The sequence below is a fragment of the Rhipicephalus microplus genome, chromosome 3, assembly GCF_043290135.1.
Source record: "Rhipicephalus microplus isolate Deutch F79 chromosome 3, USDA_Rmic, whole genome shotgun sequence".
Classification (NCBI taxonomy): Eukaryota; Metazoa; Arthropoda; class Arachnida; order Ixodida; family Ixodidae; genus Rhipicephalus; species Rhipicephalus microplus.
In genome coordinates, this window is record NC_134702.1 from 208,470,346 (window position 1) to 208,542,434 (window position 72,089).

At 45.6% G+C, this 72,089-nt stretch overlaps 1 protein-coding gene across 1 annotated transcript; it reads right to left on the minus strand.

Annotated features, from left to right (window-relative positions):
• Window positions 1–1,310: 1,310 nt before the first annotated feature.
• Window positions 1,311–51,937, minus strand: LOC119167550 (glycosyltransferase 8 domain-containing protein 1). The gene is made up of 8 exons (XM_037419057.2): window positions 51,786–51,937; window positions 43,605–43,709; window positions 40,389–40,675; window positions 30,885–30,972; window positions 16,904–17,004; window positions 9,908–10,074; window positions 3,571–3,671; window positions 1,311–1,782 (listed from the first exon to the last, which is right to left on the minus strand). Exons 1-8 carry the CDS (start codon window positions 51,826–51,828, stop codon window positions 1,532–1,534), a joined length of 1,143 nt encoding a protein of 380 aa, XP_037274954.2. The 5' UTR covers window positions 51,829–51,937; the 3' UTR covers window positions 1,311–1,531.
• Window positions 51,938–72,089: the final 20,152 nt, after the last annotated feature.

Genomic DNA, 72,089 nt, shown 5'->3' on the forward strand with positions numbered 1-72,089 from the left:
AGAAAGAAAGGAAAGTCGTCCTTTCATTTTATTTTTTCCCTCCACACCGTCGCGGGTTTTTAGGAAAGCAAGGCGTCTGTTCGCTTTGTCGTCTGCTTGCGTACCGCTCCAGTGGTCGCAACGGATTTCGGAACATGAGTTCGTAGTACTGAGGCGTTGTTAATATAACTTGTAACTAAATTAGTTCTCGTTATTCTGAAAAGTTCAGTATTCAGAAGTATGCAGTAGTGAAATAATTTTACATTGAAACTATTAGAAGTCGGTGCAGGATTTATAAAAGTTCATTAATCTGAAAAGTTCGTTAATGTGGGGTTCCTTCTACCGAAATTTCACTGTATTCCTCTAACATTGACAACTTCGCAATACCACGAAGCGGTGTGTGTCGTGAAGCTAACTTGCAGACCGAAATTTGCGTATAACTTGCACCCACCCAGTTTATCTCTAACTAATCTGAATATTTTGTGCAGGTAATCAGTGATAAAATATGATACCTGCACTCAGAGTTCCTTTGAAACAAAAGCAGCATAAACTGGAGCGTAACCTGAATGAACATTCATACTTGAAGTCATATGCGACCTGTGACAATACACGCGCAATTAAACACACTTTCAGCTACAGTAAGGCTGCTATGTGGACACTGGCACTGAATAGCTGAAAGATGTTTAGGTAATGTGAATGCTGCAAAGGAGCTCCTTGAATTTTCTATCCCAGGCATGCAGTTAGCTATGTCGCACGATACATTTATGTGATGGGCAAAACACTAAAAAAACACCTTCGATTTCCTTTCCATAACTCCTCATTGTGACAGACATAACTTTTTCCAGATGTGAAAGCGGTGGCGAAAGTTCACTCTAGATAACATGCTGGAAATTCAAGATTCAAATTGACTATCGTGACCCCACAAAATAATGTCTTGGTGTGTTCATGCCTTCTAATGGCCATTCTCGTTGTGTGCAGGTTGGAGAATGTAAGCAATGCTCACTCGCTAGCTTTCAAATAATAAGTGGCTCATACCTCCTTCATACGTCACAAGATTAATAAACCAAGGTGTTCATACGCGTAGCCTCCAAAGTTTTCAAGAGGGGATAAGTTGAGATCCGTTCCCTAAAACTGGGGTTATAAATTAACGCTGGCATTCTGATGACTGCCACAACTAAAAGGCCAGACATGTAAGAGACCAGACATGTTGCCCAATAAATGTAGGGAAAGCGAAAGAGTGAAGAAAATAAAGGACACCTTGCGCTGCCTCATCAGAGAATCTGCAGCTGGCAATCAAAGAACTGGAAGACTTTGCTCCCATTTCATGAAACATTCAGCCTCATATGCAAGCAGGCATCGGCCCCGTTCGCTTCCACTTTCGATTCCTTCTCTGTGCCATATGCCATTTCTGCATCTAGGACCACCACTGAAAACTCAAGAGCTCCGAACCTTGGCAATCTTGTCTCAATCCTCTCATCTCTTTCGTCTAGCTTTGCCTCGTAGCCAACACAATGAGTGTTTATCCAACCGGCCTAAGGTTGTTGCCTCATTTTCAAACTATATTGAGTCGTCGATCTGGCTGTGCAGCTGCAGGCCTCTGGGATCGCTGACCGGACATGGGCGAGGCAGCCCCTCCTCCATGGGAGGCTGGCCGGAAGCGGCCCGTAGGATCTGGCACAAAGTACCTGTGCCAGATGTCCGAGTATGGAGAGCGGGCATTCCACGGCTTGAAGCGACCCGACCACTGCAACAGCTTGGCACTGGTCACGAATAGACGCGAGTACTGGCTCCCTGGTGTCACCCCTGCATTGCCAATACGGTAAAACCTTGTTATGTTAGCTCAGCTCTTACGCTTTTTAACGAAGTGAGATAATTTGTAGCTGCCATGTGATCCTGGAAAATGCTTGAATTGCTTGTCAGCGTGAGACTCTCACTGCTGCATACATATTTTACTGAAGATAATTTAATTTTTGTGGAGTGCTGTGAGTATGATGTGTACAGCTGCTTTGAAAAAAGATTAGCCCAAGTGAATCATTACGATCGAATGAAAATTTTGACCAGCAGTTGATATGCGAACTAAATGGTCAACTCTAGCTATTTTTGGAGGCCAATGGATCTCAACAAATTTTGCTGGGTACGCTCACTTGCATGTTTGCGCCATTCATGCTGAATTGCAGGCTTGAGAGTTTAGCACATTCATTTCAAATGAATTTTATTATTTCCCTCCAAACACTCTCCTCGTTAGCCAGAATTATAGGCAACCTTGTGTACGTGACAATGATTTTCGCAAAGTGGAAGTGAAGGAACTGATGCGCCACAGCAGCGTCTGCTTGTCTGCTATAGATTGTGTGGGGGTTGGCTGGCGCTTTCTTGGTTGAGCGCGTGATTTCCTTGTCGTTGTTGGTGGGACTGCCATGGGTGGCAAGTGGTGTTGCATTGGGGGCCACACATGGTTCACCCCATATTTATTATAACAGCATGAGAATTTTAGCTGATCGCCGCCGGCACAAGCTTGGATAGTCTAGACAAGTAGTGCCACCTGGCGGCATTATGCGCAACCATGCAGGTTCTGCCAAAGTACTACGTCATACGTAGAAGCACACTCGGTTGTGTTTCGGCTTTGGTATTGCAGTTTTCTGCGAATTAAAAATTAGTTTTGGCTTTGCTGAGCATTTAAGCTATCGGGCACGTGAGAAGAGTGTCTTAGGAACATAAAAGCGCCATTACCCTGACATGGTGAAAAATCACCGGAGTTGGCCTTTAAGGATGGGGACGCTTTCTGCTGAATATCTTCGATTTAATTCCTTAAGCGTTCATGACGACCTGAGTTCGTCATGTGCAGTTGTCACTTTTTGCTTGTGAGAACCTGCACTTGTGGTGGCTTCTTAGCATTGTTTCAAGAGACTTTTGACAAGCCCAACTCGGGCAGCATGGGTTTGGTGATTGGCACTTTTATGGCATGAGTCTGAACACTAAATGGTGAAATGAGCACCTTGCATTTCCTGTTTGTAATAAACAAGAATGGCATAGTGCAGTACTTTAAATGCTACCCCATACCTGGTAGACTCGTAGGGTTTGAATTGCACTATTCAGGAATAATGCATTTTGTGCACAAGAAGTAATACGCAACCCTCACTTTTTGAAGTTGCACAAAGTCTTTTCCAAATACACATCAAATGCCCTATATATGGGGATTAAGAGCCAGCAGCCTGAGTGAGAAAACCATGGCACAGTTTCATTCTGATCAGGTGACTTTTTTTTAAGAGAGAGCAAAGCAGCAAAATTTTACTGAGAGTCAACTGTAGATGACCCAAATTCAGGATGACATGAATATTTTGCGTGCTCTCTATCAATTTGTATCGATGTTTTACTGTATACTAGTATGTACTTGGTTCTTGAGGACATTCTCGTTCCAAGCATGTCCTAATTGTCTCACAAAGCAAAAACTAAGACCGGCAAGCATCCCAGTGTGAGTGATGCAGACGCAAAGCTTAGTTCTGAATTGGCTAGCAGTGTCACAGAATAACACTGTCGAACGAATTAGCATCATTCTCTGGCAGGTTTCCAAGAGAAGTATCGTGCACTCCGTACCTAGATTGCGAACGTGCCACTGGGGGTCCAGGAGGCTGGTTTTGTTGTGGAGTGCCAGCAGCAGGGGCCCCAGGGGTCCCTCCCGCTTGAAGATTTTCTCCCTGGATGAACGTCAAGAAAAAAGATCAAGAAGTGCTCCTAGATAAGTTGAAAAATTTAGACAGTGAGGAATGAAAATCGCTCCAGGTTAGAGAGAGGCACGACTGCCATAGGAACTTTACACCCTTACCCTTATGAACATTTATCAGCAGATACAGGATGATCTCCCTCCTCTCCTTTATCTGTGCCTTACAAATTAAATGTTTATTCAAACTTGTTGTTGGGCTAGTAGGTAACTTGTCAAATAATTGAGTGTAACTTAGGAATGCTTAGAAACACTCACACAATCATGCACGCTTTCACTAAAGAAATGCACAACACTTTTTGTAGCGTGAGTTTCTTGAGTGGAAACGAAAGTGAATGTGCGAGAGCTTTAGGGCACTGCTACGTTGCGCTAAACTACTTACAGCAATCGTTTAACGAACTTCTCCAGTATTCGGGCTTTGGTGAAACCTCATTGCAAGAGACACTCAGGAATTCGGGGGACACGCCTCTTGTAACAAAATGTTCCAAAACGCCGAAGCGTCTCAACTAAACCCCCTTATTATACGTCTGTATCAAAGTGTCTTAATTTTAAAACACACGCGCAGAGAATTGTTCAGGATGGCTTAGAAGTCGGTCACAGTGGTTGTTTTAGCAACTATGTGTTGCATTAGCATAATAACTTCTGTTCCATTCGAGCTATCCGCATAATTATTTTTTTTTGCCAGAAAGACAAATGCATGCAATATGCAATATGCCTAATTTTGAAGGCAAAATGCAGATAAAAACTTTTTAATTGGGTCACAGGTGTGACAAATGAAGGTGGCTTGTTTTTCTCTGAAGATTGATGGACTCTAACTCCTGTTGTAATCGGCCCAGCAAATTTACTTGTAGCATATTGCACTCTTAATTATCCTACATTGTTTCTACACTGTCGCCAATGTTTTGGTGCTTCCTGCTTAGATGCTAATTAGGCTGCAAACAATTAAAAGACCTAGGTTTTACATTGATTGTGGAGTATCTTAGAAACTACTTGACCAATCAAAAAAGTAATTACGTTCTTTAGAATCTGCCTATCTAAATACACAAACTGAAATTTTTGTTCGGATCTATACATAAATAAAAAAAGTTACCTATCAAGAGTAGCCTCTCCCCTTAAATGGGCTTAGCGATTGCAAGTGTCACTTCCGTTGTGTTAGCTGTCAATTTCAATCTTGAAAGCCATCATTCTTAATCAGGTACTTACACTGATGCACACATAATAGACAAGCTATTTTTACCACCTTGCGCTGCTCCGCACATAGGCGTAAACCAAGCATATAGCAGCAGCTTTAGGCCCATTGCGCAGTAAATAATGTTCTCACGCAAGTGAAGTGTTAGACAAACAGGAGCTTGTTGTACAGTCAAACACGGATACAGTTGAGCCAGCTTATAACGAACCTGAGCATGACACAGCATCCATTTGCTGTATCCCGAAGTTCATAGTAAATGAAACAACTTTTAAAAAGTTGCCATGAAGACACAAACTTTCTTTGCCCCAAAAAGTCCGTGATGCACGTGTTTTGAAGAGCAGAAGCCATAGGGGCGGTCTCGAGTTTATTCAAAACGGCAGGGTGCTCGTTCGTCAAGGCCCGTGGCATAAGCTGCGTGAGGCACTGGCTCCAAAGTTTCGACGTTCTCGCAATCCGATTCCTCCAAATCGCTCTCGCCACGTACTTCATTCACAATGCCCCAATCAGTTCATGGTTCCGCAGTGTCGGCACCATCATCGGCTGTAATTGAGCCATCGCAACAGATGTCCCACCTGCTCTCCCAGGTCGGAGTCGACAACGCGCTGCCACAAATCGCCGCCGCAGTTCGGCATCGGGCCCGACGTCGACGAAGTCGGCCTCGCGAAAACAGTTTGCCGTGCATGTAGCGGTCATCGCCGCCCACGAAATATTCACCATCTCCACAGCTGAATACCGAGACACCCGAAGCGGCAAGTTGGCTGCCAGGTGGACAATGGCGATGAGCAAGCGCTCCACAACGCGACACCTAACGAGCTGATTACGCTCAAGTCAAGCGGTCACACTTTCGACGTTTTGTTGAGCGGCAGGAAAAAGCGTGCTAGTCCTCCCGTCTGCCATCATGACAACACACGCACACCAAAAGCGAACAAGCAGCGCACACTCGACACACATGCCAGAACGCGTCCAACAGCTCTGGGTCCGTTTCCAGTCAGAAAACGAAACTAATTCGAGCCAGCGTGGCAGGCGACGCGGAGCGGTGGAGACGGGCGAAGGAGTTGTGATCAAGAGAGGAGAGCAGACTTGCGAGATAAGGGCAAGGAGTTGCGATAAAGAGAGGAGAGGATGCGGCGGGAAGGCGACCTTGAAAACCAAAGCATACGGGAAGGAGGCTGGTTGGGTAGCTTGCTTGAAAAGTCCGGGAAACTCGCACGTAAAAAAAAACTTGGAAAGAGTGTCTGCGCGCGCAGAAGTCAAAGCATGGCCGCCTGGATCGGTGCGTGCGGCGGTGTTCACAGAATAGGCGGCCGTGGTCAAAAATCGTTTTGTTGCACCGACGGGTTTGCGTGGCCTCGCGAACTTCGATATTTCGCAATTCGTTCCGCTCAAGTTAACAGCCGTTTTCGCGCTTCCGCACACGCGTGGAAGGTATGCTGAGCCGAGTGCAAAGTGAGCGAGAACAAGTCCTAAACACAAAACAAATCGCAAATTAGAATAGTCGGTGGGTAGCGTACGCGCATGCACTAGACACAGACTATCGGATACAGTCGGTGGCCAACGATGTTGGCAAATGGTCTGGTCACTCCAGGCCGGCGACGCCAATGACAGTACCAGCAATTAAAAACAGGTTAGATGGCCGACCGTTCTTTGAAAGATCGGTGGCAGTGTTAAAACACGGGCCTCGTCTGGCAATGCGGGGTGCTCAGAGTAGCGGGGGGACAAAGGACAGAGGTGTGCGTAACAAAAAGCGGTTGAACAAAAAAAGCGGTGAAAGGAAACAACTTTCCTTCCTCCATGGGTTAGGGAGAGCGGCAACTAGATGATCGTGGAGGCAGGGTCGGCGTTTAACAATAAGAATGTATGGGCACCTCGCCGAGGCCTGATCGGTGGTCAAAATTGGTTTCCCGGAAAGTTGGCAGACCGCTGACTCCGTTCGCTGTAACCGATCAGCGGCGCTTGGGGACGTTCGCTGTAAGTGCGATTTTGTGCCATGGAACCAATATATATTTTCACGGTCACGCTGATATTGTTTGTTTTAAGTGAAAGTTCGTTTTAAGTGAGGCCGTTATACGTGGGCTCGACTGTATATCGAACTGGAAGGGGATCCCGAATTAGTTCGATATATAAAAAATTATATATGAGGGTACAATAAGGGTACAATCAAAGTCCACGCAACTCCATGAAGTGCATGATGATGAGTGGGCGAAGCTGGGCCTAAAGCTGGGGCCTAAAGTCACCCACTAGTATAAAGGGCTTGTGCTTGTAGGTGTTTCATATTATCCCAGCACAATTAAGATTGATATTACACTCACACCTTGTTATAATGAAGTTGAAGGGGAGCCACAACTATTTCGTTATATCCATTATTTCGTTGTATTGATTATAACAGTTTGTGGCAATGTATGCTCAGATGGGCGCACACCTATAAGCATGCAAAGAAAGAAACTGCCTCGCGGGCCGATCTACCGTGACGCGACTACGCGTGCTACGGAAAATAAACTAGGTTGAATCGCATTAATTCGAACTTTCGGGTAATTCAAACTCACGCTGAAGTCCCGTCAAAGTTATGTGTATTCCAATGAGTGAAAACGCCCTGTAATTCGAATGCGCAAGCACTTGCGTCAGTTAATTCGAACATACCGTGCTCCGAAAATGCTCTCAGCACATTGCCCAATCCCGCGGCAGCACCTCTCAATGCTGCGCGCGAAGAAGGAAAAGAAGAAAAGAAGAGTTGGCGGACTCGCTCGCTGGATTCTGTGCCGACAGGTTGTGCCCTACGCTGTCTCCTGACGCCGACAAGAGCTCTCGGCGAGTGGTGCTTCGTCCTCGGACTGCGACTAGGTCCATCTTTCCTACTTCCTCTTTACTTCTGTCGCTCGCTGTCCCTGTGCCTCGCTCTCTCCTTCCTTTCTCTCTATCTCTTCACTTTTTAATCCTATCCCTTTAATCCCTCCTTACCCCCTTCTTTTTGAGCTACTGTTGATGTTTTGCACCTGATGCAGGCAGTTACGGGGCTCTTTTCTCTTCTTTTCCCATTAAAAATCACATAAGGAAACAAAAGACTGTGGCGGATTGTTTGCTCTTTCTCAAATGCCTATCTGCGAGGCGCCTATGCGACACCCCCAGGGGTGTCCGTGTGTGCCACCCTAAGTCCACGCTTCTCTCTTTTCAGTCTCTGCACTTATATAGAGACCCTTCTACTTTCAAAACCGCGGGCATAAAAGAGAGAAAAAAAAAGAGAGCTGTCGCAGAGAGTCCCCCTTTCTTGGTGCAGAGGGTAGCAGCCATGGCAGAGACGCAGTCGTTGCCGTCATGAGAAAAAAATCGCTTTGCACCGCAGCGCCGTTTCGCGGTCTTCTGACCCGCTGAGCGCTTCCTCAATCCTCTCCGCTGGCTGTGTGAGGAACACGGCTCTCTCTCGGCCGCGTGGGGCGTGGCTGTAAGGTCAGCGCGGGAGTTTTGAAAGAGCCGCGCCGAACGAGCGTCAAACTTCGCAGAAAACGATATACTTTACACACTACGATCAGTTTTTTATAGACTATTTGATAGACTAATTTAGTTCATTAGATCCGTGTACCAGTCAACTTTACTTCGTTACAACAAGGTTTGCAATGCACAGTTCTCAATAGAGCTCCCAAGGGGAATTTCATTTACTTTGTTATATCCATTATTTCGTTATATCCCATTACATTATAACAAGATTTGAGTGTAAAGCATTGTTAAACCTTTTTTGTGTGTGTGCCACATATGTTACCCTAGCGTTGCTCGAAATAATGTAAGTTGAGTGGCATTATGTGACTTAAAGAGTCAACAACAAAGCTGGATCCTGAGGTCCATAATGTCTACGCTGAGGTCACTAACTTGTATACAGTATATTTTTTTAAAACGAATCTGCTCACAAGAGACATTCGAATACTACATACTAATTGGCGGCAATTATGTCAACGTCCCTATTCGTTCCATTGATTGAGCTTCACTTACTACGGGTTCCAGTACAACATACATTCGAATATAATTGACTAGCATGTGAGGGTGGTCAGGACACACTTACGGCAGACTTTTTTACTACAGCCACCGCTCGTCATACTTTCGGAACGGGAAGAGTGCCGCGAATATCGACAAACTAATTTGTGAACGAAGGTCGCCGATCTCCACTCTGTAATTACTTATGCCAAGCTATGGCGACTAAATATCAGCGTGCTTGGTTTGGCTTGCTGCGGCGCTGACACACGAAATTGCAGGTCGCTCCCACCCGTCTTGTGTGTTCAGTGCGTGGCGAGCTTGACCGGGGTCCACTACTCATGCGCGAGATGCCTGTTTGTAGTTTTAAGGAGCCAGCAACCAATGTGATTCATAGCCATTGATAGTGTGAATAACGACCGTGGTTTTGTCCAAAGCCGTTGCAACAGCGACAACCACACGCATTGTAGAAGACAGTGCATGCGCTGGTTGCACACGTACTTCCGAAGCTTCGCGCATGCTGCTCTCTGCATTCGTTCCATGATTTTGGTACTAAAGTTCATACCACCCGCCAGGACTAGAAAACGTGTTTGGAGCATCCGAATTTTGGCCCCATGGACACAGTGGAATCTGGCTGGGAAATTTCAGGAATTCGTATCTGCTGTACTTTTGCATCTCTAGGATTTTAATGCACGCTTAGATGAACGCCTCCTAAATTCGTTTATAATAAGATGCGCTGGGTTCGCAAAAAGCATGGAGTGGATTGAACTGCATTTTCGTCAATGCGGCCAGATCACAGTCAGACATTTTGATTTCCAGGAGATTTTCACGATAACCATACAAATGGAAGAAGCAGCCGAAATCCGGAAGACTTGGTAGATATGAGTGTGTGGCCTACTTTCAGCGCAATCACAACAGCATGCCCGAGCACGTGGCGGCATCCCGCGACACGACACTCACAACTGTCCTGTGTGATTTTCCTTGCGGCTAGCTAACGAAGTGGTGAGTGCAATGGCCGAGCAAAGTACCAGCGGTATCCAGGTGTAGCATGCAGCCCCACCACTCACCTGAGATTCGCTCTGATCCAGTTCTCGGCCATCTCAGTGACGTTCTGTCGGACCCAGTCGGCTATGCGCACCACAAACACGCCCAAGTTGAGTGCGCACTCGTTGGACTCCAGGCCCAAGTCACGTAGTGATGGCCGACTCAGGTCCAGAAGCTGGTGGTAACGACTCTACCATAAGAAAACAAAAAAGAACTTGGATATCTGTAACAGCCTCAAACTTGTGAGCAAAACAACTGAAAACAGAGCAGTAACAACGTAATGACTGATATTAAAATGACACCATAGTGCCAAAAACTACAACTGTGCAAATATCAATATTTTGAGGATGAAGTGGATTCGAATATTGAAGCATGAGTGCAAATCGAATTGAATATTCTTTTAATATTTCAAAGCAAAACTGCAGGAAAAAAAAGTTTGCAAGGATTCCTAAGCATATTCTTATGAGATAGCAACATGAAAGTGTTTCTTTTGGCTAGCTTAATGAAGCGCTGGCAGGGCAGTGTTTCATAGTTGTCTTATCAATAATGAAGCGATGCAGACGCTGAATAGTATTTATGTTCCTGATTGGGTGTGACCAAATTGTTGCAGACACTTTACATGTGAAAGGTAAAGATGCTATTTCTCCGCCTCTCCTCCTCTTTCAACTTCAAGGTGTCTACCATTTTAATATTTCTAAATTCCCCGACTTTTTCAGGTTTTCCACGATGATTAAAAGCAAAGTCCATGACTGCCATGTCTGCTTGGAAAACTCTGGGCACTAAAAACAAACTTTCGAGTGGGAAAAAAAAAAATTATGGGCTCCACATAAAAGAGAAAAACATATTTACCCGACGCACTCTGAATGTTCCGTGTGTGTGTGGTAAATGTGAAAAAATATGTATATAAAATATGTATATGTGAAAAAAATATGTATCTGGCCAAAATAAAACCCCTGAACCAGTCAGTCAGCAAGCTAGCTGTTTGATGTTCGGAAGAACCACGAAGCAAACACACCAGTTAAAAGTAACCACAGATGAAAGTTTGAACAAGCCTGCAATAGCCCGACATTGCAGTCAAAGCCGCTAGGAAACGTGTCAGTGGTGCTATCCCACGACATCCACGCAAAATGAATACACGGGAGCCTGGCTGGTTTTGCCACTGTAGTATAATCTAGTTTACTATACTGGCTGTAGCCCATGCCATTTAGGATGTGGATTGAATTGAATAGGGATGGTCGATTAAAATCTTTAATCAATTATTCGTTAACTATTAATCGATTTAGCCTTTAATTGATTAATCACTTTTGATGGAGTAGCTTAATTGATTAATCGATTAATCAACATTTTTTGTGGGTGCTTTAAAACCCTTATCTCTTTGTTTGAGAGGAATCATTCGTGTTTTATATGGACCCAAATCTTTTTATCAGACACGCTGACGATCGAAAATTCCGACTTTCGAAAGTGTCGACAACGGGTCCCTTGTGTCCAGTGTGCGAAAATTCCCACTTTCGCACGTTGGACACAAGGAGCCCGTCCTCGTTGGTTGATGTCGCAGATTCCAGCACCTGTGGCCATCATCCTTGCACTATTCGGCAGCAGGCCGTATTTTCTCAAAGCCTACCTACTCGAGCTCATCGAAACCGGAGGCGCATTCGGGGACGACAATGGTTGGAAAGTCGCAGCTGAAACATGCAGTGTGGAGGAGGGTGAGAGAATCCCGAGAAAGGTAAAAGAAAGATGAGGAGAAAGGGGAATTAAAGAAGACGCTTGCTCTCGTAAGCACGGCATCTTTTTTTGGTTTGTCCGTTAGATAATGTGGAAGCCTTACATAATACTGTAATTGTGGTCCTTAAGGTCACCTATGCAGAGATTACACTGAAACATACTGGCCTCAAACCGACCATTGGTACAGGCAACTGGGGGAAATAGAGTTACACGAGTTTCTGTGTCCCGGCTAGCATAAACAGCAGCTGCGCCAGTATACTCCGCAGGTTTTGTCTGGTCGTTGCCTTAACACGGTGCCACTTGCACCTTTTCAATCATGCGTACAGCCTGAACTGTGAGTGCTATCTAGTGTATTTCTACCTCGATGGGGTGGAGCCGCCACCTGCCGGGGCTTGAAGCGTTGGGGAGTGCTCGGAGTTGGACGCCGTTCCAGGCATACGCGACGGAGATCAGGGCAAGTTGATATCTTTCTGTATGAGGTATGGCCGCCGCCAGCTCCGGGCTTGTTCTGCTAGCGCAGAAATATGCGTTGTAGTGAATGCAGTGAAAGAAAAGCGACGTGCATGGCATCTGTGTTTCAGGATAGTGCGCCTCGCAGTCATGCGCTGCGGCCAATGGCCGAGGTTGGGGGTGGGAGTGTGGGGTGCCGTAGTCGATTAATCGAATAGGTTTAATCAATTATTTCAATAATTGAAAGGCAAAAATGCATTACAATTATTTGATTAATTGCAAACCTTTATTTGATTAATCGTAATACATTTTACCATCCCTAGTAATGAATTGAGCCCCGTCGCTGTGGTCTAGAGGCTAAGGTACTCGGCTGCTGACCCGCAGGTTGCGGGATCGAATCCCGGCTGCGGCGGCTGCATTTCCGATGGAGGCGGAAATGTTGTAGGTCTGTGTGCTCAAATTTGGGTGCACGGTAAAGAATTCCAGGTGGTCTAAATTTCCGAAGCCCTCCACTACGGCGTCTCATAATCATATGGTGGTTTTGGGACGTTAAACTCCACATATCAATCAATTAGGATTGAATTGAATTTGATAGACCTGTACTGCTGTATTTACTGATTGCACTATTTAGAATGTGCATTGCATTAGATCTGATTCAACCTTGATTGCTGCATTTGCATCCCCACCTAATTTGCACACCTCTAAAATATAATTTTTTGCAAAAAAAAAAGGATAACTAATACTCCCGTACTCTGTGTGCGTTGCCTTGACAACGAGTAACGGCAATGTTGCAAGAATAGAGCCATACCGCAAAATTTTCTTTCTTTCTTTCTTTTTCCGATGAGCACATGCAGGTTTGTATTTTATGTCTCTGGACTCCAACACTTGAAGTGCAACGGAAGTGCTCGGACGGCTGCAATGAAAGCTGGGGACAGCGTTTAAAGTGCCAAAGTTTGAATATGTGATGGCAAGAAAGAATCTGTCAAGGTGCAACAGCTACCTTGATTCCACAAATGAGTCACGGATGTCGGCACATTACCTCGATTTACGCACTCTTCTGTGAACGTCATGCTAATAAATAATTGCAGATATATTTAAACAACCTCAGGAAACTTAAATTAGAAAATTTCCTGAGGTTACACAAGTGCTAACCTTGAAACACAAGCTACCAGCAATAAGTGTGTAGCTGAGTACGTTTGCTGTTGCATCACCAATAATAATAATAATAATACAGTGGAATCTCGATGATACGATCACGGCTAATACGAATTTCCGGATGATACGAATTTTTCTGTGGTCCCTGCCGAGCCCCATTACTTTGCAATGCGCTAGAGTATGTTTGTTACGAATCGATTTTCTGCCCCCGTCGTTTGATACGAATGAACGCCGCCCCACTGACGGCCGCGAAATGGAACAGCGCTCAGCCGTGCGCCGGAATGCGCGCTGCGCCGCCGGTTTGGCATTTTGCCAACGGTGCCAGCCAAGAGCGCGTGGCGCCTCCAACATCGGCGCGCAGCGTGCGCAATATCGGAGACCTCGGAGACTGCTTGCGCCCTTTGATTTCGGTTTAGGTTTAGAGATGGCGCTGGCCACGGTTTCCTTTCTTTCTCTGTTTTTGGGTGCGGCGGCGAGGACGCGACGACGCGGCGGACTGCGCGGGTCAAGTGGGGCGGTGACGCTTTTGTTGCTCTTGTGCTTTTCCTCTTTCTCTGCGTGGCGTTGGACGGAGTGGTTGCAGTGCTCTGCTTCGGACGCGTTCTTTGTGTTTGCGACATTTTGCCTAGTCGCAACGAGCTATGTCTCGCAAGCGAAAAACACTCTCCTTTAAGGAGAAATTAGACATCCTTCGAAAGGTTATGAGGATCCTAAGAGAAAGCGGACGGAGTTGGCTAAGGAGCTAGGCCTTGCAACGTCAACACTGAGCACAGTTGTTGGACAGCGAGAGACCATAATGAAAAACGTGCTTTCATTCAACGTTCAACGCAAAGCAAGCGAAGACCGCTCAGCACGTGAAACTTGAAGAGACTCTCCTGACTTGGTTTAAAGAGGTAACCGCAGCTGGCGTGAATATCGATGGCAAAGTTTTGCGGGAGCAAGCCGACGAGTTTGCACTTGCTCTGCATATCGACGGATTTCGGGCCTCAGGTGGGGTGGCTGCAGCGCTTTAAGACTAGGCACGCTCTCGTTTACAAAAGGGTCTGCGGCGAAGTGAAAAAAGCTGACGAGGCAGTTGTCAGCCACTGGTTAGAGAAGCTGCCGTCACTCATTGCAGAGTATGAGCCTCGTGATGTTTTTAATGCTGATGAGGCAGGTCTCTTTTTTAACCTGCAACCCGAAAAGAGCCTCTGTTTAAAAGGCGAAACATGCAGAGGAGGAAAAAAGCAAAGAGCGTATTACTGTGCTCTTGTGCTGTAAAGCCGACGGATCGGAAAAGCTTAAGCTGACCGTAGTAGGAAAGTTCCAAAAGCCTCGGTGCTTCAAGCGCGAGAGTCGTTTGCCGTGCGTCTATCGCGCAAACAAAAAGGCGTGGATGACAGCGTGTTGTTTGAAGAGTTTTTGTCACTCCTTGACAGGAGGATGGCTTGTAAGAATCGGAAGATTTTTCTTTTTCTTGACCAGTGCGCCGCCCACCCGAGGCAAGTGAATAAATGCTTTTCACGTACTTGTGCCTGGATGAGTTCACGTCTGACTCTTTGTTAATTTAGGTAGTTTTATTTGTTCCGATGATACGAATTTCGGCTAATACGAATATTTTTCGTGACCCCGTGAGATTCGTATCATCGAGATTCCACTGTAATAATAATAATAATAATAATAATAATAATAATAATAATAATAATAATAAAAGGGATGCGTAGCCTGGCAACCTTCTGCTGATGGTAGTTCTAGCCTAGACAAACCAGACGGCCTTCAAGCCGAGACAAAATCGTGGACTAGACAAACATGCATAAATGAGAAATGTTGTGGTTCGAAAGTGAGATTGGCCGTGTGATATGTAAAAGCAACACATATCAAATAGTGCATGTACCAACATGGAAGCTGGGGAATGCTTTAGTCAATGAGAAGGACAAGTTGCCGAGCAGGGATTTCCTTCGTCTTGTTTATGCCATAGGTTGCCGGAATGATGACAACTAGTGCACCAGTGAAACTGGTGATTTCAAAAGCTAAACAACACAAATATGACGCCACGAAACAACGCGTGGCCTCGACTGCCCTGTATGCAGAATCTACAGACCACCAAATAGACTGGTCAAACGAGTGTGTTCTGGACAAAGAAAAAACCCCCATCTTCCCACGGGGAAACTCGAGTAAATGCATCACACAGTGGTGGGGGTATTGCGTGAATGTTGCGTAACTGAGTACAGTTTGGAAAAGATTATTGTTATTTCGTGTTTATTTGAATTTATTGAATGAAGGGGAAGCATTGCCTTGAACGAGTGGTGGGACACCTATGTTGGGCTTTGCCCCAATGCTGATTGAAGGTACTGTTGCTTCCATCGCACCTTTAAGAAAAGCGTCAAGTCAAGCGAAAGCCAAGTAAAGATGCCCTTGACTGAATTACGAATGCCTGATCCAGTGTCTACATATACAGGGTGGCCAGTGAATGGTTGTGCAGCGCGAACAGCCGATTTTTTACAAACAGACACTGCCTGCGTCGACCTTGCGAGACGAGAGAGATGGGGGGGGGAGAGCGGCAGTTGGCACAAGGCGGAAGCACGCGGCATGAGACCCGACGCGCAAGCATGCGCAGTAAGGTGTAGACATCACTGCCAGCGCTGGATTTGCGAGTAGGTGTGACTATAAAATGCTTCGCACCTAAAAGAAGCATGTATCATGCCTGCACCTGGAATTCAGATCGAGGCTCATACCCTCAACAGGAGTGATGGGACACTTCTGACAATGTACTCTTGCTGCTTACGGGTGCCTTTCTTACGGCTTTTATTGTGAACAAGGCTCTCTCCAATATCAGGTGCCAAAACGTCTGTAAACTTTGTGTTCAATGGGTCAATGTATCCTTGCGCGTTTACACTAAGAAGCAGCAGTCATGCACTGTTCCTTTTTTTTTTTCGCACTTCTTCTAGCAGCTCACTGTAGTTGCAGTTAGAAGAGTGACTTGAGCTTTGATCAATGGTAATGCTTATTTTTGTGATGGCCGCACAGAACTGCAGTCAGTTTCCATGGTTTTTGAGAAATTCCCCGACTTTTTCAGGTTTTCTAGGTTGGTAGACACCCTGAACTTCTGTGGAAGCCCAACTCCTGTGGCGGACAAGGACGTCTTTCCTTCGAGTTTGGAATTCCAAGTCTCCCTTGCAGACGTCAATATATTAGAAATTCTGAAATTTTGGATGCTAAAAATCTTTGGCAGCCGACTTTTCAGACTTCCTGTCCAAATTCCAGGTCTAGAACAGCGTTACTTGAGTCTCAACCTTTGCCACATCTATCATATCCCTGTTAGAACCAGCGTTCTTTTGAGTCAATGCAATGATGACCATAGCAGAGCCTGAAAGGCTGCTTTGCCGCCTTACGAATGTGTGATAGGGTGAAGCATATTTAAAATTTGAAGAAGCCGCTGTTAATTGAACGTTGATTGTATGTGTTTAGAATGTTCGAATAGTTCAAATAGTAAAATAAAACAGTGCAAGTTGAATCGAATAGCAAACACTATTAAAAATATCCAAATTTCAAATACTTGTACAACTCTATCGATAACTGCTAAATCTTATTTCTGCATGCCTCTTAATGCTCCCATCAAAATAAATAAAAGTGTGTTGCAGCACAATTTTTCAATGCAGATGCAAATACAACAGGCTGGTTTCAGGCGAGATGAATGAGATAGCACTCACCCCCGCTGTGTTGTACCTTCTGGATACGCTATCACAGTCTTTTGAGAAGAGTCCTATGCCACCATCTGGAATGGGCAGGGAGGCCAGCTCCGATATGTCACCTGCAAGGGTACACAGCAGAAACACCGCTGACAATCAGGCAAGGTGATTGAAATCATACTGAAATCCATCAGGAGTTGAAAAACATCACAGATGTGCCATTAAAGAATATGCCAAGATAAGCTGCAAGTGAAACATACATGCTTCTTCTAGTCTTAAGAAATGTCTAAACAATTAAGGCTTACCAAACTTCGCATTTCAGAATTGCAAAGTTCTGCAAAGGAACACTGTAATACAGCAATACATGTCCACAGCTACCACACAGGGCTGAGGAGAACACATGTCTTGAACACCGCACCATTTCTATTTTGGCACAGGGAAGCCTAGATATATTGAATCTGAAGGGAATCACAAAAGAGTTCTATATTTAGGCACGGCCACTGGATAAAAACAAGGGGTGGCCTGTTGTGTTGCGTTGCCGTCAATGGGCAACCGCATCTGGGCAGAGTTGACAGTTTCGACTGCTTTTTTGGGGGAGAGCGCCGACACTCCACCCATCAAAGCGGATGGCACTTCGTGTTTCAATGTGGCTGCATGAAGACTTGTGCGTGTCCGCGTGCTTTTTCATGCAGTTCCTCGTGCTTTTTTTTCTGTATGCGATCCTGTGTGGGGGCAGTTTGCCTCATGTTTCTTGTGATCGAGTACAATTCCTTGATGCACGCGTGTGTGGCAGATAGTATTTTGGTGGTGTGATGCCGCGAAGCTGTTGTGTGCTGCTGAGCAGCTCAGACGTGAAAAAAAAGACGCTGCTTTGAAGTACACTCAAATTTCATTATAAGAAAGTTGCATCTTACACAAAAATAAGTTTGTTATATTCTAAAATTTGTTATAAAGGTTTATTCCTAACACTGTAGCTATTGCAAGACTACTCTTCATTTACTTTGTTATAACCAATATTTCATTATACTCAGGTTCGTTACAACCAGGTTTGAGGGTACAACGTGATCCCCTGCAATATGCAGTGCTGAGAAGTGTATCAGGACGCATATTATTTGTAACAGAGCAAATATTTTTGTGTCACAAACGAGAGCTGAATCTGACGCGCGCCGTTTCCTTCAGACGACAGCATCAAATAACTGTGCCAAGCATTCTCTTCCCAGGCGCGGCCAACGAAAGAAGAAAACAAGCATTAAAAGACGCCCAGGGCATGCCCTTACCTTCTACACACGCGACAGCTAACCAGCACAGATGACGAGAAATCAAACATTGAAGCAGGGCCTCTTTTGGGGGCGACCCTGTTCGCAGATGGACCGGCGAGACAAAACCCTTTCCCCTGGCTGCCGCCCTTGTACGTATGTGCTACGCGCAGTACAATTACTTGGAATGTTTGCAAAACCGGGAAGGATCCAAGCTAGAGGTGTCGGGGGGTAAGACAGATGGTGATCTCGGCTAACAAGAGTGACGTTTGAGCGGCGAGAGTGAATCGTGTAGTACAATAAGTTGATGTTGAAGAATCGAGTTATGACACCGCTAAAGTACTTTGTTGAGAGTGTCGCCGGGATGATGACCAGCGCTGGAGTTCGCTTCAGTGTTTCCACGAAGAGAAATTTTCTAGACACATTTGCAGAAATGTGGTGTACATGCGTGTGGCAAATATTTGCAGCCGCTAAGTTTTCTTGTACAGTTTATAACGCATGAGATTGCATTTGTAGCGCGGTAAGTTTGTTCCCTTTGTTTTAAATACCTTCTAAATAATTTTGTGAGTTGTAATTTGTAGCTGGCGAGTGTGGAAATTTGTGTAGTGCCTTTACTGAAAATATATATTTTGTTTGTGTCGTGGACTCCTGGTTTTTAATCCTGTCTTCACGCAACAACCGAAATTGTTGTACACTAAAAGAACCTGCATTTAAATCGTGCGTGCTTTGGGGGTGCGTTTCAATGGGCCGATACGTCAGCCCTTGGAATCTGCCTGATGATTGCCTCCCCAAAAACGGAATCGATGACCCTTTTCATTTCAGGTGAGTCAAACGGGCAGCATTCATGGAGAGTATTGAGGCGTATACTCCACGAATTATTGGCCCTCCTAGGGCAAACTTCACATATGTGGTGTAATAGGTGCTCCTAATAATGATTAAGAATTGAACCTGTGATGTTCAGCTATGAAACGCGTTCTTTACGCCTACTGTCCCGCGTAGAAATGCATGTGAAAGCATTTCTCCTGAAAGGACTGTTGATACCAGAGCGAGTGTGAGGTTAAAACGGCCCGTCCCTCTACTTCGGCGGCACGCAACAGGCCGCAACTTCTTTTTTATCCAGCGGCAACGATTTAGGTAATTGAATATACAAAATATGCAGTAAAACCTCGTTAATTCAAAGTTACTGCGGACGAGAGGAATCTTTGAACTAAGTAGATTTTCAAGTCCACAGAACCAGGGTTCATAGCCCCTGAGTGAAACAAATTCAAGGGTTTTCAAAGACTTTCAAGGACCTAACAAATACTTTTCAAGGACCTAAAATAACACTTGATGTAACAGAAAATGACAACACCACTTTTTACAGAATGAAAATTTGTTCTTTCATTTTATTTGCATGGTTGGCACCATCAACGCACTCAAGTAACCACGAACTGTAGTCGCTCAATGTGTTTCGTACTCGTCATGCAACAATGAAGGGCAGACTCCCCATTGGATAACATGTCGAAGCTCTTCCTACATGGGAAGACTTTGCCTGATGAGAGTTTGATGTACTCGGTGCAGTGCAGTCTCTTTAAGCAGCAATGCGTAACCAAGGTGGCTGGAGTTCACACTTGCCCGGCTTAGTTCTACCATAAGCGACGTGACTGCGAACATTCGCACACACTTGAACAGTCTCCACAAAAAAGCCAGGATTAGCTCCGTTGCTGCTGTAACCACGCAAGCGCTACCACAAGAGTACTCTTCACTGTACTACAATACTGCAACAAGGCTAAAGAAACGGATTGGCTTGAACGGTTTTTCTGGCTTGATAGCACATAGTTGCCAGGCACGTAAGAAAACCCACCAATTTATGGCTGAAGGAACTTTGATTGACAAAATTCAAGAGCTTTTAAGAACATCATACAAATTTAAAGGAGCACTGACATCAAATTTACTCATGCCAAGATTTTTGCGTCAGGGAGTAGTTATAGACCCCGTAACAGTGATTCGCGTCCTAAAACGCAACTAAGGGATGAATAACTATAACTTTTATTGATTTGTATCACTGGTATCCAGCACTATTCAAAACTGCCGGCAATCCTGCCATTTTTAGCGCTGGGAGCACCAGCAGTGACGCTACCTCGCCTCCAGATCACGCCACAGCTGACCACTTCTCCACAGATATGAGTGACGTCAGGCTCAGCTGCTGTGCAAACATTTCGTCTGCTTGGCAGACACATTCAGTCATGGCTTGTCACCTGCATTGTTGCCGTCGCCGTACAAAGTGTTGACTCGGGTTCAATACGATAGTCTGGAGCTTGGAATTCCTGCGATTCACGACGTCGTGAATTAGTTTTGCTTCGATCAACTTTTTGCAGAACAGCGATTTAGAAATGGACGCCATTTCAAGCAGCACTGCAGAGGTGTCCGAGAATGCACGCTTCAGCTATGTTCGCTCGTGTGTCTCAGTTAGCTATATTGGTGTGTTTTGGCGTGCAAAGCATTCAGGTATACGCAGAGGGGTCAATGCAATATAGCTATCACGAATGAGCATCAGTGGAGAAATAAAATAGGTTTCCTGCTTGCCACATTTTTTTTTAGCGCTTCCAGATGGCCCCGCTTATGCAGTCTCTTATGGTTAACATGGTATTGCCACTTTTATGAGGATGCAAAGTCTACAGATGAACTAAAATTCAACGATACCTGCGTGTTACTTGTTAGTGATAATATATGACTACACGCTGTTCCTTTTGGGACGTTAAACTCCACAAATCAATAAAATCAATACACGCTGTTCCACTTTTGATAGCTTGTAGTCGTGTTGATGTGTAACACATACGTGATGAAAAGACACCCTCAATGCACTTTTTTCGTGCTTCGAACTAAACGACTGCAACTAACCTGCAACTCATAATGATTCCCCGACATGCTGACCGACAAGCACCCATTTAATCATGCTGCTTTCTTCCGCCGTTCTTTTAAAGGTGATTTTTATTTTAGTAATTTCACGAGATCATTCAAACCGGTGCGACGAAGATCAGACGCGACAAGCGAGTGCGTTTCTGCGCTTCGGTGCCATGATAAGAACACTTGAATCGTACACGTCATCGCTACTAGGGCTTCGTCACTCAGGATGGTATTTGTGGAATGTATCACACCGAACACGTAGCACTAGTGTCGATGTCGCAGGGCAGTCTATCTTCCGTTTTTTCTCCTTAGCTTTTCTACGCTGTTTGACATTGAAATAAAATAACATCCACGCGATGGATGCCGTTCAAATTTGGCTAAGAAGACCTATGCATACCAAGCGATCGAATGATGGGCACATCTCGATTTTCAAATTTGATGTCAGTGCTCCTTTAAAGGTTTTCAAGGCCTTGAAAATGCTATATCGAAATTCAAAAGTTTTCAGGAGTTTCAAGGACTGCTACGAACCCTGAGAACATACAAAAAGAGAGAAGCAAGGAACTTAGAGCTATTCAAAGTAATCAGGGCTCGTTGTTTGCCGAGCTGGCTAGCTTGCGGCTCCAATGTTTTCCAACAAAAGCTGTATCTATTATCGCCGCAAACACGGGAAGCGGTGGGCCTCGCTGCTTCTACGGAAAAAAACAACAAAAAAAAACAAAACACAAAAAGCTATCGTGATCAATCAAAATGTGCGCCCGTAGAAACAAGACATCTTTACTGCAGCACAGAACTTCCTGTCTCCCCTTCGTGCATCCAGTCAGTTACCCTTAATGATCTGCGGTTATCCTGCCTACGTGCTACGTGCCCGGCCCATGTCCATTTCCTCTTCATTTCAACTATGATATCCTTAACCCTGATTTGTTCCCTGACCCACTCTGCTCTCTTCTTTTCTCTTAAACTTATCACTATCATTTTCCTTTCCATTGCTTGCTGCGTCATCCTCAATTTAAGCTGAATCCTCCTTGTAAGCCTCCAGGTTTCTGCTGTAGGGTTCATTGGATATGCCAATGAACCCTACAAAATAGACTTCAGTTATTCTGACTCAAATGAGCTTAACCTTATTGCCTGTTCAATTTTAAATGAATACCCTGGCCACGTCAATACATTTCAACAGGACCAAACTTTTTTGTCAACTGCTTCCTGATGTTGACCTTTGCAAGATAATGCAAACCAGACGGCTAAGCAGCATGTGTTACATACACACTCTATATGTTCTTTGTACAAATTGTCAGCCCATTAGCGCTTTATATAGCATCAGTGTCTGTCATAGTGCAGCTTGGGAAACTGTTAATAGATTGAACATCCTAGCAAAAATTGCAATTCGCAGCCTGCACTATAAATGACTACATTACCATAGTTACAAATATCTAAATGCTTGTAGACCTAATGAACACCAATTATATCACATATTTGCAACAAAAATGGACCTGCTGTTACCTGTCCCAAAAAATGTAATGAAATGCTGCTATGTTCAAGATCACAAGATAGAAACAAGCATAACACACTTTTATACACTGCTAACTTTATTCTCCTTGAAGTTCCTTTTCCTCAGTGATACAGTTTTTCTGGCTTTATGATCACTTATGGATGCACCTCTATTTTGTTTCACCACTGCGGTTCAGCACTACCAAAGCTTCGGGGTGTAACAATGCCACGGGCTTCTGCAGCCTAACGTAGTCCCACGTACAAGTGCCTACAGGGTTGCCTAGAATTGGCGTTTCTTTGGTGTGTTATGCTACATTGATACAAAATAAGTTTATTCGTATTCACGTTTATTTCATACGCATTTAGTTATTTGTGTCGGTTACCACTGATAAAAACATGGAAGCACTCATGCAGAAGTCACCACCCGTTTCGATCTAAATTTGCTCTTGCTACACGCCCACTGTGTTGACAGCAGTAAAGAAATGATGAAATCAGCCACCAGTTCGTTTTATTGCACTGTGAGACTGAAGCATGAGGTATGTTTGGTCGATATTAGCGAGATATGCTGCTTGCTTAACTGCACCTGTTAAGCCCAACACGTCGAGGCAGTGTTCGGACTGTGTCGTCAGAGCAAAAACGCTGCATCTCCAAATATCCAACGAGAAACTTCGCACAGCATTCCGTGCGCATCGGATCCTCCTTCGATGGAAACAAAAAAGAGAGAAAAAGAACATTGCAGCAGTAGACGCGAACGAATGCGGTGACGGAGAAACGGACATACCAGAGCCACGAACCAAGTCGGAGAGAAACAGCCACAAAGTGAATTCATCCACCTGCACGATATTTTACCGATCTTCAGCAGAGAAACAAATTCACCCTTTCTGCAAGTTCCCAGTTTAGTAGCTTGTTTAACCGTTTTACTGCCTTTTTAAGTTAATAAACTAGGCATAATGACCACAATTCATGGAGCAGACGCTGTGAATGCGGTGAGCAGATGACACAGTGTGAATGAATACATGCGTAGGGGCTAAGTGTCCTTCCTATTGGCTGAGGCACCTGTAGCCTCTACAGTGCTAAAGGGAACTTCTGAAACACGAGTATAAGTTGTGCTCCAAAAGCAGAGCTGTTAACCTGACGAGCTCTGTCTAAATGGCATTGCTCAAGAAGGTCTGCAAGATGGTGTTTAAGGTCAAGATGCTGTCCTATTTTTGACCTGTAGAAATTTTTCCTGGTCAACAAGCAGCTGAATACCATCTCACTTTGTATGTGCAACTCACACTAATGGGCCTTGCACACATAAAAAAAAAAGCGACGCATATGTTTTCGGCACCTAAAATAACTCTCCCCTGGTGTAAGCTTTTTTAATGAAAGTGGCATCGCACAGCAGCAGCAATAATAGACTTGGGTCGCAGTCATGCAAGAAATGAACCTACGTGAACTTGCCCTTCCAGTATGCTCCACCCGCAATTTTATGATGGTGATGCCACTGCATGTGAGCCCTCTAATAGGGGCGTTTGCCAATGCTGTGAGCCTGGTTTCGGTTTCTGTAACTTTTGTAGTATGCAGGCAAATTTTCAGATTCAGTTTATCATAAAAATGTGTGTTCTAAATTCAAGCAAGAGTTCCATTGAATCTTGCTAATAGGTGTCTTGTTTGTTTGTTATCTTTTAAATTTCACTTGAAAAACTGCTTGCTCTGGGATAGGAAAAAAAAAAACGAATCGAAAACTGCTTTGGATGCATTTAGAAAAGTCTACCATATATTCGCTTTCTACAAGGAATGTGCAAATATTCAAAATTTCGAATATTTTTTATGTCATTTTTTGCTTTGCACAGGAATTTTCTAATTCGAACTTCTCAAAGACAATACAGTGAGCGTCTCATTAACAGGAACCCCTTCAGATTTTCAGTATGCTTCAACTCATCAATCTCATATTGTGGCAAAGCTGCCTTTTCGGCTTTGCTATGGTAACAACTATGTTCACTTGAGAAAACGCTGGTTCAAACGGGGATGATAGATGTGGCCGAGGCGGGAGCTAAATTAATGCTGTTTTGAACCTCAAATTTGGGCAGAAGTTTGAGAAATCAGACGCCGACGATTTTTAGCACAAAATGTTCTCCTTAACTCAAAAATTCGTTTAACTCAGACACGTGGCGCAGTCCCAGCAAAACTGTGTATATTTCAATTATGTCAAATGCTCGTTCGCGGCGTCTCGTTCGTGGACGCCGCTGCCTATCGCAAGAACCAAGCCTTCGCCGCGGTCGCGGTATCATCTACGCAGCAGACTCTTAACTCAGCCCCAATCCTCACCCGAAACCCCGAAGTAGCGGAGCAAGTAGCTATAGCTATAGCTATGCTCAACAGCAAACGGGAATTCATCTACAGCGACTCCAGGCCGGCCATCAAAGCCTTCCAACGCGGAGTCATCTCCGACCAGGCGTTACGTATACTGCGCAATGCGGACCCGAGTGCCCTGAAGCACCACACTGTCATCTGGTTCCCCGCCCTTCTCGGCCAGGTGCCGGGTGCCCTATCCAACCTCAACGAGATCGCCCATGATGCAGCGCGCGCACTTACCGACCGCACTTCCACAGGGCAACCTCATCTTGCTGGGTTAGATACCAATCGGGATGCACCAATTACGTACAATGAAATTACAAAGCACTTTTATTGGAACGCCGCATTTTTCCACCCCCAAATCCGAAACTTAACCGACCGCAGGCATTAACTCTACGCCTATTACAGACACACACGTACCCAAACCTTGCCACGCTTCACGTTTATTATCCCAGCGACACATGCCCATCATGTGGACACACAGCGAAACTCGCACACATGCTCTGGGAGTGTAGAACAACTCCTCCCGACTCTACCTCAAGCAAGTGGGAGAGATCCCTCAGGAGCTCACTTCTAGCCGACCAGCAATGGGCCGTCCAGCAGGCCCACGAAGCGGCCGCCAGGTACTCCCTGTCGGTCTCTACGTGGGAGACGCCCGCTACGCGCTAAGCGCGTCCTGCAGGACTGAAATAAAGTTTTTTCATTCCATTCCAAATGCTCGTTAAATCGGAGGGATTTAGACGCGCGCCAGTTAACTCGGACGATTCTAGAGAGGGCTATCAGGAATTTATGCTTTCAGTAGCAGACTACGGTTACTGAAAGCATGGAGTCCTGGCTCCGCCGCCGTTACCAACTGTGAAACCGAAGTTTTGAAGAAACCGAGACCAAACGTACAGCAGCAGAATATGATCATGATGATAGTGAATGAGGGCGGAAGTGGCCAGGTGATGCGAGTCACCACCCGGCGGAAGCGCTTGGGCCGCAGATGCATCCAGTGTCTGTGAAATGTGCCGCACATGGCACAGCTCGTGCGGACGACGGAACAGTTTGCGCAGCCGCTGCTACCCCAGCTGCCCGCGACAACTATGCTGCCGATTTCTTTGCATGGCGACTCCGCGCATAGCATGTGCGGCGCGGGTACATCAAAAAAGTTGACTGTTGGGCGAGTTGGCGCTTTGACATAGAAACCGTCGTTACGTTCACGGGCTGTATTTGTGCGCATTGATGATGCTTTGGCCATTGCTGGTTTGCTGACTGATGACATACACTCAAACCTCGTTATATTGTAATGGGATATAACGAAATACAGTCGAATCTCGATAATTCAATCTCGAAGGTGCTCGAAAATTTGTTCGAATTAAAAAAGTTCGAATTATTGAAAGCTAAGTAAACGAAGGGCTCCCCATGCAGTGGCGCATGTGCATTGAGCTAACACACGAGGGGGAAGTTTCAGAAGACTTACCGTATTTACTCGATTCTACCGCGCCCTCGATTGTAACGCGCACCGGGTTTCCACGACGAAAAAAAAAAAAAGGAAGACATCGATTGCAATGCGCACCAATTTTTCTCGTTGGCCCACACGGTCACACCACTCAGAAAAAAGACTCCTTTCGGGATCGTCTTCCGTTCAAATATGAGGTACGGGGGAAGCTTTTGCCTATCTGACGTGCCACGGAGCATTGCCGTCACTCTAGTTATACTGTGGCCCGATATCACGCGAACTTGCTTCGCCCCCTTTTTCTCGATGGTTGTGGTGCCAGGCATGTCGAAGTAAAGAGGCGTCTGATCGGCATTCCCGATTTGCCCAAGCAGGGAGCCGTTGTTGTGCCGCAAGTTTAGGACGAACCTCTGAAAACTGAAGCTTTTCTTCATACTCCTCCGGCAACTTTTGGCGTATGCCCGTTCGTTTTCAGAGGGAAAAGCCTTTCCTCTTCATAAAGTTAGTTAGCCAGCACCTGCTCACTTTAAACTGGCTCCGCATTAGCCCTTTTTCTAAGGCTAACTGCATAGCCCTCACTTGGAGCAGTTCTGTCGTCACGGGCTGCTGTGCCGCTCACTGCTCAATCACATACTCGCCGAGTAGCTTTTCAATGTGCGCAAACCGACCCTGCTGTGGTCTGCTGAAGCCTTTGCGTGAATCTTCGCTGTCGACAATATTCTGCTTTTGTTTCCGCCAGTCCCGCACGCACGTTTCGGGAACTCCGAACGACCGCGATGCAGCCCGATTTACGTCCGTTTCGGCACACGCGATGACTTTTCTTTTAAAAGCGGCATCGTGGTGCACTCGTGGAGTTTTTGGAGTCGGCCCTTCCATGCCGTCGATGCTAATGCACACCAAGATGACGAACTACTCAGCACACGTAAGAAGTGCTGCACATGTGAAACCCATAGGCAGAAATGGCCGACGCGCCATGCCGATGCACGTAGGGGGCGGCCATTTTGGAATGCCGATGGCAATAGAATGACCGTATTCATTTTTTTTTTTTCCGTACTCGATTCTAACGCGCATGCGATTTATGAACTCGCTTAACCGAAAAAAAGGTGTGCGTTAGATTCGAGTAATTACGGTACATTTATTCACAAATCCCAGGACATCTGTCATTATTTGAAGTAATCAGTTACTTCAAACGTATGCAGTTACGTCTGCATACGTTTCCCTTGCAACAAGTCAATCAATTCTGCACGCAGCTTACAAAGTAAGTCTGCTTTGGCTTCAGCATTCTCCTGGTAAGAGAAGTTGCGCCTGGCAATGTCCAGCGCAGACACTCTCTAATGACGACGACAACAACGACTGAATCTCTGCTACTACCCTCTGCGCCAAAGCCCCAGCGTGGCCGGCACGTGACGAGAAAAGAGGAGCATCTCTAGGCGGAGGGAAGCAGATAGGCATTTGAGAGAGAACCAACACTCTGCGACAGCTTTTCTTTTTTTTTTCTCTCTCTCTCTCTCTTTGCGCGCATCGTTGGAAGGAGAAGGGTGTTTACGTGGCAGGTGCGGAAAAGGGAGAAGCGTGGCACAGGCGTGTAGCAGATCGGCATTTGAGAGAAAAAAAAACATTCCACCACTGTCTTTTTTTTTCTTTTCCTTTTCTTTTTCATCACGTGCAGCGTTGAGGTGTCGGATGTGCCGCCGCAAGATTGGGCGGGGTGCTGTGAACATTTTCGGAGCGCGATATGTTCGAATTAACCGTCCCAAGTGCTTGCACATTCGAATTACCAGGCATTTTCGGCCACTGGAATACACATAGCTCTGATGGGACCTCATCGTGAGTTCGAATTAGGCCTGTTCAAATTAACGAGATTCTACTGTAATGAATATAACGAAGTGAATCAAATTCCCCTTGAAAGCTCCATTGAGAACCATGCATTTTAAACCTTGTTGAAATGAAGTAAAATTGACCGGTAAATGGACATAACGAACTAAATGAATTTACCAAATAGTCTATCAAAAAAAAAAGACCGCAGTGTGTTAAGTACATTGCTTACAGCGGAGTTTTACGCTCGTTCGGCGCGACTCTTTCAAAACTCTCGCACCGACCTTACAACCAGGCCATGCGCGGCCGCGAGAGCAGTCTTCCTCACACAGCTAGCGGAGAGGATTGAGGAAGCGCTCAGCGGGTCACAAACTGAGAAGCGACGTCACGGTGCAAAGCGATTTCCCTATCACCTACACACGACGGGGAATCTCCAGAAGACTTACATTCATTCAAAAATCAGACGACATCCGTCATTAACTGAAGTAATCGGTGATGCGCATCTGCGCATGTTTGCCTTGCAGCGAGTGAATCAATTTCACACGTAGTTTGCAAAGCATTGTAGCGGGCGGCTAAGTCCAGCGCCAACACTCTCTAAAGATGACGGCAACGACTGCGTATCCCTTGCTACCCTCTGCACTGAGAAAGGAGGACTTTCCGCGACAGCTTTCTTTTTTCTTTTTCTCTCTCTCTGCGTGCCGCCTCGAAAGGAGAAGGGTCTCTATGTACAGAGACGGAAAAGGGAGGAGCGTGGCACAGGCGCGTCGCAAATCGACATTTGAGAGAGGGCAAACAATCAGCCACAGTTTTTTCTTTCCTTTTCTTCATTTCCTTCTTCGCGCGCAGCGTTGAGAAGTGCCACCACAGGATTGGGCATGGTGCTGAGAGCATTTTCAAAGTACGGTATGTTCGAATCAACTGTCGCAAGTGCTTGCCCATTCGAATTACAAAGCGTTTTCGCCCATTGAAATATGCATAGCTTTGACGGGACCTCAGCATCAGTTCGAGTGAACCGAAAGTTTGAATTAAGCATGTTCGAATCAATGGGATTTGACTGTGTTTATTTTCCGTCGCATGCGTGGTCGCGTAGCGGTACATCAGGCCGCGAGGCGGTTTCCTTCTTTGCATGCTTATAGTTGTGCGCCCGTCTGAGCATACATTGCCACAAACTGTTATAATCGATATAATGAAATAATGAATATAACGAACATATTTGTGGCTCCCCTTCAACCTTGTTATAATGAGGTTTGAGTGTACCGTATTTGCTGGCGTAACGAACACACTTTTTTCCGGAAATATCGGAGCCAAGTTGGGAGGTGCGTTTATTACGCAGGGTAAATTTTATGAAAACATTTTCGGGAGAAGAAAAAAATGCGGTAATGCAAAAAAAAAAGTTAGGTAGCTCAGTCTTTTGCAATTTACATACGCGTACACAGTTTGGAAACAGCTTCTTTGTTGCCACAAACATTGCCACAAACTATCGTCTGCAAGCTGTCCCTGAGCCGCCCGAGCACACCATAAAAACACTTTGCAACTATCTTTTCTAGCAATCGCTTAACGGTAACAGTGGTATCTGCTGTGATATAGAGGGGCGCCCAAAAGCGTGCATTCATGGAGGAACGGAGAATGAAGGGACAGTTAGGGTGAAGGAAAAAGAAAGTAGGCTAACAAAAGGGGGGGGGGGGGGTCGCAGGAAGGGACCAACGTCAGTTGGCACGGGCAGTTTGGTGACCTTTGCTCGCTGTGAGCTTATCAGCTGCGATGTCTCTACACTCCCGTGGCTCCTGAACGCGGCTGTGGGGCGCAGATAAGAGCACAGATAAGACGCGGGACACATTTTCACCAGTCCCGTGAGATCTGGGTTAACGCGAGCTTTTACTGTACACCTTTGTCAGCCACATCAATTAGGCTTCCACAGAAGTTGAAAGAGGAGGAGAGGCTGAGAAAATAGCATCGTTGCCGCTCATGTGTAAAGTGTTGTCGGCCACACTATGAGGCTGCACCAGATCATGTACTAATACAATTTGGCCTTTGCATTGTCTTGCTCTTGATGACAACTACGACACACCACCTCGCCAATTCTTCCATCAACCTATGCCAAAAAAAAAAACACTTTCACGCTGCTATCTGATATGAACATGCTTAGGAATCCTGTCCTACTGTTTTTCGTTTTTTGCTTCAAACTTATTCGAAAAATATCCAAGAAGTACTTCAGACCATTCCAAGAGTGTTCAATTCCATTGCACTCACACTTTTATAATCGAGTTCACTCCCAACCCGAAATTTCACTATTCCCGCAGCTCTACTTTCTACTTTAAACCCACACAAAGATACTCACTCGCAGAGCTGGAGATCTTTTCATTCATTGCACCAAATGCATATCACTGCAAGATTCACACAAGTGTAGTATCTTCTCGCATATTACGTGCACAAAATGTACAAACAATTCTGAGCAAAAGGTGCAATGTGGGTTGTAAACAAATTTTGGTACTCAAGCCGGCTCCACAAAAATTGTTCACAGAAATGGAAGGAAAAATGCTTCAGGGCAATACGTGGGGGTCTTTTTTTTCAATGTTTTTCTGTGGTTTGTAGTTGGGGATGCAGGCTGTGTGCAGGGCGGGTTACTTATTGGAAAATACGGCACAAAAACGTTTCCTGGGCAGCTAGGGCCCTACTAAGTGCTTCCGCAAAAGCCGCAAATTATAGGATCACGCGGTGACATTTGACAACAATGAAAGAAACAAATGTGCCAGTAAATACAATAGAATGCAAGGAATCAGCGTACCTTGCACGATGACGTCATCGTCTAGCACAACAACAGGTCCCCTCAGAGCAGGCAGTAGTCGGCCAAGGTAGAGCTTGGCGTACGGCAGCTGAAAAGCAGTTCGAAATGACGGCACTTGAAGAACCAAGTCAAAGCATCTGATGAGAATCGAAGACATCTGTATGCTTGGATTATTTAGAGAGATTTATAACCGTTGCCTGTTTCGCTGTGCACCGACCACTAGCAAAGCATGATGGGTTGCACTACTAGTTTTATGCTGTCACAAGAATTACAAATTTTAGTGCCCTAATGGCAGTTAACTCATCTAAAATGATGAAAAGGAGTACTAAAATTAAAATATAGTAATAAGGAGGAAGCCTGTATCTAGCTCACTATAAGATGTTTTGAAATATTTTTACTACATTGCTCGTAGTCCCCACATTGTAATTATTCAAGTCTGCCTAGAGCCACAGCATATACATTTCAGCTGCAGTGTGTTACGAAAAAGAACATGTATGTTTTTGTGCTTTTTTAGGTCAAAATTACAGTCAAGCCCCCTTACAGTTATATCTCATTATATTGAAAGAATGATGATTTTTTCGCATTAACAAATTTTTCGAAAATACCCCTCCAAATCTCTATTCGTATAATGTAAAAATATTTCACTACCACCAATTTCAGAATATTGAATGTTTCAGAATAACGAATCAAATTTCATCGCCTTTATGCCCCAACACTTCTATATAACGAAAAGCGACTCTTGAAAAATTCCTCGCGAGTCGCGGCTGAAGAAATAATGCCCAGCTTTATAAGTGCCACTATCATTATCATGAGAGCCCATGCAGTTCTATCTGCCCGCCCTATTGAAATGTGCGTTAGCCTTATCGCCATCACATTTGCCTCGTACTTGTTTCTCACGTCGGGTTTCGCTCGGTTGCCTTTGTTTTTGTCAGACAGCATCACTTGCGCTCTTGTTCCACAGCTCTTTTGTAGAGTTTAGACTTGGCAATTGAACGTTCAAGATGAGATCCAGAAGCAGCACAAAAGGAACGCTATGACAGTGAAAAATGAAACACAAGTGACCAGCGGGATGAAGCCGCCGATGATTACTCAAGCGTGCTTCACTAAGGCTCAAACGCTACGCACAGCGTGATGACGAAGCATGCATGTAAGCTTAGGTGACGACCGAGAACATCCATATCATTTGTTGTGAGAAGGAAGGTGACGTTACAACAGTGTGCCTAAATGATCGTTAGGAATCGGTATTTAAAGCTTAGGCTACGCAGCGTGTAAGAAGGATGCGCACGATTAATAGTTTGTCATTCAGCAGCTGAGTTATACATGTCAGGAGAGGTTGACCCTTTTCTCAAGTAAATGCAGACTTATTGCATAACATTTCGTGTTTGTTTTTTCATGTTAATTTAACCAGCACAATACAGCTGCAAACGTATACACAACACCAGTAGGCAACTTACGTGTTTATGTTTATAATTCTTGTGGAAATTTTTAATACGTTCACTGCGACGACATTTCAAAATAATGAATGATATTTAGCCGTCCCTTGATATTCGTTGTATCCAGATTTCACTGCATAACGAACCTGAGCATGACATACCATCCGTTTGCTGTATCCCGAAGTTCCTAGTACATGCAACGCAGCTTTAAAACAGTTACAAGAGAAAACACAAATACAAAGAACAATTAAAGAAAACTAACGAGCCATGCAAAGAAGATAGTTCACAACTTTATAGCTAGCAGAAGTGAACAGCATCTTGCCAACAGTAAACGAAATTGATAACTTCTTGAAAAAATTCATTATAAAAAGGATTTCGTTATATCGAGGTTTGGTACAAAAATTAGGAGAATGAACACATAAATCAAACAAAAGGTGGGATTGAAGACGGAGCTAACCTAAAACAGTTACTTAGCAATAAAAAACTGCCTTATTATTGCGTTAGCAATTGTATGGATACTCTTGGTAGATCTTTGCTGTGGCCCCCGTGTTTCGTAACAAGTCTAAATTGATGACGTGCCCCCGCGAATCGTAACTTTCTCAAGCGGGCAAAAGCGCGTGAGCTCTGCTAAAGCTCAGATGAAATGAACCAGCCCCTCTCTATCGCCTGGAAGGCGCATAAGATAACATCCCTTGCGTGTTAGAACTGCCATCGAATGCCCAAACAGAAAGGACGCCATCCGTCTTGAATGAGCATGAAAAGACGGGGGAGGGGGGGGGGGGCTCACTCGAGCAGTGTAGCGAGCGGGTAGAGAGGAGAGACGTGAGACGACGTCATGAAGGCGGCTGACAGGGCCGTGCCGATCTCGTCACTTCATTCCAGGACTGAAGCGGAGCCGTGGCGGCTGCCAGCGTCCAACATGCCAGGCGCGTGAACTTGTTCTGTTCTCGTGCAGCTCGAGCTATGCATGAGCTGTAATGATGATGAATGGCGATGATGATGACGCTACAAGCAGCAACAACGAACTGTGATTTTATGGGCGGTTGCAATTGCTGGCTCGAGTGCTGCTATCTCAACAAGTATCAGCTGTGCGTTTTCAATGTGAAGGGACTGTGTGAAAAGAGCACTTCTCCCTGGAGTGGCCATATTTGCTCACACCAGCGTTTTGTAGGAGTTCTGTGATATCAGATCCAAAAGAGTTCGCTGCCAGCCTTACTTCATATAGGATTAAAATTTTTCGCTATCATGTCCATTGCATTGCATTCAACGTGCCGCCCTGTTGTTGCCACAACCAATTGACTAATCAACAAAGCTATGAGCCAGCGAAGTCGCGTCACGGCGCAAGAAGGAAGCGCATGATGCATCGACCTTTGAAGATCAGTCGTCACCGTTATCTCGGAGAGTTTTCATCCGCTCCTAATCTGACATCCCTCGATGATGACGACACAGTTGTCCACATTAAAAAAAAAAGCAAAGCTGAACGTCATCGAGGGCCACACCATGCATGCGCAGAGGAACCACGCATGAGCGCGCAGGACATCGAAAACAGAGCAAACGACATGGACAAAAACACGAATACTGTGCGAAAACTCTTCAGTAAAAAGCCCGCCACAAGCAGGGTGGCTCCACATATGCGATGCTAACTGAAACCGTGGCGCTGGCAACACAATGGTATTTTCTTTTTGATTTGTAGGTGGGGGGAGGGGGGTGGTGGGGGCATTCGATACATGCTCCTGCAGCAGCAAGAGTGGCGACAACGCCGGCTCGTGGGGCGCAGGCCCGCCTGCCCGCCTCGCTTTGGCCTAGTGCGCTGTGCGCAATAGGCGTTTTCGTACGAGCATGCATCTTCTGGGGGTGCCTTGGCGGGGAATCCGCAGAAAATGCATGCTCGTATTAAAATGCCAAAATCCGGGATGAAATTCCTAGATTGTCTGTGGAAAAAATTCGTTATATCCAGGTTGTCTCCCGCTGTTACTTTGTTACATAGAGGTCGCAAATACATGTGCTTCTATGGAGCAACAGAGGGAAATAAAAAAACTTCGTTATATTGAGAAATTTGTTATGTGGAGGTTTGTTATAAGCAGGTTTAACTGTATTTCTTGCCAGACATGACACAGAACCTGATAGTATGCTCAAGATTGCTTTCATGCCTGAAAACAAACCTTACAAACTGCACTTGGTGCAGACACTGCACGCAATATTTCGGAGGCAATGTTCTCGAAACTTCATCGAATCTGTTAACAAGTAGGGTTTACATTGGTTGCTCCAGTGCGATTTTAAAGGTTTATTCCAATAATACATCTACATATCCTGCAATTTTGGATTACACTGTTTGAGTAGTGTACACAACTCATTCACAAACTTATTTGGCCAAAACAAAATTGTGTTGAAGGTCACTTAAAAATGTTTGTACAATATAGGTAACCTCATAACAACAGACCTACATTGTGAAGAGGATTTTGGTCTGCTGTAAAAGGAGTACACAAAATCCAAGTAATGTTACAACAGACTTTTACGGAAAGACTGAATAGATATGTTATAACCGGAATCTGTTAACAAGTGGTGTTTACATTGGTTGCTTCAGTGCGATTTTAAACGTTTATTCCAAATAATACATCTACAAATCCTGAATTTTTGGATTACATTGTTTGAGTAGTGCACACAACTCATTCACAAACTTATTTGGCCAAAATAAAATTGTGTTGAAGGTCACTTAAAAATGTTTGTACAATATAACCTCATAACAGCAGACCTCCATTGTGAAGAGGATTTTGGTCTGCTGTAAAATGAGTACATAAAATTTAAGTAATGTTACCACAGACTTTTACGGAAAGACTGAATAGGTATGTTATAACCAAAGATAAGCAAGAGTCATGTCGAACTTATTCTTAATGGGGCATAAAAAAGTTGTTTTTCTTGAAAATCATTCTTCAGTGTCTGTAGCTTTTTTTCTATCTCGTAGAAATGCTGTAAAAAGTTTCTTAGGATCGCCGAGGTGGTGAAAATCATCGTGGAGGCAAAAAAAAAAAGCCGTTTTTCAACAATTTATAGCTTTGTGACGGCCCAACTGCCCGCCACCACTTGGGGCTCGTCGTAGGAGTATTTTGTAAAGAGCATTCAGTGTTTGAAAAGCAGATATTTGAAATTCATTCGGCAGATTCCGAATGGCTGCTTCTGCCGTGTTGCTCTAGTAAGCCTCTCTGGTGCGATTCCCGTTCCAGATACGCCTCGGGGATAGCGGCGTCTGCTTCTTGTGCGTCACGCGCCCGCAGCTGTCTAAAATTGTACTACTTAGTGACATTTTTGCGCTAGTTTTGTTTTCCTGAGTTAAGGCAGCTACAAGCGGAAGTTCAGCTTCAGATCACTCGTCGCAAACATCGCACGCGTGCGTCTCGAACCGATTGTCATAGCGTTGATCGCTTGGTGTGAACGTTCTACATATCAGCGCTTCGGACCTAGCGACGAAGACCACCACGGGACAGATCTTTGTGCTCGCGATCGAGCATATCGTACTTTGAAACATTGAACACCACGGCCATGCACATTGCAGCCGCACTTTCTGCTCGAAGTTGTGGCTAGGCCTGACTCCACCCCACGCTTGATGGGCAAGACCGTCGCGCTGGCGGATATGCGAACGTGAAGAGGCCGTAATGTGTTTTGTAGCAAGCAACAAATCACATAGGCCGCTGGCTCATTAAAACCATGAATTTCGCGCATCGGTAGCGGACCTTGGCCATGCTCTCCAAGCACCGACCACTCGAAACAGCAGTGGCAGCTGCCAGCAATATCGTGCATCAGCGTCCCAACACGCAAAACCAAGCACACTGCGCACTGATTTTTCGTCGCCGATGCTTGGCGTAATTAATAATTAACAGGCCAGATATGGGCAGCCTTCATTCTTAAATCGGTACACAAATATCCACGGTCCTATTCCCGCTACGAAAGTATGCCACGCGGTGCTTCAAGTCAGAAGTTAGAGAACTTAGGATGCCCATGGCAAAAAAGTCTGCTGTACAGAAGTCCTGACCACATTGCAGGCCTCACATTTTAGACAATTATATCTGAATATCCACTGTACCAGAATCCGTAGTAAATGAAGTTCTACCAATGGAACTAATAGGGAGGTCAGCATAACGCCACCAATCGGTATGATGTAACCGAATGTCTGTTGTAAGCGGATCTGTTGTAACCACGTTATACTGCATAATGCTCACATTAAAGAGAAAGATTACCATCTACCTGATTCACAGCATGGAGCTAGGATAACATCCAGATGAACGCCAAAGAATCGCAGTTACCTAGTTGATTAACTCACTGTGGTTCGAAAATCAAGCACTCAGTGATAGAGCAACCACCTTTTGAGGGTGGTCGCCCTATCATCCGAGTCAATGAGGAGGCTAGTAGACTGAAACATGAAGGCGAATTGAGGACTTGGAGCATAAGGACACTCAATATGGTAAACCAATTTTGGTGAAGTCTGTAAGATGCAGTAAAGCTTCGTGAAAATATAAAATAGTGCACTGCACCAGCAAAAACTTCTCCCTTTCATGAATCTCCCTTCGTCTTGGATGGGCACTAAATCGAAAAATGATTCATATTTGCAAATTATCATGTCACAATTCCATGCTTGTTACAAGAAGGCACCTGATAAGCCCGAAAATAAGCAAGAAGAGAATGCAGACGGAGACGCTACCTACTAGGTTATACATAGTTTGTTATCAGTAAAAATAAAGTCCTCTGAAGTTGGCATAGACTTTGTATGTCAAGTTTCAGAAAATTTCGTCGAGACAAAGTCGCTGAAACGTGAAAAACAAAACGAAATATGAAAGTTTGAAAGCAGCGATGTCTCATGCAATTATTTTGGTGAGAGAGTAAAAGATGAAACTGTGCTTCGTTTTCTCCTCTATGTAGGTGACATTAATGTCACTAGAGTTTCAGAGTAGAAATTATCAATGGCACACCTGCCAGGTTGGCAGCCAGGCATTAGGGAGATGCAACCGGGCAGGGGGGGGGGGGGTCACAGGGGATGGAATTTTTTCACACGCTTTTTCTCAAGATTTAATTGTTATGAAGTTATCATAGCACAATAATGGTATAGTTTTTGTAAACCGCCAACAACCTACCCTGCTGTGGTCACCACCATCAAAACTTCGACGTGGCTGAAGCCGCAGTTTTCGAGAAATCCTTCCAGCACTGTTGAGCATAACAATGTTCACTGCTGCCTCTTCAACACTTTGCCAAAAGAATGTTTTTCTGCACGGAGAAACTGCACGTGGAGTCCAACCTTAGCGCCACGTTAGTCCAAGCTGTCACTCAAAGAACAGTCCAAGCTGTGTCACTCGCAGATAAATTACTGCCCAATTTTTGTTGTGTAGATTTGGCCCTCTTCAAAAACTCCTCAGAATATACCTGTGAATAACACGGTCCGCGGCTATGAAATTTGGCCTGAAGTAGTTGCCCAAGTGTCTTGTCTGACATGGAAGCACGAAACTCTGTTCGAGTCCTTCTCACAATGTTGAACTGCCGCTCGCATTCAGCATTGCTGTGCGGTACTGAAAGGATTCCTAGCATCACTTGAGCAATGCGACTGAATTTCATGAGTCCGTCTTCGCCTTTCAGTAGAGAGATTTTTCTCCACTGCACATCGGTCCTTTCCTCTTCCAGTACATTTGTAGGAATATTGAAAGACTGCATCTTCACAAATTCCATTTCCAGTGCATTAGTAGCTTGATCTCTGGTCCCTTGCTCGTTTTGTGGCAATAACGCTGGAAACCGCTCAACAAAGAAAAGGACATCCTTAAATGACATGTTATCTATAGCTTCAATATCCGCAACACGTGCATTGATCAAAGCCTCATTTCTAAAAGGAAATTTGAGGCGCATGTAGTCGCATGCAGCAACCATGTATTTTCTAACAGCCTCAAAAAATTCCTTTTTGTCACTTGGCTTGAGCTTTTCAACAACACACACTTAGCTTGGTGTCCAATTACCAAGTCTTGGTCATTCTTTTGCACATTTCTGCTGTGGTAGTCTATCAAACAGATGTCATTGTGCGACTTTAGCAGTGCTGGCCTCACAAACCTTGAAAGAATGTCTTCAAGAAGGTTTAGAAGTATAGGCTGTAGCTTGTGTATTAGGGGTGCCTGTGCTTGTAGGCGGCAGTTGACTGTCTCAACAGCAGGAATAATTTTATTCAAAAACAGACAGCAAGCTTTGCTAAGCTCTCAGCTCAAGAACACGAACAGTCGTTCCTCACGTGTTATGCAAGTTGATCCAGTCTTGTACACATCAGTAGCCTTAACTTTTTCACAGGAACAGGTGTAGATTCAACAGACTTCTTCTGTCTGAACTGGTGCTGCTCAGTGTCTTCAGTTTGTGGTGACATTTTGGGAATGTCGTAGTAGGTCAGAAATTGGAACCCTGTAGTGGCATCTCTTTTCACTTCTTGAAGGAAAAAACTCAAGAGCGGTGCCCACTGATATAGGAGCCTTTCCAGGCATTTTCCCAGCGAAAGCCATTTGGTTGGAACGTGCTTTAGAATCTTGCGAAACTCCTTATTGTGCAGTTCGTGAAACTCTTTAAGCGAACTTTTTCTTTTAGCACTTCTTTCTAAATAATAAAAAATGTCCACAAGGACTTCGTCCACCTTCGCTGGGAGACGAGAAGCTGCCTTTTCAGCCGCAATGTTTATTAAATGACATGAGCATCCAATTTTCACAATGCTTTCATGGACATCGGTTAGCGCTGCCGCTACGCCATTCTTATTACCCATCATCACGTTGGCATTGTCACAGCAAAAAGCTATGCAATTAGACAATGGCGCATTCAATGACGCAAAACTGTTCATAATTAACTTGGAGATGTTGCGCCTTGTTGAAGGGCCTTCCAGGGTGCTTAAAGTAAGCAGTTTGCTCTCGATAAGGCCCGATTCTTCCGCAAAGAAGGTGGCCACGATGGGGTACAGCTGTGCCTGGCTGTCGTTCGAGCCGTCAGTGGCAACCGCAAAAACTCGTCTTTTCAAGGCACTCACCACACACTCTTGTGCATGGCCTGCCATTTCGCCGACAATCATTGTAGTCTTAGTTCTAGCACAGCCGTAGCGCTTCGCAACATCGCATTTTGGAAACATCTTCCGCAGCAAGGGTCCCATGTGGTTGGAGACACTCAACGGAATGCTGTGCTCAAGCAGAAAAGCGGTAAACAAAGCTCCCGCATGTATCACATCATTGTCGCCGTCTTGCTTACCGAAAAATTGTTGCATTAGATGCTGTTTCTCCTGGCACTGAACGTTGTTGGTGTGCTTTTTCGATGAAACGTGCACAACCACGTCAGTCCTGCCGCCGTGGGATATACTGATGTCGCACTTACAAATGGTGCAGAACGCATGGTGCTCACCTTTCCGCGAGGCGATAACACAACCGAACTCTGTCGTATACTGCTTCAAGAACACCTGAAGATATTTTTTCGCTCTTTGCTGAGTGTCATTGGAGACTGCAACGCGGCACAGCGCTAGCCACCCTAACAGAGCTTGCGACACAAGAACACAAGCAATGCTCAGAGAAAGAACGGCAAGTCAATGTGCCAGCGGTATCATGCAGTGCTATCACTCAGCGACATTAGCGTGGAAAATACAGCAGAATCTGACGCTAGCGCCACTACACCTGCCTTGCGCCTCATAGCTCACAGAGCAGTGGCGCTGCATTCACATACTCGGGGAAGTACTGGCAGGCTTGCTCGCTGTTGCGACGGCTCCGCTTGGTCGACTACGCACATTCAAGCTCTTCAACGACAGCGATGACAATCGGCACTCCGCGCGTGTGCATTCGTGCTAGGTTGCCAAACTTGAGCCCGCTTTGAGACAAACACGTGGGCACTTTCGGGAGATTTCTATCTTGGTCGTACAATCGTACAAAGCGGTCGAAATTCGGGAATCTCCCGGGCAAATCGGGAGACCTGGCAGGTATGCAATGGAAACAAGTTAACTTATTCACTTTAGCATCCCTTTTAACTGATTTGCTGATACCCTCACACGACTGACTGTTCTGAAACTCAGCGTACTGAGGTCCCTCACCTGCAGGATGGTGGCCAGCTCGGGAGCGACAAGCTGAGCCTGAGGGAAGGTGAGCACCTCGTACTGGAACTGTGCCAGCTGTGCCTGGTGCATCCAGGCGTGTAGGTGAAACTGGGTCGCATTGTCCGTCACCACGTGGAAGCGCAGAGAGGACGTCGGCCGGCGACTGTGGCGCACCATGCTCACCATGGCCGCCACAGCACCTCCCAGCCCGGCATTGGACGTCACCAACACCACGTGTACAGGAGCCCCCGGGCCGCCTTCATCAGACTCGACCAGAGGTTCACCTGATGGTACATTGAGTTGCAAAGAAAATCGTTGTCTTTAAAAATACACAGAAGAAGATTGAGATGCACTTCATAAGTAAAATACAGACACACCTTCACCAACGAGAAAGCCACCTTTGTTAAAGAAAGCATGTCAAGCTGCCAAAATGAGTAAGAAAAGGAGATAAGTGGCACCACTGCCTTCAACTTTCTTCACCAGCATGGCATATCACAGACTGCATCTTCTGAGGCTGTTATTTCTTTATTCATGAGCCTTGCCTATACAGCCCGCTCATGGAGGAAGGAAAGCTGAGAAGAGGCCTTTGCAAACCGAACTACAGAGCGAAAAGCGTGGCGGAAGTCACATGCTTTTGCAAAGGGGTTCCGGAATTTTATGGTCATGTCCTTGTCTTGTGTTGTCTGCCTGACCCCTCCTATGGCCCCCTTGTCGAGAGACGGCTGGAGTTCTGAATGTGCATTTGTATGCAGCTGTTGGACTTCAAGGACAAAGCAACGTGCTAGAAGCCTGCAGTGAGCACTGATCTTCACGGTTGTGAGTTCAGTTTATATCAGTTGCACTCGAAAGCGGTTGTTTTCGAAGCTCGCGACCACTTCTCCGAAAATTGTTGGCGCCGCAGTTTTGCTGTTTTCCTTTGGCACTGTGCTCTTGCGTGCCTCAACGATGGAAGGATGTGCCTCAGCGATTCCAAGACGAGAACAGCAGCGCCTATGAATCGTAATACGAGGGTGGCGATGAGCTGTTTTTGTATACGACGGTCACAACTATCGGAAGGAAGTATGCGGGCCACTGTGCTCCCCAGAGTTTGCCGAGTCAAGAATTACAGAAGTGCCTGACAAAGTAAGAAGTAAGGTGATTTATTGTTTGAATTAACGTATGTTGTTTATGTTTTCCACAAGATAACCTCAATTTTGGCCAAGTTTTGTTCGATATAGTCACAGTCGGCCAACCTGTGCTGCTGCGAACGAAACTCGTGCACACGTATCATGACCCACACGGGCAGAGAAGGATTCGGAGCCACTTCTCCTGGCTAAATAGCAAGATAACATTACACTGTTACTTTACATTCTGTACTCCGAGCTTACCATATCTACAGAAAAAAACAGCTTGCCCGTGGCAATTATCTGGCCGATTCGCACTATTTCTCTCTTTCATTCAGTGGATTAAACATGAAGTGCAAAGCTGCAAGTTTATTGTAGATGCCCAATATGAGCCTTAATGAGGCTGTGAATGGCAAACAGGCACTCCACAAGTGAGTATTGGAGCATGTTTGTTCTTAATCAACACAAAAGTTTCGCTTTTGTACCTCATGTCTCAGATAATGGTGGCAGTGCCACTCGGCGAGTCTGAAATCGCCTCACGCGGCCCGCCTTCCTCTTGCCGGCACCAGTTGCGCATACGGGAGCTGCTAAAGCGTGACAAACCTTGCGAGGAGGAGTCGTCTTATCTTCTAAACTTCCAGCTTCACAATATTTATTTATTTATTTATTTATTATACCCTCAGGGCCAGAGGCATTACAGAGGGGAGTGGTACAGAACAAAGGCATAACATGAGGTAGCATGGTTACAAAAAACGTTGTGTACATAAAAAGGAAAAGGAAAGACAAAACAAATTAGTATTATCGCAACAATGTGGTCACACAAACACAGATTAAACATCAGATATTTCTGCATATACAATATTGGCTAAGGCAGCACGGAACAGTCGGTTATCGGTGATACCCGCAATTTCAGCGGGAAGGTGGTTCCATTCCCGGGACGAACGGGGCAAGAATGACTGAGTGGCAGATTTTGTATGATAATAGTTAATGCCAACCTTGTGACGGTGGTCAATGCGATGGGAAATGTATAGTGGTTGGGGTAAGAGTTCGTTGCGCAGGAAGGAATGATAATATATTTTATGTAGCATGGTTAACCGAAAAAGTTTCCTGCGACATATGTGACATAATGAGCTCTCCTCACTTTATTCCTTCCTCCATGAGCACGCAAAAAAAGATTAAACTTCACATGATGCTCACAGAACTTTTAGGCTTAATTGCAGTCTTGATGCTGGGCTTAATTTCTCAGTAACATGCATGAATATTTTTGTTTTGTTTCTTCAGTGAAACCTGATATTTTAATATTTACACAAAGAACTGCAATGATGCCATGCCATGAATGTTATTTGCACATCTGACAGAATTGCAGACCACATGTGAGATGAAACAATCCAGCATGTCACGCTTTTATTACATAGCAAGAAGACATACAGGTGCATATCCAAAGAAGCTCAATCTTTTATAACTCGTGCACAATCAACAGTGAGTGAAAAGTACAGACATAAACGATTTCGAAAATATTAGCACGGAAAGTGATCATAATAATCAACACTATTTTTCTACAGAAGGCAAGAGACGCTAGTCAGATGGACTGTAACTTTTCGTTTTTTGCACGCAGAACGCGTCACTCATGGAAATTGACAACAGTGTTATTACCATGATTTTCATCAAAAATTATGTCAAGAGCGCTTGATTTTTTAGTTAAAATACAATTTCTTTTTGCATCACCTTTCATTAGCCAAACCTCGCACCAACCCTGTTCCCAGAGTGCACCTACAAAGAGGGATGAGCATTTTTTATTTTATCATTCTTTTCTTCTCTCTCTACTGAAATCTTATAACCCGCTTCCCCATTCCTATCCAGAGTGGCATGCCAGTGATTTATAGATGCCGACAAAAATCTTTGTGTTTACAATAAAAGTCTCTCTCTCTTTTTCTTCATTTGGTCCTCAGTGGAATATAATCGAGGAATTTAAAGTGCAGACCTTCAGTATATGCGAAAACAACCACTATTTCTAAAATGATTCAAGCTGTGAAATGCAACACTGCATGCCTCCCAAACGCATTTTTTAGGTTTGTTCCTGAAAGGTGCTAAAAATAAAAAAAATCATTACCACCAGCAGTCCGGCCAAATGAAAACTTCGCCTCGTTGGACACCATAAGCCGGTAGCCATAGTAGAGACCGACCAGACATGTTACGGCCAAGGAAGCGAAGAGGCCTGCAAAGAGCACATCATTACTCCAGGGAAAACGGGAAAGCGAAATAAATTCAAACAGAAGTGTGCTTGCTGACAGAAATCATAGATGCATGTTACATTGAAACAGTACAACACAGCTCACAGAGCTTGAAAGCGTCACAAACGTTGAGGAAGGAATGACAGTAGAGGAGAACCTGACATCGGACTACTAGACAAGCTAAGGCAAGCTTCTTTTCATGTGCCCTTCTTTTCCCATAGAACATGCTAGCATACTGATTCATGAAAATGAGGCACTCAGTGTTTCTCACACATCTTGAGAGATTTTTCCATCTATAATTCGGTCTGTGATACTAGGTCAGAAACATGCCCCCACCATGCATTCTAAACTCTGCTCGCTTGTGGTTTATGCATGCCGGGTGGTTACACGTCAATTAATGTCTATCATATTGTGACACCATTATTACCTAAATTACTGTCTAAATAGTTTTTATTCTTACGATAATGTGGAACTACAGAATAATTTTTGTTCTTTGCATATAACCACAGGCGAACAATTTATTAATATAAAATAATACAAACCATGAGCCTTCACAAAGGAAATGGTGTGCTTGCAAGCAAATATTCTGGCACCTGTGTTGCCCAAGTACACTTGTTTTACAACCTAAAAGAGGGGGGTACAATGCATGTGTACGTGTTTCAACCAATGCAATGGCTAGGCCGAATGCTATGCAGCAAGACCATACTATCAGAAAGATGCCACCTTTCTCCCTACATTATCGTTGTGGCAGCTGTGACCTACATGAGAAATTTGTTACTGGAGACAGAGGAATAATGAACTTCCCTTCACTGGCGAGACCAACCAAGCACAATGGCGAAAAGAACCAGAAACTGCAGAGATCATGGCTTCCTTATTACACGTAATCTTTAACCCTTTCTTTACTGCAGAATATGTCACAAATTAGTCTCCACGTAATCTTTAACCCTTTCTTTACTGCAGAATATGTCACAAATTAGTCTCAATTTCCCCAAACCTTCCCACAGTTGCAGCACACAGACAGCTATGCTTCTAGTCCAACAGCCTAAAAGACACTAAAATTATAACAAAGCCTAAAATGATAACATTAGTCAGTGAGTGAGTTACTGATTTTAGACAGCCTATATGCTAGATTTAGTCGAGTCAAAAACAATATGACCAAAGACAAAACAAACAGGACGTATCGCCTCAGGCCACCGGTGGTTTGCATGTAATCATTTTAGGAATAAAACTCGCCTAGTCCACCTTTCACCACTTCTTCGAAATGTAATCACATCTCCCAAACACACCCTTCTCTTTACCCATCTATGAAATACAGAAGCCCATGTGTGCCCTATACATGACGAATTTGAGTTTTCAGAGCCGTCCTGGGTCCGAAATTCGTTTGACTTGGCGTTTTGCAGAACATAAGACTATAAAGAAACAAATTTTAAATGTACCATGGAAGAAACAGGGCAACCCATATACTTAAAGTACACCTTAACTAAGGTGCGCGAAAAAATTAAAGCAGAAGAGGAAGACACCTAGACACAGCGCAGGCACGCTGCGTCTAAATGTCTTCCTTTTGTGCTTCAATTTTTTCATGCACCTCAGTTAAGATGAATTACCAACTCACCCAGCAGTTCGTGCTTCTTAAAGCACACATACTGCATGCACTGCTATTGTGCACAAACGTAACTGCGTTCATGCATGATGTTGGTGCACAAGGAAGCATAAATGTGCAGTGACTACTGGCAGCTTTAGAAACGTAATCGTAATCATCATTATCATAATTTTAAATACAAAGTATTTCTTTGCCTCGTTGCAAGCATTTTTGAAGTCTCTGTCTGTCTATCTAGCCACCTATGTCTGGGTGCTCTCGTGAAAACGCCCTTAAAGAGACACTTAAGAGCAAAACGCTTTTTCACACATTAGTGAACCACTATTTCACAATCCCGAAAACACCAATCTTACCGTGGTATGAAATTTGGTAAGCGAGAAAATGCACAAGTATACTGCAGGTGGAGACGCCACTTTAAGATTCCTGCACAAGACACTGTGACGCCATAAATTTTGAAGGCGTGTACTAAGTGCTATGTACCTTCTAGTCGATAAACTATGTACCTTCTAATTGATACACCATCACCGGTGAGTGCCATAAACTTAGCATACGAACTTTCAGAAAATTTTTGAAGCCAATGTCCCAAAAATATGAAAAGCACATTGTGGAATTTTTTACGTCACGTGCGGAGATCATGGAGTGAAATTCAAGAATACAACTTCAACCTTGATTTTTTCTGCTAATAATAAACTTATGACAGTCAAACGAGTTCTGAGAGTGCAGTTTATCAATCTAAAACTATTCATTGTTTCTCTTTAGTGTTCTTTAACTTGGAGTAAACCAAAATTCGTATGAGAGGGTAAGATGGTTTGAAAAATACGACTCGCTGGTCATGACATGAACAATGTCACAATCTCATCGGGTACATCATCAAACACTTATCACCAAACAGTGGCAAGTACCTGCGTGTGGGTATGTGTTACTGGTAGGAGGGTATGTGCCACAGGTGACTAACACGACATACCTTACCCAGGAACGGCAAGAACATGTATGGGTAATTTGAACATGTGAGCGTTAAGAAAAAAAGCTGACATCGGCTGTGTTGTTGCTGGGAAGACCAGCGACAACTCGTCGCCAGGACCAAGAGGGCAGTCGAAGTCGGAGTGTTCCTGGACTAGGAAACCCTCCCACCTTAGGGTGACACCGGGCCTCTCTCGAAAGTTTTCTAAATAAATGTTTATTTCTCTCTCTCTCAGCTCCATTGACCCAACAAATGTAAAGAAAAAATGTCAGGATCTCAGCAGGAACTGAACCCCGTCATTCTGCGTGGCTAGCACAGAGCCATATCGGGTCTCACAACTGCTTCTCAAGTAGACTAATGTGTGTGAAGCGTCAATTGGTGATGCAGTTATAGCTATAGCATTTCTTATTAACATTACATATGTACCCCTTTGAAACAGCAGTCGTGTTAAGATCAACTGTAGTTGAGTGCAATGAACTGAAGGCAATTGACAGTTCATATCAACCACAAAACGATGCAAACAGACATTAGTAATTTTAATTAAAGAGCATTAAGAAAAAAAAAGTGCATCTCTATGACGTGAATGACGACGAGTGGGCAAAGCTATAAGTCCTAATGTACATAGCTTGACGTTGAAGTCCCAAACTAGTATGAAGGACGAACAGATAGACGGACGAACAGATACAGCCGTCCCGTCAGGTTAACGACAATCATAGTGAAGCGACATCCACTGAAGCTCATTTATCTAGCGGTGGCCAGGGCCACCAGCCTCGCTGGAACAATTGCTACATATTCGCTAACCACTTTTGCTCTTGCTAATACCTATGTTGCTGTTGGCATTGTTACGCAACATAAACATGTGTCTGTTCAATATATGTCTGAGAATACAACATTTGTACAATAACATATCTTTAGTGACATTTCGTAATGTTTTGATCAATAAAAAAATTACAACACTCTCACCTTCTCTCCGCATTTTTCACATAACATCGATTCCCAAGGTATGTGGGATGTGCCGAATTTTGTAAACCTAATTTAGCCCACTACAGGAAGAAGGCTTCTCGCAGTATCTCCACTGTACCATGTTCTGCACAAGCTGGTTCCCTTTCACCCCTGCAAACTTATCATGGTGTCTTTTAATGAAAATTTGGAGCACTACCCACAGCACCTGTGGTTCCATCTCATCTCTGCAGACTTATTATGGTGTCTTTCACTGGCAGGTTTGGAGCAATTCCCAATTTTGAGCACCTTCTCTGCTCCATGCGTAGCAAGTCTGTTCGATTGGCAGATCCAGAGGAGCTCCATCGTGAGCATCCCGCACATGCAGTGTGTGGCGTACCACATGACCAGCCAGGGTGTACCACATGATTTACCAATGCACTCTCCATGCGCACCTTGTGAAGACAAGTCGCAATTTGGAAAAAAAAAAAGTTACTATAGTCAGCTACAACTTAAGAAGGCAGCGGGATTTTCCCCATAAAAGGCCGATGTACACGAGCCTCCACCAACAGATGCGCACTTTAGGTGACGTCATGCGCCGGACTACACTCTTGCCTCTGGCCCAGCCGATGGAGAACATGCCTAACATGGCCACCCCTCGCTTCGAACTGGGCAGAGTCCTGTTCGCTGTGTGCGTCTTCCTTCATCAGAGTGAATTCAAATTATGTGTGGTGATCTGTCATGCTGGAAATATTATTGTGAGCTTACAATACACAATTTGTACCGCGAGTGTTTGTTCTGAATCGTGAGCAGGCGAAGAAAGATTCCAGCAAACATCGCTGACGCTGCATTTACTCTGAAAACTGGACCTCGCGGCGAGATACCATGCAAACAAACACCGTGCGTGTTTGTTTCATGGCCTCTTATTTGCACACAAGTGAAGTTGCGATGAGGAGAGTTTGCCAAAGCGTGGTATCTACAGTGAGCGGCAAGTGTGTTTGTGTACTGTGCTCGTGCATTTCTCGTCGAACGTGGCGAAGTAATGAAGCAAAGCCATTATTAGGATCCGGACACATCATTGGCCCCCTTATCGGGAGTGAGCAAATTGTCGTGCCACCTTTCGATCCGCACACCTACTATTAAGGCATTATTTGTGTTTTGTGTTGCCGCTCCCAGATGGCGTGAATTTCAGCTAACTTCCAATAAATTGGGCCAACTGCGTGTCCGCATTTCCAAAGGCAGTTTCGCAACTCGTATATTTGAATTACTCTGACACGGAATGCCGTGTGCCAACTCCCGAGATCGCAGGTACGCAACCAAAAAAAAAAAAAAAAAAGCCTGGCACATTGAAAAAAAAAAAGAAAAGATTGTTCGAACACACAAAAAGTACGTACAAATCTTACACTATGAAACCAGCAACTGCTTTTGAATTACACGCCCGGTGCCGTCGATCTTGCTTTATAGCAGACGACGCACAGCCTTGTAGAAGGCACGGGGTTATTTTTTTCTAGGAATCAGACATGTGCTGTAGCATTTCCATCATTACAGTTTTACCAAAGCACTCATCATGATACACAAATTTTATTTATACTAACAAATACGCGTTTTAGAAGCAGTCACGATTTTTCGAGCGGGACTATTTCTTAAGTCGCGGAACAAATTGACTGCTGCACTTCGGTCACCTGGGCGGGGCCTCTCCTGCCTTCTTAAGCTGTACCTGACTATAGTGCGTTGGAGTGTCATTTTGAACTTTCACTGGAAGCGCATGTGCGCTTGCGCTCCCTGCCATCAGCTCTAGCTGGAGCACCTGTGTTTCACTGACAGATTCCCTTTGGTTAGCTTCTGCCAGAGTGGGGTGCTCCCGTTGCAGAGTTCTTTGGCCCCTTCGGAACTGCCAGTGGAATTCACCATTAACTTCGTCACTCCATCCAACTGTCTCCCTTCCTTAACTGCATTGTCCATTCCATTCGTAACCAATCTGTTGCTCTTATCATCCACCACATTGTATGTTCTACACATTACGTGACCAGCCCAGGTCCATTTTTTGCTTGATGTCAGGATATCCACAACTCCTGTCCGTTCCTTTGCCCATTATGCCGTCCTCCCATTAAATGGTACAAGCTGAAATGCAGGAGGTGTCGCCACATGACAGTGATATCAAAACTGTTCCATAAAGTAATCTAGGCTGCATAATTCTGGTAAGACAAAACAATAAAAAATGGTCACACAACTCAAATGATGTATGATCTATTGACTAATTTATTTGCACTATAAAAACTGTTTTGATAACAAACAGGTTCATTAAAGGTAAAGTAGATAGAAAGAAAATGACCACTGCTGTACACAACTGAGTCAGGTGTATCTAAAGAAACTTATATTTGTGTTGTTTATATGCTCAGTGTATTCTTTCCTTATTATTACAATAATGCAACTAGCATTTTAATAAGCTGTGATTGAATGTTTGCACTATGAGCCCAAACTAAAGCCCTGGCTTTTCACCTCCATACTGCACAAATAATGGCCACATCCTTATAAAGTGAAGTTAATCTGCAAGAACATTTCCAATTTTCCCTTCTGTAATACTTCACTAAAAACTTGCAATGACAAATTGGCAGACATATATATTCACAGGTGCTGACAGACCTAGAAGTACTCAAATTTTCTAGAGATTTCCCCTCCGAACCAGTTAGAAGCCAAGGCACAAGAGCTCAGGGTTATATTAATGAATATGCTATGCTGTAAATATTTCATTTTTCAACAAAACCTTAGTCTCAGCCAGGAGTGGATCACGTCACTCATTTTAAAAAGGGGGTGAGGCAGTCAATGGATGTAAAGCTGGAGAGGGAGGGTATCTGGCTCTTTTGTTTTAGGGGAGGCGTGGATCTGTCCATCCCTTGTATGTATGTAGCAGTAAGTAACCACCGGTGGCACATACCCGCTCTAGAGCGGGCATGTGCCACAGGGGATGCGAGATGGCGGCACTTGGAGTGTTCTTTAGATAGACCATAGCCTCCTTAAAGGAGGCTATGGATAGACGCACGAATGGACGGACATACAGACTAGCAGACGGACGGACGGATAGACGCGCGGACGGATGGACACACGAAGAGACAGACCGACAGATGGATGGATGGACTCACGGATGGACCGACGGACGGACGCATGGATGGACGCACGGACGGTCGCACGGACGGACGGGATTACGGACGGGTTGACGGACGCTTCGCCCCACTCATCATCATCATTCACTCCCTGGATATGCTGTGATGTTCTTAGTAGTTGCTATCATCACAAGAGAGCTGCACCGTAACTACTGTTAATTTGTGCTGACGGTAGTCTCACCGATTCGTAATAATTGTTGATAGGAGGCGTATAACAGGCACTGAAAAAGGGAGGTGGGCGCTGACAAACTTCGAAAAAGCTCTGACTTAATCTTTAGAGTAAAAAAAAAAAAACGATGTATCAGGCACGATAACTTCAACCAAAAATCAGATATTATGCCACTTTCTTCATAGGCTTTCCAAGAAGTGGCACAGCATACAAAGCACTTCGACGGAACTCCCCCAGAGGATAACAGCGCTAACGTGGATGAAACCGTGTAAATAGTACTCTCTACCTCACGCAGTACGCGCGAATCTCACACTCCTAGTGGGACTAGTCCTATCGAAGTTTCAAAACTAGAGCAGCGCGGTCGAAAATTCACGCATCAGTTATTAACATGACGATAGTTATAGCGCGAGAACAGAACGACGACACAGAGACAGGAAGGACACGAAGTCTCTGTGTCATCGTTCTGTTCTCGAGCTATATAACTATCGTCATGTCATACCAACTGGCCCAAGCTGCCACACTTCTAAGTCAGTTATTAAAACTCAAAATTGCCTAAGTTGATAACTCCGTTTTCATGAACAGCCACAGCAGTTTGCACGTAATCAAATAAGTTACTAATAAGTATATGCCCCACGTCCTTCTGCGTCTACCAGTCACATGCGGTATGAATATGGGTGCCATTTCAGGCACTAACAGCTAGCATTAAGCCAAAGTCTTTTCACCTTTTATTGAGCACGAATGCAAAATGATTGCTCTCGTATGCAAGTAACGTATTCAGCGCTGCTGCCATGAGAAACTGAGGGCTCGAGAGCACTGCACTGTCAACCACAGCGAGACTTTCAGTGAACACAAGTACTGTGGCAGATGCCGCGACCTCCATGCGCAGGAACATCTTGAAAGCTTGTTCAGAAGTGAGAATATAGAACGATCTCGTCATCCGATCGGCGCACTGGATTAATTCAAGAACGACCACAGTCACCGCAGTAAAAGAACGATCTCTTCATCAGGCCCTCAGCTGTTTGTAATCGGGTTCAAAGCGAACACTCGTAAGGACACTTCGCCAACGAGCGCAACTCTCAGAATTATCCATCTCCGACTCTATAGTTATGTGTGAAGTTTGAGGCCTGCCAATGCGCCCACGCCATTTTCAAACATTTTTTATATTTCTTTTTCGACACGGATGGTCGCCACGCATACGTCGTCCAATAGCTTGGTAGGGAACAAGTCACTTACCTTTGACGAGGCAGGTATTGTGCGAGCGCTTTAGAATCGCCATGTTTCACTCAATATGCGCCAATATGCGGGTATTACAATCACATTAGCTGTGTGTCACAACGCTATCATTGCGCGTTAGCTGCACAACGAGAAACTCATCGCGCGCACAACCGGCGACACACACTTAACAGCTAACACGGCGGTGTGCGTGCTTAGAAAAACAAACAAAAAGGGCTTTGTTGCCAGACGCAAAACACGAGCCACGCCTAAAACGGCTAGCATTGTCATCACCGTCAACCCGAATCAAGGCGCCGTGTTTGTGCGAAAGTTTCAGTTTTGGTTTTCATTAGTGTAGAGCTGCGGACATTCAATAAGGACATCACCAGCGTTGATCCGGCGTGTTACTACAAATTTTTGTCTTAACAGCCCTCCCTGAAAATCAAATATGCCCCGGTATGTGATGTTCGCAAGTGGTGAAAAGTTTGAAAGCCAGCAATTGTTTCGTTTGATGCCAAGACATCGAACGAAATATCCACTGGCTTTTCAATCGGCTTTTAATTCGGGATCCACAGCAATGATCCACAAAAAAGTAATAAACATTACTTATGTACTCCTATAACACACCAAGCTGTAGGAGACCATTGCTCATCCCCGGAGGCATACAGCAACGACCGCTGCCACTTATCATATAGAAATCACCACAAAGCAGCGTGCACCTTGTTTCGATGAAGCCGTGTATGCCCCAAAACTAGCGCCGCATTCACATCTAAACACGTTTCCTTGCAGTAGACGTGCGTGGTAGTGCCTCGATGTACAACTACACAGTTTACGCAATGACGTCGATTCACCTCATAAGGCTTGGTTCAAAGCGAAGAATATGTGGCATATATAAGGATTTCTGCTACCTAATTGCTGATGGTGTGGCATGAAATTGATTCTCACAAATTCTGAAAGCTGCCTGAATTTTTATATATTTGGATGCTGATTCTTGAATGAGAAAATTCCAGCTTTTCTTGACACATGACACAGATTTCAAACATTGTGCAACTATATATCTATGCCATTCATATGACTAGAACGAGTGGATTACCGACAGGTTGGTTGTAACTCCTCGTCCTGAAGCCGACCTGACCCCCCCTTCCCCTTAGGTGCCTTAAGGTACTTGTCACTGAGGATCCAACATACACGTTCCAAGGGCTAGTTGACATCGCTTCAGTCCAAGAGGCAGTTTGAAGTCGAATTTCCCTCATTTACTCTATCAATATGTTGTATTCGCTCATCTACTCCTACTATGATAAAATCCGGCAGATCTCACGCACCACGGGGGAATCGATGTGATGTGAAGCAGCTTGTAAAGAGTGGTATACATGTAAGATTCTGGAGCACATGACACACATGTCAATATTTTCGTGTTACCCCCTGTTATATATATGCTCCACATACAACCACGTGGTTCAATACTATTTTTTGTTCATTGGTGAAAGAAGCACAATAAACGAGAGAGTAGAAGAATAGACAGACCAAAGCGTTACTCCCAACAGTATTCAACAGTGACTCGTCCTGTCGGTCTTTCCTTCTTCATTGTGCTTCATTTCACCAAGTATGCATTACCAACTAGCCCAAACTTCTACTCTTCTAAAGCATAATTTTTCTGAATACCAACCTATAGCGAGACGGCCGTGAGCTCACCATGAGCGTGGCACGCAAATTTTGCCATGCATGTCATGCAAGTCTTTATTTTCCTATCACCACCCTTAATATAACTTCGTCACACCGTCACGTTGCCCAACACCAATTTTTGTGTATTTCAAGCAAGCGGAATGACCGCGAGCTCATTGTGACTATGGCATGCAAATAATGCCATGCATGAAATGCATGTTCATATTTTAACGAGACAGTGTTGAAGAGCTCATTTCGCAGAAATTCCGGCGTCGGCGTAAGCGTCGGTGCCGTTGCTTGTGAGTTAAAAATCACCATCTCGTCCGTGAGTGAAAAATTGAGAAAGACGCAAATAAACTAAATAAATTTACGGCTCCGAGTGAGGACCGAATCCAGACCGTTTGCGCCGCAAGCAGCTGTTCTAACACAGCGAAATACAGCGAAAATAACTTGTTTTGCTAAGAGTGCAATAAAAATAACTGTCTAGCTTCACAAACACAGATGTATTGTACAAGCTTCACAATACAACATGTAATATCGCCGAAATATTGCGTAGTACAACCATACATTGCCATAGGATGATGATGATGATGATGGTGGTGGTGGTAGTAGTCTATATATGTATCACTTACACCCACTCTGGGGAATTCGCCAAGAATAAGTAGAACACCTGATTAATATTACGACTTCGTCGCTTAAAGCCGGCCCCCCATTACAAAAGGCTTACAAGTTACAGCGCGTAGAGCACGCGTATTGGGCGTACAGTGAGTTCGAAAACATTTAACGCGCATGGGCGTCGGCAGATTAGCGCAAATAGGGCACTTTAACCCCTTAAGCCAAAGCAGCCTTGCCCTCATCATACACCAATCTTCTCCCTCTCCACCAGCCCCGATTCAACAAGGTTTGCACCCTCCAAGAGAATATCTTTCTGACGCGACCTGGCTCACGCGCATGATTGCTCGGGGTTAAACGCATGCTACCCGTTACACAAAATGCGGCCATGTGCGAAAGACTCACTGACACAAGCCACTTCCAACTTTATCGATTACATTGTAACCCCCAATTTAAACTTCTCGATCAACACCATACAATAAAAGGTATGTACTATGAGTTTCCAGTAGGATATCGCTATCGCATTCAATTCTTAAAGGCGAAACTTAAGATGCCCCAAATTTTCATGTCACCGCCTATCATGCATGTCGGTGATAGAGGTACGTCACGCAACACCGATTTTGCGGTATATCAATTGAGCGAAACGACCAGGAGCTCCTTAAGAGCGTGGCATGTCGATCGTGCCATTCATAACCTGCCATGCATTATTTTTATGTCACCACCTTTCGTAGATGCTCATTATATAGTTAGGTCAGGCAATGCCAATTTTAGTGTACATCAGGTGAGTGAAACGGCAGTGAGCTCACCATGAGCGTGTCATAGCATGTATGATATGTATGTAATTATTTTTCTGTCACCACCTGTCAGATATGTTCATCATACAGTCACGTCACAAGATACCAATTTTGGTGTATATAACTGCGCTAAATAAATTCGAGCTCCCTACGAGTGGGACATGCAAACCATGATATCCATCACATGCAAATCATTATTGTCTTAATGCCACCAGTCACATGTTTTGGTCGTACAGGGACATCAGGCAACTCCAGTTTTAGTGTATTTTAAGCGAGTGTAATAGCCACGGGCTCATCATAATCATAACACTTAAGTTATGGCGTACGTGACATGCGTGTCATCATATATATTTACGTTGCCACCTGTCATACATGTTCGTCTATACAATAACCTCATGCAATACTAATTTTGGCGCATCTCGAATAGAGTGAAATGGCTATGAGCGTGTCATGTCATTGTTTTCGCTTTATTACCTCACATATAATCATTATTTTAATACATAAGGAAGGAGTTGACAAAGACTTGAAGAAATACAGGCCGCTCTGCTTGCTCTCAGCCGTATACAAATTGCTATCAGAACTAAGCCAGCATTAGAATTCAATCAACCAAAGGAACAAGCAGGATTTAGAACAGGCTACTCAACAATAAACCACACTGATATTATCAATCAGGTAATATAGAAGTGCTCAGAATACAGCCAACCACTATACATAGCCTTCATAGATTAAGAGAAGGCATTTGATTCAGTAAAAATATCAGCAGTCATGCAGACACTGGAATCAGGGCGTCGACAAAGCATATATAAACATCCCGGAAGAGATCTACAGAGCATTAATGTAAGGAAGAAGACGGAAAGGAAGAGACAAGGGTGCAGTCCTTGGAGGCGGAATAAGAGGAGGAACAGAAATAAACAATAATGGCGACAGTGTTGGCTCTGTGATTCTCGGTGTCGTTACAAACTTGGCGCAGCCGACAGGATCCTGTACTACGTCCCTGAGCAGCCAGAACTCCCGGAGGACAATGTGCGTCTACATCGCTGCGAGCCGCGAAAATGATGTCAAGATCGTGAGCGTTGTATGGTTTGTCAATGGTGGAAGTACGACATGTTCACACGAGTTTTGATTGTTCAGGGACACCTTGGAAAAAAAGGGTGATCACGAACTTGAAGTGGCAACCGCGCGTACTCCAGGGTGGCATAGGGATGACAGACCACGGAAAGCTAGACTTGCGAAAGCGGATATGGGTTTCACTGACGCAAAAAAGTGTTTTAAGAAGTAATGATATTTTTGAAGCTGTAATCAAGCTGCAGGAAGGAAACAGATATCGGCATTAACATCTGTTCGAGGTTATAACGCGAACACGCACTGACCAATACCCAAAAGCACCAAGAGAAATAATTAAGCCAGAGGTCTACAGTGGATCACCATCAATGACTTCCCAGGCTTGACTTGACTTTTATGAATATGCGTACAATCGAAATTGTTGGCAAGACGATCGTGATAAAGTAATGAACATGCCATTGTACTTGGGAGGCGTCGCGAAGATGTGGCACGAGATATGTGCAACAGCAAGGCCGAACATACTTGGGCAGAATGGAGGCAAAACTTCTGTAAACTTTCTCTGAAAACAGGTTTCAGAGTTGGGACCGTGCATTAGCCTTGACGTACTCGTCTAGTTCGGTTATGAACTGTTTTTTTTTGACAAATGGAAGCTATTGCATGCAGCAGATCCTGCTCTCTCTTAGACATCACTTGTGTATCTGAGAGTTTTGGGACTTCCTAAATGCATGTAGCACCATCTTCATCTTCGAAGACCTCAAACGCCGACAGGTCATGAAGCTGCTGGTTCGACAGCTACATTCAACGGCGACAGCAGTTAGCCCGCCCGAAACGCTTTCAGCTCTTGGATGGCGAGATGCGCTTAGCAAACCAAAATCATCTGTGAAACGCAACACGAGATAGAAAAAAAGCGTGCAATAAGCAAAGTGTAGTGGAGCATACGCACTAACGCGCCTTCAAAAGAGAACGAAGAACCCCGTGCTCTTATTGCGCGAGAACCTGTGCCGCCTTTGCCAGACTTGCCGTTCGCCCATTTTCCGTCGCAACCTCGTTGCGACTCCTCTGTTCGAATAAACATCATCGCATTTGTTGGAGGTGCTGAGATCTCTAAGCAGATTTGGAGCTCCACTCTCGCAAGTTGGCCGAAAGACCACCGTACAACATGACTGACGCAGTCGCCAACCAGCCCATCCCAGCACATCCAACACCATCGGCTGCCCCGTCGACCTGCCCCGGTGCTACCCGTCAGCGGGACCCACCAATCTTCAGCGGCAGTGGTGAGCAAGACGTCGAAGACTGGCTCTACTTGTACGAACGCGTAAGTGCCAGCAACAAACGGGACAACGACTCTAAGCTTGCCTATGTTATCTTTTATTTGGCTGACGTCGCCAAGCTATGGTTCACCAACCGCGAAACCGCCATCGCCAGCTGGTCCACCTTTAAGACCCTCGTGACCGAAGCGTCCGGCCGACCAGAGGTCTGCAAGCTCCGCGCTGACCAGCGTCTGCGCCACCGAGCCCAGCAGCCTGGCGAGACCTTTACTAGCTATATTGAGAATGTGCTCGACCTCTGCAGGCGTGTTAACTCATCCATGCTTGAAGAAGAGAAAATTCGACATATTCTCAAGGGCATCGAGGATGGCGCATTCCAGATGTTGCTGGCGAAAATCCCGACCACGGTGGCAGTCCTCGTAAGTCTGTGCCAGAGCTTCGATGAATTGCGTCGTCAGCGTTCCATCGCCCGACAGAGTGTCCCATCACCAGATTCGATCTCGGCCGTCGCACTCGCAAATGGCAACGTTCACCAAAGAACTCTGTCGAACCAGAGTAAAGACTTCATCAGAGAGAAAGTCGCCCGACAGCTCTCCCTGCTGCCGCATAGCGACGCGCCCACGACAAGCCTCCCTTCGAATATGCAGCAGGCCATACGCACTGAAATTTGCAATGCCCTCCCTACAGTTCCAGCCTCTTACCCATGCACTTCGGTGCCATCTGATCTCTCAACTGCTGGCTACGCACCGACTGCGCCGCCTTCACCTCTCAGCTACGCAGCTGTGGTCGCGCAGCCCCCACCGCATCCAGTCGCCTTATCGGCTCCACCTCCTCCGGCCTCGCCTCAAGTTTACAGGCTCCCCCCTCGCTTTTTCTGTCCATCTAATGAGTGGCGCACCCGAGACAATCGTCCCATCTGCTTCGCGTGTGGCATCGCTGGCCACATTGCACGCTTCTGCCGCCGCCGTCTCACACCTGCGCACGCATGCTTCGGAGCTCCTACCTATGCACCGCAGCAGACCACCACGTCTGCATATGAACAGAGGCACTCCGACTCGAATTGCCACCCATCGACTGCTCGTTCCCCATCACCTCGTCGCCGATCGCCATCGCCTATGCGTCGTCGACCACCTCCTGAGGAGGGAAACTAATCAGTGCAGTTCCGGAGGCAAGAACTGCACCTTGTGCGCAATTCCCAAGGCCTCCATTTTCGCCACAAAATGTTGTTGATGTCGATGTTGAGGGAGTCGCCACATTAGCGTTAATTGATACCGGGGCCGCCGTTTCTGTGATGAACGCAAGATTTTGTAGGAAACTGAAGAAAGTGACCACATTTCTCAGTGGCTTGGTGCTGTCCAAGGCTAGCGCGCAACGCGTTCATCCCTCGGCTGTGTGTACGGCGCGCGTCGTCATCCGAGACGTTTTGTACGTCGTACAGTTTTTTGTTCTACCGTCTTGCTCTCATGACCTTATCCTGGGTCGGGATTTCTTATCACGTCATGACGCTATCATCGATTGTTCCCGTGCGGAAGTGTCCCTTGTGCCAACATGTGAATTTCCACCACCCGACCGCTCTCCTCTGCTCTGCAAACTCATCGCTGATGACAACATCACCTTGCCTCCTGAAGCTTCGGTCCCTATTAGCCTTTCATGTGTGGCGCAACCTGACGACACGGTGGTGTTTACGCCATCTCCGGTTTTTACTGAACGCAAGGGCATCGTTCTCCCATTTGCTGTTCTTACAATTGCGTCTGGTTTAACCGTAATGCTGGTTACCAACCACGGCGACTACCCCATTGGCTTACTTCGTGGTGAAACGTTAGGATATGTGCAACCTGTCGACCATATTGATGATATTATTCTTCCCGACGAAACGCCATGTCACATTGCTGCAATCACTCATGCGTCTGAGTCATCAAGTTCGTCAGCCTTCGACAATGCTATTGACGCAGACCTTCCCCTCTCGCATCGCCGCCAACTTGTTGCTCTCCTTAACAAGTTTCGTTCTTCTTTCGACTTTCAAAAACCTGCTTTGGGCCGCACCACGACTATCACTCATACTATTGACACCGGCTCACATTCGCCTCTGCGACAGCGTCCTTACCGCGTTTCCGAAGAGCGCCGCGTCATTACGGAGCAAGTAGATGACATGCTTAAACGTGGAGTCATACAGCCTTCTCAAAGAGCTTGGTCATCACCTGTGGTTCTGGTCAAGAAAAAAGATGGCACCGTATGATTTTGCGTGGACTATCGCCGCTTAAACAATATTACGAAAAAAAGATGTCTACCGGCTACCACGAATAGACGATGCTCTTGACTGTTTACAAGGCGCCGAGTACTATACATCTTTGGATGTGCGTTGTGGGTATTGGCAGGTGCCAGTTGCTGAATGTGATCGCCCTAAAACAGCCTTTGTAACGCCGGATGGCCTATATGAGTTCAAAGTCATGCCATTTGGGCTCTGCAACGCTCCTGCCACATTTGAGCGCATGATCGACACCATCTTGCGTGCCCACAAGTGGGAAACCTGCTTGTTTCCTGGACGACATCGTGGTCTTTTCATTTGATTTCTCGGCACATCTTGCTCGCCTCCACGAGATGCTGACTTGTCTAACTTCTGCAGGCCTACAACTTAACTCCAAGAAGTGCCACTTCGCAGCACGAAAACTAAGCATCTTGAGACATGTCATCACAAGAGACGGTGTTGTTCCGGATCCCGATAAGCTTCGAGCCGTCGATGACTTTCCGTTGCCCACGTCACTGAAAGCCCTAAGAAGTTTCGTCGGTCTCTGCTCCTACTTTCGTCGCTTCGTGCGCAACTTCGCGTCCATCATCGCACCTCTCACGAGTCTGCTTTCCAACAGCAAAGGCATATCTGCATGGTCACCTGCAGGTGACGCATTTCGCCAGCTGCGCCGCCTGCTGACCTCACCACCTATTCTTCGTCACTTCGACCCTGCTGCTGCCACAGAAATTCACACCGATGCAAGTGGCATCGGTCTTGGTGCAGTTTTGGCACAACGGAAAGGCACCCAAGCTGAATACGTAGTCACCTATGCAAGTCGCGCTCTCAAAAAGGCTGAATTGAATTACTCCGTGACAGAGAAGGAGTGTTTGGCCATAATCTGGGCGTTGACGAAGTTTCGCCCGTACCTTTACGGCCGTCCTTTCGACGTGGTCACAGACCACCACGCTCTATGTTGGCTGTCCACCTTGAAAGACCAGTCCGGACGCCTGGGGCGTTGGGCACTTCGATTGCAAGAATACGACATCCGTGTTGTATATCGTTCTTGTCGCAAGAATGGGGATGCCGATGCACTTTCGCGATCGCCGTTAACACCAGATGTGGCTTCTCTGTCACCCCTTTTTGCCACCTTGTCACCAATCGACACCACTGACATGCTTTCGGAGCAGCGTAAAGATCCATACCTTGAATTGTTACTCGACTACCTTACCGATCCCTTCTACGAGAGCGCTACGCCGGCAAGCAGCCCACTTTTCCTTGCAAGACAACATTCTGTACCGCCGCAACTATATGCCTGGTGGTCGGACGTGGCTCCTTGCTGTCCCAACTCATATGCGCTCTGACATCTGCATGAATTTGCATGCAGATCCCCAAAGTGCTCAAGCAGGTGTCCTGAAAACCTACGAAAGGTAGCGCCAACGATATTACTGGCGAGGAATGTATAGCTTTGTGCAGAAATACGTTCAGTCTTGCACCACTTGCCAACAGAACAAGACACCTCCGCGGCACCTTACTGGCATGTTACAGCCGCTTCCATTCCCGGCTCGCCCATTCGACTGCGTGGGTATCCACCTCTATGGCCCCCTACCATGTAGTCGCTCTGGAAACCGGTGGATTATTGTCGGCGTCGATCATCTGACACGCTACGCTGAGACTGCAGCTCTACCGGCAGCGACCGCCCACGAAGTTGCACTCTTCATTCTGCGCAGCTTCATTCTCCGCCATGGGGCTCCACGCCAATTACTCAGTGACAGGGGTCGAGTGTTCCTGTCGGAGGTCATACAAGCTATTCTCGCTCAATGCAACATCATACACCGGAAAGCTACCGCATACCATCCACAGACGAATGGTCTCACTGAATGGTTCAACCGCACACTTGGCGACATGCTGAGGATGTACACCTCCTCCGACCATACTAACTGGGACGCTGTATTACCATTTGTTACATTCGCTTATAACACCGCGACGCAAGCGACGACCGGTTTTTCCCCGTTCTTTCTGTTGTACGGCCGCGAACCATCCCACCCACTTGACACCATACTCCCGTACCGCCCTGATGCATCGGAGTGCTCCCCGCTTTCGGAAGTCGCCAGATACGCAGAAGACTGCCGTCAGTTGGCTTGGTCTATGACAAGTGAGGCTCAAGGTCTACAAAAGACCCTACATGACGATGTTCGTTACATGGCGCCTACGTTTCGTACTGGCTCTCTTGTGTGGCTTTGGGTGCCCCCGCACGTTCCCGGCCTTTCTTCTAAGCTTCTGGCCCGGTACCATGGTCCATACCGTGTCATTGACGCAACCTCGCCGGTGAATTACATCATCGAGCCCCTAACACAATCGCCAGACTTGCGCCGTCGAGGACGTGAGACCGTGCACGTCGACCGTCTCAAGCCCTACTACGACCCCCTCATTGTGCCTACTCCCTGAGTCGCCAGGATGGCTACTCTTCACCCCGGGGGTATTGTAGTGGAGCATACGCACTAACGCGTATGCACCTTCAAAAGAGAACGAAGAACCCCGTGCTCTGATTGCGCGAGAACCTGTGCCGCCTCTGCCAGGCTTGCTGTTCGCCCATTTTCCGTCGCGACCTCGTTGCGACTCCTCTGTTCGAATAAACATCATCGCAAAAGGAACGTCTGAGGATATCTTGTCTCAAATACAAGAAAATATTTTTTTACTCGGTACGCCAAGCTAGTGTACGTGCCCACGGAAGCTAATGGAAAAGACATGAAAGCTCTCGTTGACAGTGGAACATCTTTTACTTTGGTCAACAAGATCATCATTGCCGAGTTGACCGTAAGAAAGGATTGTCCTGTCATCGTTAACAAGTATGACAGAAAGAAACAAGTGCATCATGAATGTGCAGACACTCTTATTGCGTGTCAAGGCAAGAGCGCCATGGTAAAAGCATTGGTCTTTCACAGGGTGAAATATGAGCTTCTCCTGTCCCGTCCATGAAGGGGGTGAGTTGTCTCCTCTGGGTAAATACTGGTACATGGCCCATCTAAGCTGATACATGCCAGGGAGAAACCCAGCGCACCAGTGTCGGTGTCTGGTACAGTACTGGGGACGTCAACAGGATCAGTGCCATGAAGGGTGGCTTGAATAGTACCAGCCAAGAACGGCACCTCGGACCATGACAGGGCAGCACCAGGGACAACGCCAGCCACTCACTAGGAACATCGCTGGAGAACCGCAGCCGGGGACAGGTGGGCCGATGCCCAGCCTAGTAGTGTTCGGAATCGTGGAAGCCGGGATCGGCCCCGGACCAGCAGCGTCGGATCGAGACGTCGGGATGTGGCCCGCTGCTCGATCACCCGATGCGTTTCTCTGCCGCTGTTCAGAGATCGCCGTCGCTCGAGATCTTCACTCGATCCCCGCGAACACCATCGCCGTCTTTTCCCGATCGGCTCTTTCGGTTGTGGTAAATAGTCTCTTACCACATTCCCCCAACTTCCAGTACGTCGTTGTGCCGTGGATAGCAATAAACTAGACGCGAAACAACGCAACACAGTAATAGCAAAGACAAGGCGTGAGCAATTTTAATGACTGCAAACAGTGGAAGCGCCCTGTAACTATACAAACTCTGTAGCCCCCATTCGCTACGCACCTTGGCTCGATACCATAGAGTTTCTCAAAATTAACTAGAGGGCACTCTGGTGCTGCCATCGTTCAGCGACCATGGGAATTATGGGTAGTACACACATTTGCCTAGTCTTCGTACTTGCGGGCGGCGAATCGTACTTGCGGCTTCGTTTATTGCGGTGTTTCGGTTTTGTTTTGAAAGAAAGATTGAATACTTTTGAACTTAGTGAGCCAATTTGGAAAGTAAGTCTAAAAAAATAAAATGGTGAAGCGCAACCGCTGAACATTTGCTAATACTTGTTTCGTAAGAAAACAGCTCCAAGCCACCCGAACACACACGGAGCCATAGGCAGGCCAGAAGTACGAATATTAGACAAATGTGTGTACTACCCATCATTCCCATGCTCGCTAAAGCGCCCTGCGTTGCAGCTCCCATAGACACTAGCGCCAGAGTTCCCTCTAGTAAGTATTGTGGGAAACTCTATGCTCGAGACTTCAACACACTCACCACACGTTTTGGTCGGCAGTGCCACACATGGTCTCACACAATCGCATGTCGCGTGTACGTCACAACAAGGCGCGCACACACTGTCGGCTCTGGTGATTAAACACAAGCCCATACGCTGCACACACAACGCACTAATAACACAGATGCCTCGTTGTCACTCGGTGTTTTGCGGAGTGACAACACCACACCATGTTCAAGTATAGTCATCGTCAGTTAGGGCTTCCATGAGCACGTCGCTTGTACGCCCGTGCTCTGTGGTGTTGAAAGTGACCTTGAGAACGTGATGGCTTAAACGACGGCGGAAGCGACGATGGCGCCTGATGCATCGGTACCCCCCCCCCCCCCCCCCGCGCGCGCTGTCCGTGCCATCGAAGTGGAGCTTAAGAAGCACCACACGTGATTCAATGAAGCCGCCAGTATTGCGCCTCTCGAAGTAGTAATTATGCCTGGCTCGTCGACGCGGTGGTACCCTGGTCGTCGTTTCTAAAGGCAATCATAACTCATCTTGAAAGATATGCGTACTGCTGGAAGGTGTCGATAGTCTTGCAGGTCCAGAAGGATGTTCCGTTGCTTTCGTCCTATCCGAGCATACCTTCTGGGTATCGTCGCTCGTTGCAGATGAACTGCTGTCACTTGCTTTGGGTTCATATACACGGGGTCGGTTGACGATGCGACTGATGACTACCCGGTGTCACTTACCACGATGAATAGTAGACGTCGTTGGCATCACTTCCTTGATGGCCATGTTGCCGATTGTTTTGATGGACCAGTTTTCCATCACTGCTGTGGCATCCAGTACTAAGACTCCTTTAATATTTCTCAGGACCACATCATAAAGTGAGTCTCGCAGGCAGTGCATGAGCACGAACTTCTTTGAAAATGGGCGTGTGTAAGAAGATCACAACTTCTGGTAGGTATCGCGCCATACAGTCGAGGAAGAGTGCCTTCCGATACTTTTCAGTCAATCTTTCTTTTGGCACTAATGTATTTCGCACAACGACTGAATCGCAGCCAGTATCGCGTAGTACGCTAACAGAGTGAAACCTTTCACAATGGGCATGTTCTCGATGTTTCCCAATGAGGAACTTTGGCTGACAGCGCTGTTGACAATGGGTATCCTTTCTCCTGTTTCCAGAGTAATGTACACTACTTTTTCTACCGAACTCGAATTATTTCTTGTTTCTAATACAATGCAAGATGTTTGGCATTTCTCCCCTCTATCGGCAGAATACTTCCAATTGCAATGATCATGCACGGGGAAAGATGTTTTCGTTTGCGACCAGCACTCAGATTCACGGTGCCCCGTCTTATTATATGAGAAGCATTGGGGTTGACCTTTCAGTGGCCGGTTCGCGTGTTCCGTCTTGCGGCAACTCTCTGCGAAACTCTCCGTATAAAATTTATCTTTACCCAAATTGCACAGATCTTGCACCTGCGAAAAGCAATCGGAGTTGTGTGCCAACGTGCTCAATTTCTTGCAATTTATTTCCTTTACAAACACCCGTAGTGATGGCGAGCATCCTTTCATAAATTCTTCCGACATGATTAAGTCGCGGAGGCCATCGTAAGTCTTCTCAACGCCTGTTAGCTCTATTCATCTGTCGAAATGTCCTGCTATGCGAGCAGCGTCCTGCCGACCTGTTTCTTTCTCCTCCGGTCTCGCTTTCCGGGACTTTTCGCGGTAATCCTCGGTGGTGTACCGGAACCGTATCAGTAAGGTCGACTTGAGCTGGTCATAGCTGGACGCGGAGGTAGAATAAAGTCGGCTGATGACTGCCAATGCTTCGCCTGTCAAAGACAAGCTCAGCGAAATAGCCAATTTCTCTCGAGGACAATGTTGTAACTCTGCGACACATTCAAATCTGTGTAAGTATGCGTCGACGTCATCTCGCGCTTGATTAAATGAAGTTAGTAACTTGTGGGGACTGCAACTGTCTAACATAGCCAGTGGAGGCACGTTGGTACTTGTCGGTTGCGGGCTTCCTCGCTCGTTTCCGTCAGCCTATTGTAGCTTGAGACTTACCTGAAGGACGCGTTCCTCAGCTTGTAGTCGCTTCTTCTCAAGCTCCAATTGCACGCGCTGATTGTCACGATATTGCACGCGAAAGTCTTGTTCTATAACGCGTTGTGCGCCAACCAATTCTTAGGGCGCGGTTCCTTTTAGACCCACGTCTTACCGATAGCTTGTAGTTTCTCCAAATACACGGATGCGTTCGTGGCGTCTGACTTTCGGCAAGATCGTAAAGCCGATCCTGGCAAGGCTCGCCAAAGTTTTGCGCACTTTAGTGCTCCATAGAGAAATCGTCAAAATAACAATCAAGAAGGGTGTGAAATAAGGGTATAAAATGTCCCCAACGTTCACAGGAGGTTTTCAGAGGCTGTTGTGACCGGTGCCAGAGCTGACGGGGGAGCGGCGCTCTTTTAATCCTCAAACAAGTAGTTTACTGGCTGGCTGCCTATGCCCGCTAGGTACTGTCTCTGCTATCCTGAGGGTGAGACGTCGTGTCGTCACGACGCCGTAAGCCGTTCGAGAGAGGACAACAAATACAGCATCTTGAAGAGACCGCGGCGGCCGCCGCAAATCACTCCACTAATTGAGCGAACAGATCGGCGGACTCTTTGATGTATGCTGTCAGGAGCTTGGGACCCCTCGACCAGCGGCACATACACGACGAAAAGAGCCCCGCTGGCGCCACCTTGCAGTGCAGTGATCATGACTCAATATTGGACGTTCACGTGGGCCGTGCATGCTCGTCTCCCTCGCCTGTTGTGTGTGTGTGTGATTGGTGTTCCACTCAAGGAGGAGGAGCCCGACAGGGCTTAAAACGACGTCGTAGAGTGCTGGACGTCGCTCTGAACCATGTAACGGTCCAACCACCACGGTCGTAGTTTGTGAAACTCCTAATCTTTCTATGCTGTAAATAAATGTAAATAGTGCCATAAACCTGTCTGTTTTTTTTGTATCTCCATTTTGTCAGCGTTCGTTTCCTCAACACGAAGTTACACCACGCTACCACAACAGACCGGGTCCAACGTAACCCTGAAAATAGTTATAGCGCGAGAACAAAACGACGACACAGAGACAAGAAGGACATAAAGGACACGAGCCCTCTTGTCTCTGTGTCGTCGTTATGTTCTCGCGATATAACTATCGTCATGCCATACCAACTGGCCCAAGTTGTCACACTTCTCAGTAACCCTGATATTCCGGCAAGCTACGTTAGCGGAGAAGCTTCGGGTATACCCCGGTCTGCAACAACGGATGCTGAGCGCTGGGATTCGAATGGACTACTGGTAAACAGAGCTGAGATCCTCAACAAGGCCTAGAATGGGAGTTATGGATGAGAGTAAATGAGATTAAAATAAATAAATAAATAAATAGGACAAGGAGAGCTGAATTGTAGGTCTTAAAATTAATCTGCAGCAAACGAAAGTAATGTGTAACAACCTCGGAAGAGAAGAGCGCTTCGGGATTGGTAATAGTGCACTTGAAGATATAAAAAGCAACGCGTACTTAGAGCCGGCAGAAACGACGGAGCCCTACGAGATTGAAGTAACTAGAAGAATAATAATGAAATAGAGCACATTTGGCAAGCCCTCTGAAATCATGACTAGTAGATTGTCCCTATCCCTCAAGCGGGAAATATGTAACAGCAGCATCTTGTCGGTACTTACCTATACAGAGCAGAGACCTGCAGGCTTACAAAGCGGGTTCAGCTTAAATTGAGGACCACGCAGCGAAAGATGGAAAGGAAATTGATAAGTGTAGCCTTAAGAGATAAGAAGAGAGCAAAGTAGATCAAGGAATAAACCAGGGCTAAGGATATGATAGCTGAAACCCAGAAGAGGAAATAAACATGGGACGGGTATGTAGCGCTTAGGTAGGAAACCGCTGGTCATTAAGGGTAACTCCTGCGATTTTTCGAGGTCACTGGATCTCAAAAAAACCCACTTGGTACGTTTCTTTGCACATTTCCGTCAGCTATGCCGAATTACAAGCTCGAGAGATGCGCTGATTGTTTGCAAATGACTTTTAAAGATTGGCTCGGAAAGCTCACCTTGCTTGCCTTTATAATTGGAAACACTGTCTGGGTGACGTCATCTTTGGCATGTCAACGGAAGTGATACAGCTGACGGCATCGCTACTTTTGTCGCTACAGCGTTTATTGTGCTGGCCACAAGCGACGACGGTGGTGTTTGGCGCGAGTATAGCCAGGGAAAGCTTTCCTTCTTCTTCGAAGGTGTTTGGCCAGCGCTTCCTTGGTCTGGCTTACACAGTTTCCATACTACGAGCCGTACACGGCCTCTGGTTCTTACCAAATAGTACGTCATACGCAGACAAGGCGCCCACTCGAGTTTAAGTTTCGGTGTGACACCTTTTTGCTTATTAAGAGGGATTTTCAAATTTTTTGAGCATTTCAGCCATTTGGTTTGCTTTTTCTTTCTCTTCCGTGTTCATAATGCGATACAGAAACGAGTATGTAAAACGAATACTGATGACTTTTCGACCAAACTTAGGGTATCTTGTTCTCTCATGCCTTTACGATTGTTTGTTTTTCGCGAGATCTTGCGTGAGATCTGCAATGGCCTATAAGACCGTCCTAACGTTGCCGCAGAATATTTCAAACGACGAAATGCTGGCACTTGGTCTTCCTAGCACAATTGAAGAATTATCTGAGGCCCAGCTACTAGCGCAAGAAAATCGCCTTTCTAGACCCCAAACTGGCAAAGCAGTTCTAACAAAACTAGGGCGCGACACATAAATACAAAAACACCAAGAAACTAAAGAGGTACCAAGCGAACTTAGAGAATGGTACACCGTATTGCCAATACCATGCAATATGGATCCTACTCCGCATGCTGGGAGAAGAAAGACAAGGGCTGACTAGATTGACAAAACGACAAGATTTTTGAACACGGCCAGAGTCACTGACGCCGCGCCTTATGAGACCAATGCAAAAAGCTGTTTGTGTCATCACCGACCGTAGAGGAAAAATTACAGCCTGTGCTTCAATAGATCAGGCCTCGACAACACAAGCAGAAGAGGTTGTCACAGCACTCGCAATAAAAGATTGTGGATGGATGCGAAACACTCCATCAACAATCACTACAAATTCGCACATAGCTTGCAGAAACTATATAAAGGGCAAAGTTGGAGCGCAGACGCTCCGCATATTCGTTGGGTCAGCATGGGATTACACAGTAAAATACGTACAGACTGTGACTTGGACACGGGGGCACGAGGGCGTGACAGGAAACCTGCATGCGGACGAGGCGGCTCGAGAATTTACAAATCATCGAGCCACTATAAAATAGAGGATGCTACATAGAGGATAAAGGAGCTATGAAACAGAGGATCCTACACTCCTGAACCCTTGTTTCAAAACGATTCTTAAGTATTACAAGGAAAATAGCCAGCTCTATTGATGTCCCCATAGCAAGCTCAGCGCTGTGCAGGCGATACTGTTGAGAAGAATACAGACAAATACTTACATAAACCGGCACACTCTTCACCTGATATACCCCACGGCGTACAGAGACATATACCCGTAGTGTGGAGCCACCCCAACACTCTTTCACCTCACGTGGGAGTGTGAAGAGCACGACGAACACAACACCAATGGCACGTAGAATGAATCGGAGGCGCTGCTGTGTAGCCCAGCCCTGGTGGATCAGCTGCGACTGATCTACAGAGCTGAGCCTGTGGATGGCTCATGCCAGTGGGGCCCTAGAATATGGGCACCACCCTGTCGGACGGACAATGCTCTTCACCCTGTATATTTCTCAAGGAGCTGGAGTTCTAGCCTGTCTGGTTTATGTATATAATAAAGTTTGTATTTGTACCTACCTACCTTTCAGCTATTGGGCTTGTGACAAGAGGGTCTCAGGAAGAGAGAAACACACACCTTGACATGGTCGCGAAATCGCCGGAGTTGGCCTTTAAGGGTAACTGTCTGGATTAAAATAGGAAAAAGTGGGCTTGGGAGAGACACAAAGTTAGGTGGACAGATGAGGTTACGAAGTTTGCGGGTATAAAGAGGCAGCAGCAAGCACAGGACCGAGTTAACTGGCGGAACATCGCACTGGCCTTTGTCCCACAGTGGACGTAGTCAGGTTGATGATGATAATAATAATGATGTCTTCACATATAACTACCTGATGTGGTAACGTCACACAACACTACTTTTGGCGTATATCAAGCGAGAGAAACGACCATGGGCTCACTGCGAGTGTGGCATGTAAATAATGCTATGCATGACATGCTACTCCTTGTGGTTTGCGGCGCGCGCTGAGGAGCGAGAAGTCGCTTGTTCGATGCCTTGCTATGAAACTTTTAAATTTGAAGCATTTCTTAGCGAATTTCGGTGACTTTGAGCGTAATCTATCTATCTATCTATCTATCTATCTATCTATCTATCTATCTATCTATCTATCTATCTATCTATCTATCTATCTATCTATCTATCTATCTATCTATCTATCTATCTATCTATCTATCTATCTATCTATCTATCTATCTATCTATCTATCTATCTATCTATCTATCTATCTATCTATCTATCTATCTATCTATCTATCTATCTATCTATCTATCTATCTATCTATCTATCTATCTATCTATCTATCTATCTATCTATCTATCTATCTATCTATCTATCTATCTATCTATCTATCTATCTATCTATCTATCTATCTATCTATCTATCTATCTATCTATAGCCGCCTACGACTTTTAGCTCTCCTGGCCGTTTCGATAATGGTATCGACACCAAAATTTGTATGGCATAAGATGGGTGTAACGAGCATAAGTGACTACTCATGACATGAAAATCATCACATATATGCCATAAATGTCATGATTTACATTTCATGATCTTGCTGCTCTTGTGGTGTTTTCATTCACATGACATATTGCAAAACTGTTATGGTATGACATGGCTGCATGGCAAACGTAAGTGATTGGCCCTAACGTGGAAATCATGACATGGATGTCATGTAAGCCATGACTACACGTTATACGCTCATGAAGTGCTTCTTCACATATACCAAATTTGGTGTTCGTGACACCAATCGATGACGAAGACATATGACTGGTGCAAACATAATAATCATGACATGCGTGTCATGTAAGAACATGAAAACATACCACGCTCATGATGCACTCGCGGTCGTTTTGCTAGCTTCCTATATACCAAATTTGATATTATATTACGCGAATGGACGATGAATTGAAATGACGTGTCCGAACATGATAATAATTACATGTGTGTTATGTGAAACATGACTAAATGCAATGCTCATAGTGCGCTCGCGGTCGTTTCGCCAGCTTCGCATATACAAATTTCAGTGTCACGTGGCGTGAATAGACGACGAAGGCAAGTGACACGTCCAAACATAATATTCATGAAATGGAAGCCATGTATGGCACAATTTACGTCCGCCTCGTAACGTTGTGGTGATTTTAAAGTGGCATACCAACCTTACTAATTCGTGCTTGGAACAGTCATGGATTCCCACTGTACGTGGGATCTGCCAATTTTCTCTTCTTGTTTTTTTTGAAATCTTTTAGTATGTATTTTACAAATTCACACTCGTGACAGAAATACGTCAGTGGAGCCATGGTGGATTCCCGGCATACAACATTTTCGTGTTAAAAACATTCGGCAGATCCCACGTACCTTGGCAATCCACGCTATGCGAAGCATGCGCAAGGAAGGTGACTGCGTTGTGCTTTTTATTAAGCGAAACGTTACGACGCTGAAGATATGTACAAATGTATACTAACAGACACTTTACACAGTCACGTGTTTGCTGTTGCGTAACGATGCTAACAGCAGCATGGGTATTAGCAGTACCAGAAGCGGTAAGGTCATATGTAGCGCTTGTGCCAGCGACGAAAGCGGTCCTAGACACTGCCAGATATATGAGCTTAAGTGGATGGCGGTTCAAGGCAATTTTCGTTAAGCTAACATGACGGCTGTATCATAGGAGTACGTTTATACCACATATAAGATTAGATAGCCAGCATTTGCAGCCACAATTGACGTTTCACGCACATTACGGTCTACTTGAAAAGGATTTCCGAGACCTGGTGTGGCTCTGTGGTAGAATACTTGATCGCCACGCAGAATGCTGGGGTTCGATTGCTGTGTGGACCATGCATGATATTCATCATATGCGTTCGTTGTGTCAACGCTGCCGATGCCATATTTTAGGGGTGAAGCTCCTTTGAACCGAGCTAGTTGTCGTTCATCACGCCCCACTTTCAACTATACGAGAGTACAATACATGATCCTCCACACGATGGCTGTATTTTCGATGGAGGCGAAAATTCTGTAGGCTCGTGTGCTCAGAATCGGGTGCATGTTAAAGAACCCCAGGGGATCAAAGTTTCCGAAGCCTTCGACTACGGCGTCTCTCATATTCGTACGGTGCTTTTGGGACGTGAAACCCCACGTATCAATCAATTACATGATCACCCGTGCCGTTCGTTTGCCCATCCATCCATCCATCCATCCATCCATCCATCCATCCATCCATCCATCCATCCATCCATCCATCCATCCATCCATCCATCCATCCATCCAT

Excerpts from the sequence above, each read along its gene's own strand:
- LOC119167550 (XM_037419057.2), bottom strand. The coding sequence starts at position 51,828 with ATGGCGATTCTAAAGCGCTCGCACAATACCTGCCTCGTCAAAG. Across the intron at positions 30,973-40,388 it reads AGCTGGCCACCATCCTGCAG|CTGCCGTACGCCAAGCTCTA; the intron begins GTGAGGGACCTC and ends ACTGCTTTTCAG. Across the intron at positions 17,005-30,884 it reads CGATGACGTCATCGTGCAAG|GTGACATATCGGAGCTGGCC; the intron begins GTACGCTGATTC and ends GTACCCTTGCAG.